Source organism: Hylobates moloch, unplaced genomic scaffold (assembly GCF_009828535.3).
Source record: "Hylobates moloch isolate HMO894 unplaced genomic scaffold, HMol_V3 SCAFFOLD_19, whole genome shotgun sequence".
In the NCBI taxonomy this organism is placed as follows: Eukaryota; Metazoa; Chordata; class Mammalia; order Primates; family Hylobatidae; genus Hylobates; species Hylobates moloch.
This window is the reverse complement of record NW_026652294.1, coordinates 73,249,104-73,321,192: the sequence shown is the minus strand read 5'-3', so window position 1 is coordinate 73,321,192 and position 72,089 is coordinate 73,249,104. Positions and strand designations below refer to the sequence as shown.

Genomic DNA, 72,089 nt, shown 5'->3' with positions numbered 1-72,089 from the left:
AATCAAAACCACAATGAGATATCACCTCACTCCAGTTAGAATGGCTAAAATAAAAAAGACAAAAGAAAACAAAGGTTGAGGATGTAGAGCAAAGTGAATGCTTACATACTGTTGGTAGGAGTGTAAATAAGTACATCCAGCATGAAAAACTCTATGGAAGTCCCTTAAAAATTAAAAATAGAACTACCATATGGTTCAGTAATCTTACTATTGGTTATATATCCAAAGGAGGGGAAATCAGTATGTCAAAGAGACATCTTCACTCCCATGTTTATTGATGCACTATTTACAATAGCCAAGATAAAGAATCAATCCAACCCAAAAATGGATGGTTTAAAAAGTGTGATATATATATGAATACAATTTAGCCCTAAAAAAGAATTAAGTCCTATCATTTGCAACAACATGGACAGACATAGAGGACATCATGTTAAGTGAAATAAACTGTACACAGAAAAACAAATACTACATGATCTCAATCATGTGCAATCAAAAAAAGATATCATAGAATCAGAGAATAGAACAGTGGTTACTGGACACTGCGGATAGGAAAAGGACAGGAGTATGAGGAGAAGATGGTCAATGGGCACAAAATTATAATTAGATAGATGGAGTAAGTGCTGGTATTGTGTTGCGCAGTAAGGTGATGATGGTTAATAGTAAAATATAATATATTTTGAAAGACCTAGAAGAGAGACTTTTGAATGTCTTCACCATAAAGAAATGATAAATACATGAAGTGACAGTCATGCTATTTGATCATTATACATCATATATGTATTAAAACATCAAGTTTTACCCTATAAATACATATAATCACAATGTCAATTTTAAAAATAATGAAAATCTCAACATCCTTTCTTAATAAAAACTCAACAGTTTAGGAATAGAAGGAAATTCAACATAACAAAAGCCATTTATGAAAAACTCATAGCTAATGTCATGATTATTGGAGTGAAACGGAAAGCTTTTTTCTCTAAGATCTGGTACAAAGCAAGGATGTTCCCTCTCAACACTTCTATTCAACATTGTACTGTAAGTACTATCAAGAGCAATTAGAAAAGACAAAGAAATAAGAGAATCCCGATTGAAAAGGAATAAGTAAAATTATTTCTATTTGCAGATGACATGACCCTATGTGTAGAAAACCTCCAGTTCACCAAAAAACTGTTAGACTTAACAAATGAATTCAGTAAAGCTGTAAGATAAAAAAAAATGTGAAAGTCTGTGGCATTTCTATGCACAAATAACAGCCTAGCTGAAAAAGAAATCATGAAAACAATCCTATTTAAGATAGTATTAAAAAATAAAATATTTAGAAAAAATTTAACTAAAAGGAGAAACACCTGTACACTGAAAGCTACAATAACATTGATAAGAGAAATTGAAGGAGTCACCAGTAAATAGAAAGGTATTCCATGCTCATGGACCGAAATAATTAATATTGTTTAAATGTCTATACTACCTAAAGCAATATATAGACTCAGTGCAATCCCTACCAAAATCCCAATAGGCTTCTTATAGAAATAGACAAAAAGTTTTAAAATTTGCATGAAACCACAAAAGCTTCTAAACAGCCAAGCAATTCTGAGGGAAAAAAGTTGGAAGCATCACACATCTTGATTTAAAATTATATTACAAAGCTAAGATAATTGAAACAGTATGGTACTGGCATAAAAACAGACTAATACACCAGTGGAACAGAATAAAGAGCCCAGAAATAAATCCAAACACATATGGTAAACTAATTTTTGACAAGGGCCACAAAAAGACACAATGAGAAAAGAATAGTTTCTTCAATAAATGCTGCTGGGAAAACTAGATCTCCACATGCAAAAGAATGAAATTGAGTTCTTATCTTATACCATACACAAAAATCAGCTCAAGGTGGATAAAAGACCTAAACATAGACCTGAAACCATAAAACGCCTAAAAGGGGAAAACACAGGGGAAAAGCTCCTTGATATTGGCCTTGGCAATGATTTATTGGGCATCACACCAAAAGCTCAAGCTACTAAAGCAAAAATAAATAAATGGGACTATGTCAGACTAAAAAGCTTCTGCACAGTATAGGAAACATTCAACAAAATGAAGAGGCAACCTACAGATTGTGAAAAAATATTTGCAAACCATATCCAAGGGGTTAATATCCAAGATTTAGAAGGAACTCATACAACTCAGATAAGGAGTTAATATCGATGATTTATAAAGAACTCATTCAACTAAATATAGCAATAAAACATATAACCTGATTGAAAAAATGGGCAGAGGACTTCAATAGTCATATTATAAAAGTTGACATAAAAATACCCAACATACATGAAAAGGTGCTCAGCATCACTAATCATCAAAGAAATGCAAATCAAACCCATTGTGATAACTACCTCACACCTGTTAGGATAGCTATTATCAAAAATAAGAGATAAGTGTTGGCAAGGGTGTACAGAAAAGAGAACCTTGTACACTGTTGATAGAAATGTAGATTAGTGCAGCCATTATGGAAACCAGTGTGGTGATTCCTAACAAAATTAAAATAGAACTGCCATATGACCCAGCAACCCATCTTCTGGATATACAACCAAAGAAAATGAAATCACCACCTTGTTAAGATATCTGCCCTTCAACATTTACTGTATTATTTTTCATAATACCCAAAATATGGAAACCACCTAGGTGTCCACCGATGTGCAAGTGGATAAAGAAACTGTGTGTGTGTGTGTGTGTGTGTGTGTGTGTGTGTGTGTGACAGAAAGAGAGAGAATATTATTCACCCTTCAAAAAGGAGGAGCTCTTGCCATTTGCTACAACATGGACGGATCTGGGGAAACTTAACGCTAGGTAAAATAAGCCACACACAGAAAGAAAAACATTGCATGGTCTCATTTACATGTGAAATCTTTTAAAAAGAAGAAGAAAGTCAGATACAAAGAAACAAAAACAAAACAGTGGCCACCAGCATTGGAGTGAGGGGAGGAAATGAGAAGATGCAGGTCAGAGAATACAAAGCGGCAAATATGTAGGGTGGACAAGCCAAAAATCTAATGTACAATGTGAGGACTATCACTAATAATAGTGTATTGTATTCAGGATTTTTGCTAAATGAGTACATTATAGTTGCTCTTGCCATGAGGGAAAAATAGGTAACTATGCAAGGTCATGTATATGTTGATTTTTTCCACTATAGTAACCATTTTACTATATAGAGTTGGCCCTCCATGTCCATAAGTTCCGTATCCATGGGTTCTGCATCCATGGGTTCAACCAACTGCAGATCAAGCATATAGTATTTGCTGGATGTGGGACCAGTAGATACGGAGGGCTGATATTTTTGCATTGATGATTCCACAGGACCTACAGTGAGACTTGAGCATCCATGAATTTTGGTATCCTCAGAGTCCTGGAGCCAAGCCCCAGTGGATACCAAGGGATGACAATATATGTATCTTATAACATCTTATATACCTTAAATGTACAAAGAAAAATTTATCTCTAAAAATACACTCTTAGCAATTTTGAAATATATAAGATACTATTATGTCTTTTAGTTAGAAAACTTAATCCATTTAAATTTGGGTGTAATTGCGTTATATAAAACATACTTAAACTATTAAACTGATAAAAATTTAACTTCACATAAAAAACTACACTTTTACTCCATCTTCCATCTACCATTTTTATTTTTTGATGTCACATATTACATCTTTTTATATTGGGTATCCTTTAACAAATTATTGTAGCTATTATTATTTTAATAGGTCTGCATTTTAACCTTTATACTAAAGATATAAGTGATTTACACATCACCTTTACAGTGTCATAGATTCCAAATTTGCCTATGTATTTACTTTTACCAATGAGTATTATACTTTCATGTTTTCATGTTACTATTTAGCACTCTTTCAGCTTGAAAAATTTCCTTTAATATTTCATATAAGACAGGTCTTGGCTGGGTCTGGGGGTTCACACCTGGAATCCCAGCTACTTAGGAGGTTGAGGCACAAGAATCGCTGGAACCCTGCAGGTGGAGGCTTCAGTGAGTCAAGATGGTGCCATTGCACTCTAGCCTGGGCGACAGAGGGAAACTCTGTTTCAAAAAAAGAAAAAAAGACAGGTCTGGTTGTGATGAACTTCCTCAGCTTTTGTTTGGCTGGGAAAGTCTTTAATTTTCTTCATTTCAGAAGGACAGCTTTGCCAGGTACAGTGTTCTTGGTAGGCAGATTTTTCTTTAGCACTTGGAAAATATCATCCCACCCTCTCCTGGCCTGTAAGAGCTCTTCTGAGAAATTCTCTGCTAGCCTTTGGGACTCCCTTATAAGTGCTTTATTCTTTCCTTTTACTGCTTTCAGAATTCTTTGTCTTTGATGTTTGATAGTTTGATTATAATATGTCTTGATGTCATTTTATTTGGATTGTATCTGATTAGAGACCTTTCACCTTGTTCCTGGGAATTTATATCTTTACTCAACTGGTAAGTTTTCAGCTTTTTTTTTTTTTTTTTTTTTTTTTTTTGAGACGGAGTCTCGCTCTTTCACCCGGGCTGGACTGCAGTGGCACTATCTCGGCTCACTGCAAGCTCCACCTCCCGGGTTCGTGCCATTCTCCTGCCTCAGCCTCCCGAGTAGCTGGGACTACAGCCGCCCGCCACTGCACCAAGCTAATTTTTTGTATTTGGTTTCACGTTGTTAGCCAGGATGGTCTCGATCTCCTGACCTCGTGATCCGCCTGCCTTGACCTCCCAAAGTGCTGGGATTACAGGCGTGAGCCGCCAGGCTCAGTTGTTTTCAGCTATTATTTTAAAAATAATCTTTCTGTCCCTTTGTCTCTCTTTCTTAAACTCCTATAATTTGAATATTTGCTTTTATGAGGCTGTCCCATAAATCCTGTGTGCTTTCTCTATTCCTTTTCATCTTTCTACTCTTCTGACTGTATATTTTCAGATACCTGTCTTCAAGTTCACAGATTATTTCTTCTGATTAATCAATTCCCTGTTGATGCTTTCTATTGATTTTTTTTCATTTTTTATTGTATTTTTCAGGTCCAGATTTCTATTTGTGTTTTTAAATAATTTCAATTGCTCTAAGTTCTCATTTTGTTTTTTTTTCTGATTTCATTGAATTGTTTGTATTTTATTGAAGTTCACTGAGCTTTCTTAAAACAAATATTTTGATTTTTTTGTTAGAAAGTTCATATATTCCCATTTCTCTAGGGTCAGAAACTGAAAAACTATTGTGTTCTCTTGGTAGTGACATGTCTTTTTGTTTTTTCATGTTTCTTCCTGCACTGCATTGAGTCTACACATTTGTTGAAACAGTTATCTCTTTCAGACATTTGGGCTAGTTTCACTGTGAAAAGGCCTTCCTCAACAGGGAGGAGTAAAGGCTCTGGATGGATGGAGTGCGGCTCCTTGGTAGTAGCCATGTAGTTCTGTCAGCTAAGGTTAGTGTTGTTGAAGATTACAGAATCCTCAGCAGTTAATGCTGTGAATGTCCACAGTAGCAGTGAGGTTTGTTAGGGTTTTCATGACAATGGCTGCTACGGTCCTCCCAATCTTTTTCCTCCTGCCAGGGAAGTTGTAGCTTGGGGCAGGTCCCCCTTGGCCCTGGGACCAGCTTTCAGGCCCTTTTGCAGTAATGGTAGCTCTGGTATCTGACGAGTGGCACCCATGGAGCAGCCACAGAGGTTAGTCCTAAGGCATAGGCACACATGCTGGCACTATAGCTCTGGGCTCTAGGCAGTAGTGGCACTGGTGCCCAGGGGGCAGGTACCCCCACCGCTGTATTGGTAATGGTATGTGTTGCACATATGCTTGTGAAACAGCTGGGGAGCTGAGAATGGCAGCACAGGTGTAAATAGAGTTATAGTTCTTGGGAGTTGGGGTAAGATCTAGCTCTCTATGGCAGTTGAGCCTGGGGCATAGGCATGCTCTAAAGCCCATAATGTGAACTAACTTGTTATAGCAATGGATCCAGTGTCTAAGATGTGGTCAGGGCAGTTAAGCCACAGAACACAGCTCTAGAGTGTGGGCACTCATAAGGCAGCTGCTGCTTGGGAGTTGGGGCACAAAGCGTTAAAAGAGGTGGCAGGGGGAGTGCAGCTATGTCTTCCTGAGTGGTAAGAATGGCTGTTGGGTCCCTTAGTAGCAAAAGATGCTGGTGTCCTCTGCAGAGAATGCTGCTGGGGACCACAACAGTTAATTTGGCTAATACCAAAAGCATCTGTCTTCCTTCTTTGTTCCTGTCTTCTGGAATCTCAGGTATACAAATCTCACCAGTGATCATTTCTATGTGGATAGTTTCCATTTTATTTTGCTCTGCTGTGCTGCTGCAGATTCTTTAATGGCCCTTGAGCTGTCTCAGGGCTATAGTGGTTTGTGGAAATAGCTGTAGATGTTCGTGTGTGTGCGTGTGTGTGTGTGTGTGTGTGTGTGTGTGTGTAGGGGAGGACTGAAGGCTTATATCTCCTACTCCACCATCTCGATGATATCAATCTCTCAACTTCTACCATGTTTTTAAACCTACTAAATGTATTCTGCATATTGTATTATTTCAATCAAGATTAAAATTTTGATATCTATCTTTTTTAAATGCATGTAGTTTCAAAAGTCTAGCAAAATCAAGTTTGCTGATTGAACAATTTAGAAAGTACTTTGGCTTTTAAAAACTCTTTATTATGAAAAACTGTTTATTATGAAAATTTCAAATATGTACAAAGTAAACAAAATAGTATAAAGAATCCTCATGTCCTACGTTATACAACTGCAATGGCTATCGTTACTTTTGTCATTCTTTTTTCACCTGTATCTCTCATTTATCACTATATACCTATATCTATCACTACATATATAACGTACCTTGAAATGCCTACATATTAGCTTTACAATTTTGATAAATGAGTACACCGGAGTAAGCCACATCTTTATTATGATATAAAACAATTCTCTCTTCCCAGATAACTTCCTCGTATCTCTTTCTGATCAACCCTCAACACTTAGGGTAGGCAGTATACTGATAAAATTAGATTTATTTTGCTTTAAACTTCATACAAATGAAATCATAATGCATTCGCTTTTAATTTAAAGGAGAGTTTGCCAGGACTGGTCTTTCCTCATGAAATCAGATTAAAAAGTGAAAAGTGAGAATAAAAGTTGGACATTGTATAGTATTGAAGCAACTCAAGTAGTGTGTAATGAGTGTGTTTAGAAAAAGCTAGTCTAATTAAAATCATCACTGATGTATACTTGAGAACAGTAGGTAAGAGTGTAAATATGTAATATGCAAAGCTCTGAATTTATAGTTAGATTTCTGGCAGCATATGATGTTTAATTTCACAAAATAATTCAGCAGGAACATTATAATAGAATTTTATGAAGTTCTTCTTTGCTCTTAGATAATATCCACACTGATGGGAGGGATAAGAAACATTCAGATAAAGAAACACAGTTCATCCTGCTAAAGTGGGCTTTATGCTTAGAAATGCAACAAAGTCACAGCAGTGAAAAATACATCTACTTCTTGGTCAGAAGACATTGTACTTTTTATTGAATGTATTGCAACTTAGAACTGTTCCTAACAGGTTTCCATGATGCTGTGCAAATGAGCAGCTAGAGTCAGGTTAAAAGAGATCGAGCATTTCATGTGAGAGGTCCTTAGAAACAGAGATTAAGGTGGGACCAGAGATGAGCTTGAAGGCAAGTTGTGTTTCCTGTGGGTCCGGCTTCCTGTCCCACCCCACCACACCTTTCCTCCAGCTGTGACCAATGAGCTACTTGAAATGTTTCCTTTTCCTAAAACCCTCCTACTCTAATAGGAAATTGATGCCTCTGTTTGAGAGACCATGTGAAAGTCTGAAACTGAGCAGAACCACTTTGCTTACCTAGATTTTTAGGATGCTTCAGAGATGTCAGGCTTTGCAAAAATTCACCTGTGACCTGTCCTAAGCTATCAGTTCCGAGAAGGAAACTAGCTGCAAGGTCAATCCAGTGCCCTGTGTCTTCCACAGCTACTGAATTTGAGAGAAGCAACTATTCATCAGCACAAACTTTATTCCAACCCCAAGTGTCTTTTTATTATCACTAGTTTGAAATAGATAGCATCAGTTGGTCTGCTTCCAAAATTCTTATTTCTTTGAAAATGAAAAGAAAAACATTCCAGAAACCAAGTTTTCTTTGAAGTATTTTAAGGAAGTGTGAAACTGTTAAGTGCCTCAGAACCCATCTTGGGTTCCTAGCTTATCTTTCTTCAAAATCACCTTAGTGGATAAAGTTGGTGCTACCTTCAAGTCAAGTCAAATGTTTATCAGCAGTAAATTAATGGTGTGGGAATGATGGGAAGAGAAGGAAAAACAGTCACTGGTATTTTTCAAAGTCTGATCATATTATTTTAACATTATCCTGACCGCCTTTCACAGGTCTCCTTTATCACACTTCAATATCTACCACTATCTCTAACCCATTGACTTTCACGTACGTCAATGGCCATTTACTTCCTTCCTATTTTTTGAAACCTTCACCAAGCTACAGTCCTAGATTTCTGCTCCTTTCTACAACATGGACTCTGTTCTCCTAACACCAAATGGCATTCCTAAACTAACTCCAGGTCAGGGTCTACCTCCACCTCAAGTGCAGAGAAGAAAACACCCATGGAATGCTGCTGACCACAGATGGAGTCCTTCGAGAAAAAAAATAAACTAACTAAGGCTAACCCTCCATCATTCAACCCTTGACACTTGTGGACAGAGAAATTTTGAGCCAGAAATGTTATCCAAACCTCAGACTTAGTGATGCCACTGAGTTCTTATCAGTGGGATACAGTTTCCATTTGCTTTTATTCAGTGGTTATGATGAATTTGTGCTGCTCCAGCCACACTTCTGTCATTTGAGCAACCAGAGGAACAAGTTAACACAGCAAAATAAACTGGCCTGTGAGGGAATCCCATCGGTGGCTTTGGTCTTTGGATTGGGTTGGTGGGTTCAGCTCCCCCAACCAAGCCAGTAGCTGAACCCTAACAGGCATTCTTGGGCGGTCTACTGTTAGAGGCAGTTGAGTCAGCTCCATCCCATTCTTCCTTGGCTCCTTTCTTATTTTCCAGACTTTTCTCACTTCCCCTCCTTCCATTCTGCCTGTGTGTCTTAGTACATCTGCAGCCCAGATACTGCTCCAGACAGACTCAAAGTTATCATTAGAAAAATCAGTGGAGATGCTAAACAGCCAGTATTTTGAAGAAAATACTAGAAACTGCTTTCTGAAAGCAGAAAGCAGACAGTTGACGGTAAGCAGGGTACTTCCTGAAATCTCCTGTGGGCATCCACAAGGCCAAATCTAAGGGAGCATTTCCAACCCTCTCACAAAACAGACACACTCCAAGGTCAAGAGACACCACAATGCCTGAGCAATGTGCTTTATTTAATTATATTTTCTCAGTAACAATTTATTCCTTTCCAAGAATGGTGGGGCAGAAAAAGTATCAAGGATCTGGCTCGTGTTTCTAGAATATCACACTTGAACACTCATATATTAAAACTGTGGAAGTCTATAAAATATATTATCAATTTCAGATGGTTCATATTTAGGTTATATTGGTCATAGATTATTTTTGCAATCTGTGTCTATTCCTTCTCAATTCTCTTCTAACCAATGCCCCTCTAACCCCACCCTAGGACACTTCATATGGCTCTGAGACTGAATGTGTGTGATAATCTTTTTAATTATATTTGATTTTGACTTTGACACTATTTTTTCTTGATCAGGCAGCATGTTGTATTGAAAAGAATCCTGCCAGAGATACCAAATACAAAGGTTTTATTGTAACTACCATTACTAGATGTAAAACTTTAGGTCAATCACGAAGGGCCTCAATTTTTTTAAAAAGTGTCTTGCCCTCTTTAAAATCCTGGATCATAACTTCACTATTTGTCATTAAAACAACTTTGGCTTATGGGAACTTTCTCACAGACTTTCCAAAGTGCAATGAGTACCACACCATAAAGGAAACTTCAACACTACCCATAAACACAAACTCAGATTGGTTGAACACCATATAAACTTGATTTATTTGTAAATTTTAGACCCTGATATATTATTTTTGTTTTAACTGGGAGAACAGTTCTCTCATGTAAATGTGAATATGAAACATTCAAAACACTTAGATAATGCAATGTTATAAACTGCATTTTCACTATTATACAGTGATTGTCAAGAACAGTCTTTCTGTTGCAAAGAATCTCTGGATCCATATTTATATCCCTTAACTATGACAGATTCCACATATACTTTGCAGTCTCTGCATTGCTTTGGCTGAGCCAAGAATGTCTTGGGAAGAACAGAACCACATGGAGTGTAGATAAGTTTTCCTCCAACTTTATTCCTAATAATTGACAAAGAGATCGAGTGAGGTTATCATTATTTTAATCTCTAAATCTTTGTTCATAATGAAACCTGTTTCTTATCCTTCTCCTAATTATACTTTCTCATATTTCCTCATTCTTCTTGCAATATCACAAAAGTTTCTGATGATTATAAGCTAGTTTCTTAGAGAAGACCAAGTAAGTTTCAGTATTTGGAAACATCAGATATCTAGTTGGTAATTAGGGATTAATCATAAGCATAAACAAATATTTAATTAATATAAATGATGAAGAAATAGCTCAGGAGCATCACAGCAGAAATGTTTTTCCTTTCAACAAAATGACAATGTAATAATGAGAGGAAAAGCTTTGGAAAATCAGCAGTTATAACACTGAAAAATGTTACAACATACTTGTGCTGCATGGTCATTTTTAATAGCTCCACTTTGATTTTTGCCTCACTATACTATTGGGAGCAAACAACAGTATGAGTGCAAGTGTGTGCGTATGTTTCTCAGCAGGACCTCCACTGAGGTAGAATTATTAATAAACTCGGTGTCAGTGTCAGAGGAAGAAGCCAATACAATTGAACAGCCTGGTGTTCTTAAGGGGGCCCAGGGCCTGGCTACGTTGCCAGCAATGAAAATCCCATATAAGGTCTTGCACCGATCAGCCTTTGCAGAGGCATCAAACCTATTCTTGGTGAGCTCTGGCTAGACTATGTCAGGAACATTTGAATAGCATGATTGAATTGTGGGGAAAGAAATACAATTCCAGATTCTGGTGTGACCTACAACCAGCACTAGGTCTTAGGCATTCATGAGTACACCAGTGTTCCTCCCAATAATTCTTCTTTCCCATGTTCTCTAGAGGCCTTAGATAATCCACACAGATTAAAAATGCAGGGAAAACAACTTCTCCCACTCTGTGACCTCAAACTGGTTTCCTGGTACTGCTATTCTCTATTTTCATAATCTTGAGTCCATTCCCAAGGCTGTAGCCTTAATTCAGGCCACTGGTCAGCACTCACGTGGATCATTGCAGCTCCTCATTACTTGGGATCTGGGACCTTTCCCTTCTTTTTTTTTTTTTTTTTTTTTTTTTTTTTTGAGACGGAGTCTCGCTCTATCGCCCAGGCTGGAGTGCAGTGGCGCAATCTCGGCTCACTGCAAGCTCCGCCTCCCAGGTTCACGCCATTCTCCTGCCTCAGCCTCTCCGAGTAGCTGGGACTACAGGCGCCCGCCACCACGCCCAGCTAATTTTTTGTATTTTTAGTAGAGACGGGGTTTCACCGTGGTCTCGATCTCCCGACCTCGTGATCCGCCCGCCTCGGCCTCCCAAAGTGCTGGGATTACAAGCGTGAGCCACCGCGCCCGGCCTTTCCCTTCTAATCTACGAATTTGAGTAAAAATCCCATTTTGCATTCTTTCACTGCTATCACCCTCAGGAAAGAGTCCAAATTCCTTGCTGTTACATCCAAGGCCCTTCAGGAATTGAATTGTACCTCCACCAGGATCATTTCTGAAAAAGTCCCCCACATGAGGAACCCCTTGCTGCAGCCAAATTGAATGACCTGCAGCAATTTCTTGGATTTGGCTTACATGGTCCTGCTTTTGTTCAAGTGCTTCTCCTGCCTGGGGCACCCTTGCTCTTCAACGTTTACCTTCATGGAGAACTTCTATGCATCCTTCAAGACTTGGCTCAAGGTTCTCTAAAACTAAAATTGTAACAAAACACGTTGATATGTTGTCAGCTCCTTGAAGGTACGGACCACATCATATTCATGCTTGTTCTTACCTTAATATTTAATTTCCTATTATTTTTCCTGGGCTTCTATTATTTGGCCATGCCATGTCTCAGTTCAAATGTCACCTCTGCAAAGATGCAGTGTCTGCAGTCCCGATCTAAAGTAGCACCACCTCATTACCCCAATCATTCTCTTATCACTCTGTTTCATTTCCACTGAAGCATTTGCCAGGATTAGAAATGATCTTGTTTATCTTGGTGTTAATTTGTTGCCCGCCCCAATTCTCCCACCCCTCACTAGAACATATTCCTCTGCCCAGGATACAGGACATTGTCTACTTATTCACTGATGTAGCTCTAGTGTCTACAACAGTGCCTGGCACACGGTAGTATCAATAAATCTCTTTGGAATGAGCATATTATACGTAGAGTTCGCCTCTGAAGAAATACTTATATATGGGAGTATATTATGAGGAGTTTTCCCAGTGAGTCTAAATAAAAAGGCAGTCATCCAAATCTACCTTTCTCTTGTTTCCACCTCTCTAGCAACTATGCCCTGAGTCATTATTTGAATGTTGTTACCTTTTCCCTTTTACAGCTTTTCTTTTCAGGTTAAGCATCAGTTAAGGCCTTGTCAAGGCATTTTACAGCACAGCCACTGGAGCCAAACTTGTTCAAATCCAAGCCCTGGCCAAGTATGGCTTTGGCCCAGCCAAATTGGATGACCTGCAGCAACTTCTTGGATTTGGCTTGCATGCTTCTGCCTTCGTTCAAGCTGCTTATCTGTGCTTCAGTTTCCACATTTATAAAATGATTCCTGCTTCATAAAATTATTGGGATGATTACAAGAATTTGTACAAAACACTCAGAACAGTGCCAGTCATAGTAAATGCAGTATATATGTTAGTCAAACAATACTGTTTTCTGTCATGGAGGGGCAGGACACAATTGACAAATCCAAAGTACAGAAGCACCTGTGGAAATGGAATGTGGTATGGAAAGTATGTGTGACAGAGAAGTTAGAGCAGCTGGGCATTTGCTTCCAGGAATTCAAAACAATTTATTAATTTTACACTTACAGATTGGTAATGCACACACAGAGAGGAAATCTGAAAGTTATTTAGAGCACCTCCATGATTTTGTGTTGAATGCTATAAATTTTATTTTAAAATAGCTCAAAACTCATCTTGCATTTTAATATTTTAAAATAAAATCTATAATATCAAAATCTTGACCATTTAAAAAACTGTAAAAACCATGATTCAAGTCAGTAATTCTGTGCTTTGAGATTTGATTGGTAAACATGATTTCATTTGTCTATGAAAAATTTACTCTGTTCCTTTCTGGCTTTTTCAATGCTTTCAAAAGTGATCATTCCTCTTGGCAGCTGCAGTTTACTCTTTTCTGTTTCCAGTATGTCCTCAGCTTCACCTTAAATAAAGTACAGAAATACACAAGTTGACAAAGGGGTCATCAGCAATTTGTGACAAAGCCTGATTGCTACATTCCTTGACAGGCTCTAACACTGTATGAGCCAGGTCCCCAGTCTCATACTTAAATATTTTCCTCAGGAGAAGTAATATACTTCCCAGAGGAAACACAGTGATGAATTCTGAAAACTCATAAATAAATCAGGAGCTACAGGTTGTATTTTTGACATGTGGAAGAGAAAGAACATCAAGACAAGTAATTTTTTCCCTTGAACCAAAGTCAGGATTAGTATTAATTCTGTTTGGAGGGATTTGGGTAGAGAAACCACATATAGTCTTTCCCATTGTCCTTTAATATAAGTGACAAGAGAGAAAGTAAAGCTTACTACAAATTCTAATTTTTCAGAAAAGCTAATCTTCAACCTGACATTACTTGTAAACACTTAAAATAATATTAAATGTTCTTTAGTCTGTATACTTACAAATATACATATATACACATCTTTATAAACAATTCCTCTTTGAAAGAGCTACACAACGCAGTAATTTCTTGGGCCCAGTGACATTTGCCAGGTTTTACTGTTGAAGACTACTTAGCACATTTTAAAAAATTGTATTACAGTACATGTTTACATTTCATAAGCCTCCCTTGGGATTAAAAGGTAACACGTTCTGTGAGTACTCCTCTTTTAACACACTATTTTATTTTTTTGAGACAGTGTCTAGCTCTGTCGCCTAGGCTGGAGTGCAGTGGCACAATCTCAGCTCACTGCAGCCTCTGCCTCCTGGGTTCAAGTGATTCTTGTGCCTCAGCCTCCTGAGTAGCTGGGACTACAGGTGGTGTACACCGGCTAATTTTTTGTATTTTTCATAGAGACAGGATTTCACCATGTTGGACAGGCTGGTCTCAAACTCAAGTGATCTGCCTGCCTTGGCCTCCCAAAGTGCTGGGATTACAGCTGTGAGCCACTGCACCTGGCCTTCTTTTAACACACTATTAATTGTACTCCAAACCCAACAGAACAGACCATAGTTTTCAAATTATAAGAGCATTTCAATAATCTGCAAATATCTTATTTTTTTACATCTGTCTCAAATAGCAAGTAAAATTCATCATAAAATTATATGTAATTAGGTTAGCCATTGATGACAGACTAGATGTTTGCCACGTGAGAGAGCCTTTCTTCCAGTTGGTAAATTTTCATCATGTGTTAAAAGAATGGCTGATGATAAACTCAGTCGAATAGGGATTGTGTATTTTAGGGTCATTACTATTAACATGGAAAAAAAAGTATAATCTACATTGTCTAATGTGGTAAGTTTTCTGATGAATTTGACTTTTTTTTAAACAGGAAATTCCCACAAAAATGTCCTAATAAATTTCTGTGCCAGCTGTGTCAAATTCCAGGGCAATGAAAATCAGGATTCTGTGACAGCAGCAGTGTGCTGGTGAATATTTACCAACCAGTTCTCTGAAAATAAAATGTATATAAATGTATAATATGTATGTTTATTATACATGTTATACATGTTCACTATACATAAAAATATGTATCATAATCAAATGTACATAAAATTCCACATAGCAAATTGATTCTCACAGAATGCTTTCATTGATTTTTATGGAATGCTTGAATCCGTAGCCAGCCTATGTTGCAGTTGATGAGAGAGTATAATGGATGATGCTTGGTGTTTCCATTTACACTAATGAGTAGGACAAAAGTGAAACAACGAATCGTTTCCTTCAAGACAAAAGTTGGGACTTCATTTATTTGAGAATGATGTAAACAACTTATTTGCTGAACTGGATAATAGTTTTTCAATATTAGAAGAATATTTCACCAACTTTTATGTTACTTACAATGTAATAGTTACAGACAAAGCACACTTTTAAGCTTAATTTGCATTATTAGCGTTTTCTTCATCAATTTTTAAAATCTAGACCATAGGTTGGCAAACTGTCTTAAAGGGCCAGACGGCAAATATTATAGGCTTGTGGGCTGATATGTTTCTGTTTCAAGGATGGCTCTGTCATGGTAATGGGAAGGCAGCCACAGACAATACATAAATGAATGAGCATGGATGTGTTCCAATAAAACTTTATTTTTGAAAACAGGTGGCCAGCCTCAGGCCATCATTTTTCAACCCCTGGTCTAGACAATCAACAAAATAAGAAGTCAAGCCTTGATTTGGACCACAGATTTCCATTGTGTAAATATTCCCACCAAGACCAACTTCAGGCTACCAATGGGATGTCACTGAAACTGGACTGTAGCTGTATTTTGTTTTGTCAGTGTATTACATCTGCATTTCTATCACATAGATACAATAGCTATAAATAACCAAAGAGTATGGACAATAGTAAATATTTAGAAACAGATGAGTTCTGTTTATTACCTTTGTTTTAAACACAATTTAATATTATTTGCTGTACTTTATTTATTGCAAGTTTATATAAGTTTTAGTACATTAAGTGACTATGTTTAACAACCAGCTTACACAATCTCTGAAAATGTAGCGATTGGTTCTTGTGAGCTGGTATGAGCTGGCTCCAGGACACCACTGTGTGAAAGGGAGCACAAATGTTGGTCATTGGAGGTTCAAAGAGAGAGTCTTGTCAGAATCTTTGTAAGTCAAAGGTTCCTAAGGCAGGGATCCTTGAACTGGAAAATAAATCAGGTTTATCAAAGACTTACCTTTCATTCTTTCTAAAAGGGTTCCATAGCCCAAGTCATACTGGTAGGTGAGGATAAAGCTTAATGGAACAATCGGGACCAGGAAGGCTGGCTTCTTTTTTTTAATGGCTCTGTTTCAAGAATTAAAAAAAGAACCAATATCGAAAAATAACCTGTAAAGACATATCTGTATACTTAAAGAAAAAAAAAATACCTGCTTTTTGGAGGAATGCCTTTTCCTTCGGAAGTTACTTAATACATTTGATAATTCTATGGAAATGGGATTTCCTTACCCAATACCCCTAACCAGATTCTGCGGTTCTCAAGGGCAAGGTCTGTGACTTGCTCATCTTTATTTGACTTTGAAGCTCAGGTTCCTTGTTTTTAAAATGAGTAAGGATTGGTATCTACCACTAAGGGATTGTTGAGATAAACACATAGAGGCCTTCTTGGTGTCAAGTCGGTGCTCTCTCTCTCTAACTAATAAAGTAGAGAAAAAGACAGAAGCAACCTAGGAAACTAAATTAACTGTTACTGCCTTGCTCTCACAGAGTTACCCCCAAGGACTAAGGTTAATAGGTTACTCTGCTTACATACACTATTTGGACCAAATTCTTATTCTGGCCAACTTCATAATAAAATGGTAGCGGAAAACACAAAAAGAAGTAAATGATTGAAAAAATGTTAAATAGCAAACATACCCAGCTGTTAAAGAGATGGCTGCAAGGCCAAAAAAAGTTCCAAAATATTTCAGGAATTCCCGAGACCACGCGATCTGCATGGCCATTTGTCTTTCTCTCATTTCACTCTGCATGATGAGCTGCCTTTCCAGCTGAGGACAAAACAAAAGACAAAGTAAAGTTACTCATCTTTGGAATCTGAACAAATAGTTAATGATCTGTTTTTCCAGTGGATTCATTGTTCAATTGCTTTCATTCATGTTTTTTCAAAAAAATCTCAACAGACTTTGACTAAAGTTCCTTTGGACAGCTCTCACCAACTGTCACCTTGGCAGTGAAATCTTCCTGGAATAAATACAGAATAAATATCAATATTCCATTTTTACACCCTGAGTTCTTGACTGCCTGTGGTCTGGAGCTTTAGCCAAGCCTCAAATAAATGTCCAGCTTTTCCTATTGCATGTGTGGAAAGATCTATGGGTCTTTAAATGTAGATACATCTTATTGGCCTTTATATTTCCACTTGCATGGAAATCTGCCTTCCAAATCCACTCCAAATTGAAATTTATTTGGAGTATTTATTTGCTCCATATCACACCAGAATATGATAGTAGATGGGTGTTGTTTTGAGACCTCTATAGAGATTTTTCTTTGCCACATTTTTCTCGCCTCAAGTTCTTCACCACTTTGTTCAGTGCCTTTCACTGCTTTGAACAGAAGGCAGATGGCTCAGAACACAGAAGGCAACTGAATTTCTAAATGGATTTTTAGAAAATACTCAGGAGAAGCAACTGTCTGTAAATCCAAGCCCATTATTTGAAGAGAGTTATATTCTTGACAGAGAAAAGTGTTGTTGGCGTTGTTGTTGTTGATGTTTTAATTCTAAAATCTTGGCACTACATGTCATTAGCCAAGCTAGAGGGCAATACACAGGGAGTTCATGATGCAAGGAAGAGGAGAGGAAGGAAAAATAATGTGATTTAGTTTTCCTTCCATGCCCTCTTTCTACTGAGGGGAGTAGCTGGGAGGGGCAAATGATAGTTTAGATGTAAAGATGGGGCTTGGCTCCTTGGCCTATTTGGGAGGTTAAATCACCAGAAGATATGACGGAAGCCTCAGATGGATTTGGGAATCCCTAAACAGAGAAGACTTGTGGCCTTGCTTCCTGCGGAGAATTCTGGGAGGGAGCAGCTACAGCAGAGCAGAAGTGGTTTCAGGGCAGACCTTGCAGAGAGCACACCTAAGAGTGGCCACTTCCATCTCCCTCCGCAGCCAAGCGGTGTGGAGGAAGTCTGCAAGATTCTCACATTGGCTGGAGAGGGGCACAGAAGGTAGCTATGGATTGAGAGCAGGGGGACTACCAATGAGTCCAAAACCCAGAGCCAGGGGACCCCATAACAGACACTTGGGGAGTGAACATAAGCCAGTGGCTGGGTGGGGAGGCCACTGGATCCCAGAGGATCAGCAGCACCCGAGAGTGGTTTCCTGCTTTGTTTTCTGTTCAATCAACCTGGACAGCGCCACATGATGTTCCCTAAGGGCATGTGGCCATGTTCCAGGCTGGCGTAACCATCACCGCCATAGTCTCAGGTGCTACTGATCCTCTGGGATCCAGTGGCCTTCCCCACTCAGCCACTGGCTTACATTCACTCCCAAGTGTGTGTTATGGGGTCCCCTGGCCCAAGGTTATGCACTCTGGTAGGCCACCTGCTCTCAATCTGCAGCTACTTTCTCTGGCCCTCTCCAGCTGATGTGAGAACCTTGCAGACTTTCTTCACACCCCTTGGCCGCTGAGGGAGATGGAAGTGGCCTCTCTTAGGCGTGCTCTCTGTGAGGTCTGCTCTGAAACCATTTATGCTCTGCAGTACCTGCTCCCTCCCAACATTCTCCATAGGAAGCAGGGCCATAATTCTCTGTCTGGGGATCCCCAAATGCATCTGGCTAGACGTGCCTTCCCTGATGTTGGTGCCACCTGAGACCACCTGGACCCAAGCCTAGGTCATACCAGGGAAAAGATGAACGGAGAAGGGCAGGAGGAGAGATGAATTCAACTATTTTCTCCCAAAGAACCGAGTTTTAAACTAGAAGTAATTGAGTAACTTTGACTTGTCAAAATTAAATTTGCTGTCACTTGAGGTTCATTCTGAGTTCAATTAGAGACAAAAAATAGATGTGTTTTTGCACAAGATTATTTAGTGTGTGAAATTCATCCTTGCTACATTACTTATTTACAAAACTTACATACTGATTCATCATATCCCCCAAAGTGATGTAAATACAGCAATTAATTATTCGTGTTTTTATCAAAAGGCAGCAAACAAGAAATAGAGGAGTCCAGAGTGGTTCTAAACCTTTGCTGCACAACATGAGTATTTGGGGAGCTTTTCAAAGGTCTAGTACCCAGATATACATCCCTGACCAACTAAACCAGGTGGGATCAATTAAGTCAGGATCTGGAGGTAAAATCAGGCATCCATATTTTCTAAAGGTTTCCAGATAGTTCTCACGTGCAGCCGGGACTGAGAACCATCGCCTGAAATGAAAGACTCATAGCTTATGTATTTTTCCCATGAAAGATCAACCTGAGATATCGGTCTGAAAGAGATTACCTGGGAACTCTCAAAAGATTGTGAGCAGAGGGGCTTTCAGGGTGATAGAGTTAATCTGTATGGTACTATCATGGTGGATACATGACACTCTGCATTTGTCAAAACTCATAAAACTTTACAGCACAGAGTGAACCTTAGTGCATACAAATTTTACAAATCAGCCAAAACGGCAAGGGATGCACAAGATGGAATGGGGACCGTGACAAAATAATCTGACTGTACTACAAATGTGTGGCACAACGTCAATGAAGGGTTAGGGGAAAAGAACTGATCTATCTTTAGAAAATGGAATTTTGACTAAAAACTGTAAAACTAAAGACCGAAAGAACTATACACAAACACTGTAGTGAGTAAAACTGTCTCTCACATGTTACAGATTAACAATTCTGAAACTACTTTACAAGTCTACTGGAGATGAGCAACAAGTAAATTGACAGAAGACGGTGGAAGCCAGGTTTCTTATTAATAACAGGGAGATCGCAAACAAGTAAGAGGAAAAGACTAGAATGAACCATGTGGTACTGGATTAAAGCCAATGACATCAGTATGAACTCATGCTTAGTGCTTGATATAGAGATAGACAAGGATGAAATTATAGATATGCATATCTATATGCATGCATAGATTAGGCATTCATGGCTTAGTGTAAGTACATACGTTTTCTCAGCTCTGTCCACTGACAGGGCATAGAGGCAATAACAACCCCTTGCAAACAAGCATTCCTAACACCCAGAAACACCCAGACATGATTTCTACTCTCCAAAATAAAAATAAAAATAAACCAGGGCTCCTTAGAGAAATAGCTGGCCTAGGACTGGGGCAAGAAATGTGTAAGAGGAGCCTACAGCATCTTATAGTGCCAGAAAGTCAAGAGATACTAAAATAATAATAATGATGATGGAGTATGTCAAAGAGACACAGGGGTCAGCCACAAAGTCACTGAAACAGAACAGTGACATGATCAGATTTGCATTTTAAATGTCCTCTGGCCACCCTGTGAGGAATAGAGGGGAACGGGACTGAATACAGGCAGACCCACTAGGGAAGTGTCCACTTCAGACAGGCAGGTACTGATGTTGCCTTGAAGTAGGATGGCACAGAGAGAAAGAAGTAGATGGGCGCCAAAGGACATAGAATCAGTAAGAACTGTGGGAACCTGAATGTGGGTAGAGAAGGAAGGGAAGAGTAGGGGTTGACTTCCTACAGTGGGTTAAATGGTGGCCCCTAAAAGGTAAGTCCACATCCTAACTCCAGAAACCTAAGAATGTGGCCTTATTTGGAAGTCTTTGGGGATATAATTAAGGATATTAAGATGAGATCACTTTAGATTACCCAAGTAGGCTCTAAATCCAATGACAAATGTCCTTATAAAAGACACACAGAGTAGAGAGGCCAGGTGGAGAAGGCCGTGTAAAGATGCAGGCAGAGATTGGAGCAATGCAGCCACAAGCCAAGGAATGCCTGGAGCCACTGGAAGCTGCAACAGGCAAAGAAGGATTCTCCCCTAGAGCCTTCAGAGAGATGGTGGGCTTGCTGACACACCTCGATTCAGACTTCTGGCCTCTAGAACTGTGAAATAATCATCTTCAGTTGCTTAAAACTAGCACATTTGTTGAGGCAGCTCTAGGAAACAAACACGCTCCTCAGCTGCTAGCTGGATCAGCAAGCGCAGTGGTCCCCAACTTTTTTGGCACCAGGGACCAGTTTCATGGAAAACAATTTTTCCAAGGACCAGGTTGGGGGATGGTTTCAGGATGATTCAAGTGCAATACATTTATGGTGTACTTTATTTCTATTATTATTACATTGTAATATGTAATGAAATAATTATACAACTCGCCATAATGTAGAATCAGTGAGAGCTCTGAGCTTGTTTTCCTTCAACTAGACGGTCCCATCTGGGGGTGATGGGAGACAGTGACAGGTCATCAGGTATTAGATTCTCATAAGGAGCATGCAACCTAGATCCCTCACATGCACGGTTCACAACAGGGTTCACACTCCTATGAGAATCTAATACTGCCCTTGATCTGGCAGGAGGTGGAGCTCAGGTGGTAATGCTCACTCACTGCCGCTCACCTCCTGCTGGGCAGTCGGGTTCCTAATGGGCCACTGACCAGTACCAGTCCGTGGCCCAGGGGTTGGGGATCTTAGCGTGAGTGGATACAGGTGTGCCATTTATTGAGCCAGGGAATGGAGGAGAAGCAATTGAGCCAGGGAATGGAGGAGAAGCAATCATTTCCTCCTCAGTTTCCTTTCCCAGTGGCTCACATACTTGCCACTCTTCAGTATCTGTGCGTTTTGGAGAAAGTAAGGAAGAACAGGGTCTGCTGTGTGAAGTCTCATGAGTAAGGAGGAACCCCCAAGACAGAGAGGATGGTGGAAAGTAAAGGAAAGCAGCCAAAATTTGTGGTCTATCTCTGAGAGGCAATTCTCCATGGATCTCCCACATCCCTGTATGCCTTTCGAGCAAAGACACTGACAGTGGTTCCTCCAGAATATATTTCCTAGGATGTTTATATAGCAAAACCCTTGGAAGACAGAGATGGTGTCTCTCTCAAGAGAAAAGGAAAGGCATGCTTATTGCCCATTAGCATTATTTCAGTAAAAGCACACAGTTATGGGTCAATAAATGTTGGTTGTTTATATCTGGATTTGGATTCCTTATGTCAGACTTCATCTCATGTAATGCAATCCACTGCCATATCTAGTATCTCCTGGCCCTGATCACATAGCTCCTGTGGGACCTGAAGACAAAGAGAACAGATGCAAGAAAATGGGAATACACTGGATGTTACCATTGACGTCAGTAATAAGTCCTTTTTCTCTGACCCAGGAGTCATGTGTCTTCCACCAGCATCCGTGAAACTACGGCAGGCTGACTTGCTGGCCTACATGCAGGGTAAAAATCTCAGACCACCAAAGCCCAGCAGTGGTCAAGAACTTAAGCACAGGTAATTCCCTGATACCTTTAGGATATTTTAGTCTCAAAGTAGTGGTTCTCAACCAGGCATGATTTTGCCTCCCAGGGGATAATTGGCAGTGTCTGGGGACACTTATGATTGTCACAATTGAAGTATGCTACTGGCATCTAGTGGGTAGAGGCCAAGGATGCTGCTGAACATCGTATGATATGCAGGGGACCCCCCACACACACACAACAAAATAATTTTCACTTCCAAATGTCAATAGTGTTGTGGTTGAGAAATTCTGGCCTCAATTAAAGAGGTCATATAATCAACACAGACACTATAGGGGCCAAAGAGAAATGTGACTCTGCTCCTGCCCTGGGGGAGCTCTCAACCTCACTCTGGCCTTCATCTTTTCCTTCTGACATCTGTTTCTGTTCATCCCACCTGCTCCCCTTTCCCCCACCTCCCATCACTGCTACCTGCTGTTAGTCATCCCATGTCCATCACCCATAATTATCCTCTGAGTTCATTCATTATGGGCATAAAAAGTTAGAAACCATACCATAAAATTAAGGTCACACAGGAACCCTATGACTGGGTCAGGAGAGGAAACTGCTCAGCAGGTCTTGCCCAGACAACCCCTCAAATATGAAATGCCTGGGGTGTTTAAGAAACAGCAAAGTGACCCATGTGGACAGCATGGAGTGAGCAAGGGAGAAAGTGGCAGAAGACGAGGTTGGAAGGGTGATGGCAAAGGGACAGACTGCCAAGGGCAGAGCTCCTCAAACTTTAACGTGCATGTGAATCACCTGGGGGATTTGCTCAAAGCAGGTTCTGATTATGTAGACCTAGGAGGGACAGGTGATTTTCTACTTCTAAGGAGCTCCAATGTCAATGCTTTTAGAAAGTGGACCATATTAGAATACAAGAGTATTGGGTCTCGTAGGCCTTTGCCAGAACTCTAGCTTTTACTCTGAAAAAGATGGAATGCTGCTGGAGGGTTTGGATCAAGAAATTATGAAATTTGACATTTCAACAGGACCATCTGACCTCTGTTTTAAGAATATCGAGTACCCAAGAGGAATGAACATGTTTTCATTCATAGCAGCAATTGTCATAATAGACTCAAACTGGAATTAATCCACATGACCATCAACAGTAGAATGGATAATTATGGTGTATTCATATAATGGGATACTATAAAACATGGAAAAAATAATGTATTACTTCTACAAGCAACAATGTAGATGAATTTCACAGATGTAATGTTGAATTAAGAAAACAGACATAATAAAGTACATACGATATAGTCCCATATATAAGGAGCTTTAATAGGCAAAATTAATTTACGGGGATAGAAGTCTAGAGAGTGGTGACATTTAGCACTGAGAGAGGTGGGAGGAAGCCTCCTGGGGGGGTGGGAAAGATCTATCTTTTGATCTGGCTGTTAAGTACACAGGAATAAACATCTGTAGAAATCAAGCTGTACTCTTAAGCTTTGTGCACATCACTATATCTATGTTATACTTTAACATAAGAAGAAAGGAAGGAGATATTGTAGAGGGGCAAGGGTAACAACAGGGAGAGCAGTTAGGAGGCTATAGCACTAATCCAGGCAACAAACAGGGGTCTGGGGTAGAGTGACACCAGTGAAAATGGTGAGAAGTGGTTGGATTCTAGACATATTTGGAATTGGAAGCTGAAATGATTTTCTGATGGACTGGATACAGGTGACATGTGTCAAGCAGGCAGTTTGGTATAGCAGTCTGTAGTTATGGCCAAATTCTGGGTTAGAAATATTAATTTGAAGGCATCAGTTATGCAGGTGTTATTTGAAATTATGAGACTGGATGAGATGCCCCAGGAAGCGAGTATAGATGGTGAAAAGAAGACAATGGCAATCTGAGCCACAGCCACTCCAGGAATGTGTAACAGTCAGGGAGAAGAGGAGGCAAAGGAGACTGAGACAGCACAGTCAGGGAGACAGGGAGACAGCCTGCAAGTGTGGTTTCCCAGAAACAACTGAGGAATGTTTTTCAAGGAGGGAGAGATCAACTGTGTCAAAAGTTGCTGAGAAATTGGGTGAGATGAGCACTGAGATATCGCAAGCTTGTCATTCATTAGTAAACATCTAAAATTCTGCCTGTCACTCGATAAATATCATAGGATATATGCCGATGATACACAAAAATCTATATAAACTCACTGTTCTTGCCAAGAGTCGTATTTCTGCATTGAAGAAAATAACAAGTCTTCACAAACTGGCCTACTCTTTCACTCTTTCCCCAGCCCTTGAGGTTTTGACTTAAAATGAGCAAGTAGAGAGGATCTTCTCCCCATTTGGAATAGCCCAAGGGCATGAGCCTAGCTCTCAGTCACCATGGTCCTAAAGGTCATGGAGAAATGAAGTGTTCTCTTGGCCTGTTCTGTAATTTCTGCTAGAACTTGTGATGAAATGTCCCTCTTTGGAGAAACAGGACTTCCACTTAACCTCTCTGTGCTTCAGTTTCCTCGTCTACAAAGTGGGAATAATAAGAGTGTCAATGTCATAATTTGTTACAAAGATTAAAGGTGTTAATATATGCAAAGAACTTACGTAGCATCTGGCACATGGCAAGTGCTAAATAAGTATTTGGTATTTATGATATTGTCATGATACTGACAACGTCCTCCAGCTGAAGGTACCAGTAACATACCTACAGTTGATAAAGTTGGCTTATTGACTTGTGCAATGAAGAAGACATGTACCATGGGGAACTGTGGGGTGTCTCAGTAAGCGGGTATTAGAGAGGACTTAACATAGGACATGGACTTGTGTTAGATATTTGGGGGAAGGCTCAAAGATTATCTGGATTGGATGCTGTCAGGAAGTGGCCATAGTTCTATGATGGGATATCTTAAAATTTACTTAGAAGCAGGAAGAAAAAAGCAGGCAACAGTGAAAAATAGTAAGGCTGCCACAGCACTGCTATTAATCGGCAGGGGGGATGCTTGGTCATTTCTGTGGTTTTGACAACGTTCATGTGGTTGTCAGTGTCTGGCATGATTACAGAATGGTCTTGTTTTATGTCTTTGTTCATCACAGTCACCGCATGGTCTTGTCTGATGGTGCTGATCTATGAAATTGTTTATGTGCTGCAGGAGAACATGACAGTCTAGCTGATAGTGCCAGGTCAGCCCCCACCTGTCAGGGTATGTAAAAAATGCCATGTGCCTTGAGGGGATCATTAAAATACTTTGGAAAGACTTTCCATTTCCTCCAGTACCATCTGGATAATGAGTCATCAGAGAAAACCTGGGGAGGTGGGCAGAGAGGAGTAACTGATCTAGGAAGACCCCAATTGCTTAGTCCTAGACATGCTCATCTTCTCTGCTTTGCAAATCATTCACTGAAAGCTCTCAGAAGCGGTTGGGAATTTTCTAGGCGACCCAAAGTAAGTGCAAGAAGAAAACAGGAAGAGATAGGAGTTTGTTGGCCTGCACTCCAGGATAAAATGGCATTCTCCCTAATGACTGAAGGCCATTATAAAGATAAAGTAGAGAAACCAGCTTCATAGTACGTGAAACGGACCTTCACTGAAGGACAGCACCTGTGGGAACTCCCAACCAGAAAGCACATCAGGAAACCTGAACTGCCAGGAGAAATATCAAGCAGGAGTGAGGAACAAGGGTGTGATTTCCAGGGGCCTGAAATGAAGAATACCCAGGAAGGTTGGTACATCATGCCCAGAAGCACCAGGAAGGTGCCACTGGGGTCAGACAGTCATTGAAGAAATCTAGTGGAGTCAGAGGAACCAACGCAGGCCATCTAGAAAGTTCTAAAATCCAGATACCAAGCCTGATCTGCTTCAGGATGGGAGGGTATTTTTGCTTAAAATACCAGCAATTCTCAACTCTGTGACTAATTCAGTTCTGGTGTGTGAGTGTGTGTGTGTGTGTGTGTGTGTGTGTGTGTGTGTGTGTGTATTTGCCTTTCTCCATGTAAAATTAGGCCTGAAAAACCACAAAACTGCCAGAGGAAGACCTAGACATGTGACACTTTTATCAGAATTTATCAAGGTGGCCTCAGGCTGGACCAGTTTCAAAATTTGAAAGATCACAGGAGAGGCCAGAGTGGTCTCAGGCAGAGAGAGTCAAAGAGGCAGGCTGTGGGGGCTGAAGACCCTTCCCGCCTTGGCTGTCTCCACAGGGTCCAAGGGCAGAATGCAAACACTATCACATCATTCTCACCTTTCCTCTACAAATGATGTTTATTCTCCTTGGCATTTGATAATTCAGCAAATCAAGTTGGGGTTAGTGGCTTTGGAGCCAGAGAGACCCAGATCTTTAACTCAGGCTCCTTCAGGTAATCATTGCCTGATCTCAACCATGGCATTCCTCCAGACTGTAGCTTCCCCAATGTACCCAGTCACTCCTACCTTGCAAGGCTGTTGTGTGACTTAGAGATAATATAGGTAAAAAGGCAAACCCAGCTGTAGCCAACAAAGAAAAACAATACCAAGTCAAGTTTACAGCTATGCTGCTTTTCATATCTCAAGTGGGGATTTTTTAAATGTCTTCAAAACACAAAATGACTAAATCTTCAAAAAGAAAAAAGTTCTATTTACTAACATAATTCTCAATTGTCAGAAAATTATAATAAGGGGGACATTAGTGGTTGGTTTTGGGTTTTCTTGTTTTTTTGTTTTGTTTCTTGTTTGTTTTTGCACTATTCGGTCTCTCCACCCTAAATATCAAAGCAGCAGGATTTTCTAAGAACAATTAAAAGATACCTAGCACATCCCAATAGCCAGAAAAGTACTTTGCGGAATTGATGTTGGTCACGAGACTTTAAAAACTTGACTTAAATGGTTAAATGCATGTGTGTGCATAAAGCATCATTAACTTTATCTAAAAATCACTGATTTGAGGCAATTTTATACGATGCGATATGGTTTTGACTTGTGCCAAGTCAAAATAAGATTATTTATCTTTGAACCAATTGCAGTTTATGGCATTTGGTTTCTTGGAGTGGAAAAGAAAACAGCCAACATGTCTTGAAAACATTGCCGGGGAAATAAAAGCTAAGATAAGAAAAGAAAGTCATCCTGCTGCAACACTAATTTCACCTAGATTATCGCAATATTTCTCCTGAGGATAGCATACTTTGATTTCATATCAGAAAATTCCATAAAATTAGTTTGTCATATGTAATGAGCTGTGCTTCTGGGTACAAAGATGACATCACATTGGCCACATCTTTGGCCTTTGGTCAGAAGCAGTGATAAACTGGTGTAGACCGAACTCTGCTTTCTCCATGTCACCCTGTAATCAGCGACACACATTTTGGAGACTGTCCTCCAGAGTAAAAGGCAGAGTTTGTGGTGTTGAGGCAAGAGTAAGGCTAGCTCTTCTCCATGGATGAACCAATAAACAAAGCAGGCAGCCCCACAGGTATCCTGATAGGTTCAGTCGTATTCATGCTTTGTCTAACTTAGCTGTCCTCAAACTTTTAGCAAGCCAAGACACCTCAAAGCTAGTGACTTACTAGGTTCTCTGTAGGAATTGGGGGAAGGAGCGTTGGCTGGGAAAGCCCCCCAGGTAATTTAGATGCACCTCCCCTCCCTCACCCTTCCATGCAGAAGTAGGGATGGGCATGTTCCTCTCAGTTGAACAATTCAAGGCTGATCTCCTTAGCTGCAAGGATGCACAGAGGGGAGAAGTTGGCCTGGCCTGGGCAACACTAAACTCATCTCTTAGAGCTCTGATATATGTACCATGAGACCTAGGGGGGAAAGTGTGTGAGGCAGCAACAAGGCTAAGCATGCTGAACACACTGGGACAAAATGAGTTTTCTGTGCCTTTGGGTTTTTTTCCACTTAAATCTCAGACGCTGTAATAGCAGTTATATTATCTGGTCTCCTCAGGACTACTCCAGAGAGGTACTTTTAGGATAAATGGGTATTTGTCAAGTTGTTATAGATGTTCACAATAAAGATATGATCATAATTCTGATTAATTGCTTAGGGTTAGTATATTGATATAAATGAACTGCCATTGACAATCAGTCCCAGAGGAATGTATTCTTTATTTCCACAACTTATCTTTAATTGTATCTTAAAACTTCTACTAACACGTCCTATTCACTGTATCATTATTGTGCAATTATAATATGGTTATTCATAAAACAAATTGCTTAAGGCTAACTCACATTCTCACATTAGCATGTCTCAGCTTTTGCATATGTCTCATGAATATGTGAAGCAGGAGGAGATAAGCATTCCAATTCTGTAGTCAGGCTCCCTGGTTTGAATCTGAACTCCCCTATATACTAGCTGTGTGACCTCAGGCAAGCTGCTTTTCATCATTGGGCTTCAGTTATCTCATCTATTAAAAAGAAATAAATAATTAGATCTCCTTACTGGGTGATCATAAAATAAGAGAATACATAAAATGTTCAGACTAGTAACTGGCATTTAATAAGCATTCAGTAAAAATTAACTATTATTAGTATTTTTGGCATGCCACTTTATTTAAATTTCTGGATTGACTTTTATTTATTTAATTTATTTCATTTTATTGTTATTATTTATTTTTGAGACAGAGTCTCACCCTGTTGCCCAGGCTGGAGTGCAGTGGCGCAGTCTCAGCTCACTGCAACCTCCACCTCCCAGGTTCAAGTGATTCTCCTGCCTCAGCCTCCTGAGTAGCTGCGATTACAGGTGTGTGCCACCAAGCCCAGCTACTTTTTTATTTTTATTAGAGACAGGATTTCACCATGTTGGCCAGGCTGGTCTCAAACTTCTGACCTCAGGTGATCCGCCTGCCTCAGCCTCCCAAAGTACTGGGATTACAGGTATGAACCACCGCACCCAGCCAAAATTTCTGGATTTTAAAAACTATCTGCAACATTATAATAAGATGACTTCACCCTGCCATTTTTATTTTCTCCCTCAGTGAGTGAAGTCAGGATAAACATCCTTTTTTGTTCCTCCTACCATGTACACAATAACAAGAAATAGCTAGTTGGAAAAATGAACATCTCGTAATAATATGAAATACCTTTAAAAGTCTTCTATTTCCTACACGTCTTGTTGGTTTTTTACTATGTTTACTGTGAAATATGTGGGTTCCAAAAAATAGCTCTAGCAGTTAAATGATGCTGTAAAACCCCAATATGGTAAGTCTAAATAATTTTAACAGTAATTTCTTGTTACTATACCTTTCAAAGAAGTTTATTCTATAATTTAGTAAGGTCTCTCAACATCAGTCATTTTACTCAGCAACAAATATGGACCTTTTCAAAGAGAATCACAGAACAAGAGAAATAACAATCTTAATTTTTTTCTTACCTATTGGTAAGAAAATGAGCTGTGCTGCTCATTTTCAATCTTTTGGATTCAGAAATTCTCTTACTGGTTTGTAGTTTTTGCTGAGGTTTCTATTTTTTAAAAGAAGCTGGGAACAGGATCAGCTAACTCAAAGAATGAAGTAATTTCTTTCTAACAATATTTAACCATTTGCTGATTTAAAGTCGAGCTACTATTTTTTCTGGGTTGATTCCAAAGAGAATAGATTTCTGTTTTAAAGATTTTTAAGACTGGCAATAAGAAAAAGGCCAACCAAATACAAATCTGTGCCCTCATGGAAATGAACACTGAAAACTATACCCAGATGTTTGACGATCTGGGAAGAAAAGCCTCTTACCTTATAGTGAGATACATTCTCCTTCAGTTGGTGAATCTCTAGAAATGACCATCTCCCTATGCCGGAGATAGACTACAGTGAATTATTTCCAAACAGCCAGCCATGGTGAAGCTGACTGCAACGGAGCCTCAGGGAAGGCAATGAGGGTGAGGGAAGTGGGCAGAGGGGCCCCCATTCTGCAAGGCTTTGCAGCAAGGCTACCCAAGCTATCTTGAAAGATTCCGACTTTTTTGTTTTACGTTTTATTAGAAGGCATTATGACAATGAAACATTACACTCAAAATACTACACTTAGATTTTCCTAGTGGTGAAAAGGCTTTGCAAAAAAAAAAAAACTTAAAGGTTATCTTCAAACAGATTATCTTCAAATAGGTGTAATATATAATTGGGGTTTTACAATTTTCAAGAGAAGTATTCAAGAACTAGTGGTAGTTAAGTTCATGCACAAATACATTAAGCTGACAAGCTTTTCTTTGGATTTGAGTAAAGTTACTGATATATGATGTAGATATATGAAACTATAAAATGAATCTTCTCTATGGAATCATTTGTCTGAGGCATGATATTAGTTTATTTACAATAATTGGCAAGCAAGCAACTCAGTCAATTACTGGTACTTCAATTCTGAAGTCACTGAAATCCTGGACAGTAGTTCTGACCATTTATGTAAATAACTTTGCAGAATTATGGAGCAGGACTCATTAAGAAATAAGAGTAACATTCATTATGAAATAAGAAAGTATTGACTCATGTAGTAGAAAGTAATATAAGAGCAGGTGAAAGAAGCATTAAACTTAAGAACATCTTTAAACAGCGCAAATTCCTTTGTATAATGATCTCTATTCACTACTTGATCTGGCATTTTCTTTTATCCTCTGAGCTATAGGACAGCATAATAACTTGGAAGCCTATCTCTTGAAATAGGAAAAAGAACCAAATCAAGATGTAGTTTCTTAATCCTAATTTGCATAGTTTTCATTTTTCCAAGGCATTTTCATGGAAACATTGAAAAAAAAAAAAAGGTGGATTTTTTTTTTTATTTGATTGGATACCATTAAGAAATGCATTAGGGTTCCTCCTCTAACCTAACACTTTTTTTTTTTCTCTGAGACAGAGTCTCACTCTGTTGCCCAGACTGGCGTGAGGTGGCACAATCTTGGTTCACTGCAACCTCCACCTCCCGGGTTCAAGCGATTCTCCTGCCTTAGCCTCCCAAGTAGCTGGGATTACAGGTGCCCGCCACCATGCCAGGCTAAATTTTGTAGTTTTAGTAGAGACGGGGTTTCACCATGTGGGCCAGGCTGGTCTCGAACTCCTGGCCTGAGGTGATCAGCCCGCCTCAGCCTCCCAAAGTGCTGGGATTATAGGCATGAATCACCACACCCAGTAAACCTAACACTTTTAATTATACTTTACAATTCTGAAAGAATCTCTCAAGTGGATTTTGGACACTAACAAGAACACAACAAAATGATTTGTTTTTTATTTTTTTATTTTCTGAGAGAGGGTGTCACTCTGTCGCCCAGGCTGGAGTACAATGGTGTGATCTCGGCTCACTGCAACCTCAACCTCCCAGGTTCAAGTGATTCTCCTGCCTCAGCCTCCCGAGTAGCTGGCACTGCAGAAATGTACCACCACACATGACTAATTTTTGTATTTTTAGTATTTTTAATAGAGACGGGGTTTCACCATGTTAGCCAGCCTGGTCTCGAACTCCTAACCTCAGGTGATCTGCCCACATCAGCCTCGCACAGTGCTGGGATTAAAGGCGTGAGCCACTGTGTCCGGCCACAATAAAATAATTTAAATAAAACATTTTCACATATGGAAAGTTAGTTTTAGAACTGCATTTAATGACTCTTTATATCCAGAAGGCATTTAAAAACAATAAATAAAGACATTTTAAGAAGGGCAAAAACCTAGCAGAAAATAGTTTTGTCTTCTAGCAAGTCTGTGCCGGAAGCCTGGGTAGAAATGATGCATTTTATCATTATCATCTGAATGTAACAGATGGAAGCCAGCTATGGATAAATCTACAACTCCAACAAAGACTGGAACAATTTATCTCATCAAAATTAGGCACTTCATTTTCAGTGAGTTGAAGAATCAACAATTCTCATCTTAAAATTATACATTTCAATGTCATTCATACTTCACAGTAACAATAAAGGCAAACATAAGACTGTTCTTCTACTAAAGCAGAATTTTTGAAAAACACAGTTTTAACCAAAACTTTAAATTAACTTCCAAACTTATTTTCTCTTATGAGTAAATTTTGATGCTGGGAGCAAATATTTTAGTGGTAAGTATGAATGTGAAGGCTACAAAACAAAATTGTAAGCTTCCTACTAGTGGCAACAGATTGTAGGCTACTCGTGCCTAGTAGTGGCAACCCATTAGGAAATGAGCTCATGGACTTTCTTCCACGTAAGATCAAAGTCAGTGTGCTTACTACCCTCATCTTGCACATGGCTTTCCCCTCACTTTATTCACACTTCTATTCAAATACTTCTTTCCAAAGGCAGGTCTTCCCCGACCTCTACATCCAGCTTTAGTGTTCATCATAGCACTTAGCTCGATTTATACTTTCTATTTCTTTAAATATTGTATGTCATTTCTACTAAATGTAAGCTGTATATGAGCAGTGACTGAGTTCAATTCTGTATCCCAATCACCTTAGATAGGTGTTCATCAAATATTTGTTGAAAGAAGGAAGAAAAGAGGGCAGGAAGGAAGGAGGGAGGGAGGGAAAGAAAGAAAGAAGGGATGGAGGGTGGAGGAAAGAAATGGAGAAAAGGAGGAAGAAAAGGGAGGGAAGATGGGAGAGAGGGAAGAAGGAAGGAAGCAAGTAAGCAAGCAATGGTTTGTGGCTTGAAGGCATCTGCCTAAACACACGCACTGTGGCTCAGGAAAAAGGAGAAAGCAAGAACACTGCAAGCAGCTGTCCCAGGTGCTGCCCTCAGGTCACTGAACTTACAGACATAAAGATACAGGGGGCATTGGCTGCCCTTGGTGTCAGCTGTGCTCAGCAGACTTCCGTTTGTGAGCTTGCTCCTCTTCTCTATTTCTAGCTTTGAGGCAGCCCTGAGAACGCTGGTCACTTTCTTCTTCTCCTTATTTCCTTTTATTTCAAAACTAGAATGGGGAGGCATAGAACTTGGAGTACATAGCCGAGATCTGTGCAAATATGAACTCTGTAGCTTGGTGCCCACATCCAAATGGATGCGTAGAGCAAAGCCTGAACCACACTGAGGACTAGAGCAGGTAGATTAGGATATCAGTGGATGGACAGCAAAACAGGAGCAGACAATGAATAAGGTCCCTTCCAAGTGGGAGCTTCTCTTTGTGACTCTGGGAAAGCTGATAGGGCAGCAGCTGCACTTACCACTCAGCAACCCCCAAAGGAGAAACATCGGGGTGGGTTACCCCCCAGCAGTGCTTTGCTGCTCAGATTTAGGAAGGTGAGAAACCTGCTGCCCAGTCATAGGACTGCAGCATGCCAGGGACACTCCAGAAGCAATATGTTTTTAATCACAGATGAAAAGTATTTAATAGTTACTGAACTACGTAAAAACAATGACAAACGATCCAAGGAGAGAAGTTAATTCTGTTAAGCCAACCAAGTGATACAAGGTTTTGCCTGGAGGAAGGAAAACAGAGAAGCAAGCCGTGATCTTCCTTTTTTGTAGCAAGTGCTTTGAATCTCCTTGGAGAAGGAAGTCCACAGAGAACAATCTGATTTCTAAGTAAGTAATAATTAGATGCTATAAGTTTTCAATTTGATAAAGCTACAAACATCCTGGCATTTCTTCTCCACTGTACCCCAACCCACAATAGAATATGGCGGTATAAAGCCTTTGGGATCCTCTCACTGGAGAAGTCCATATCTGAGATACCTCATTTTACATCATAAAGCTTTGAGGAAATTATATCATGTTTAAAGACTTTTTGAAAGAAAGCGCCACATGATGTTATAATATTGGGTAGCATTTTACCACCAAGTAGTGATGGGGTCAGAACAAGTCATCCCAAAATATGCCACTTGGATGTATTATTTTGAGCTAAAAGAAACTGAGAACCAGTCAATGCAGAAAAAGCACTTCGCCTCCCCATCTGCTTAAAGTATAATTTCCCATTGGTAAAGGACATTTTTATTAGTAAAAGTATCTATCTTTGCCAGAAAGAGTTACTCATAGATAACTTTTTCTCACTGGAGAGACTTTTATCTGCATAGCAAGGTAACCTTTATTCACCACACATTTCCTCCTCCCGCCTTCCCACAATTCATCTCTACCACTCCCCAGTACCCCCAAATCCTTATTCCTATTCCTTACTCTAGCTTAAGATAGTATCTGTCTCAATCATCTGGCTGCTTCCTGGAGTCTCATATTTTGGTGGGACTCCTGTGCATATGTGAGTAATTAAATGTTTTTTCTCCTTTTAATCTGTCTAATGTCAATTTAATTCATAGACCAGACAAAAAACCTTGAAGGGTACACAGAAGCAATTTTCCCTCTCCTACAGTAGTTTTTCTCCTAATAAAATATATGAAGAAAACAAATCCTTGCCATCATTATTTCACCTTATATCACTTCTGGCTGAAGATTACTTGTTCTTCCCTTTTATATGCTCAATACGCAGATTTTTTTCCCTTTTCTTTAGAGTTGTGCATTTTTAGATTGTCCGGTCCTTGCAAGTGACAGTTTGTGAATATGAAAGCTCTAATGTTATATTTATTAAAGGTACATAGCACCAAACTATTACTTAGAAATGAATTTTCAAAGGTTTTAAAATATCTAACCTAATAGAATTTCCCTTACTTGTAAGTATACTAATGTCTTTGAATACGGAAATGTTTAAATACTAAAAATATAAGCAAAATATGGAATTAAAATACGCAGGCCAGGCACTGTGGCTCATGCCTGTAATACCAGCTATTTGGGAGGCCAAGGTGGGTGGATTCACTGGAAGTCAGGAGTTTGAGAACAGCCTGGCCAACATGGCTAAACTGCGTCTCTACTAAAAATACCAAAAATTAGCCAGGCCTAGTGGTGCACGCCTGTCATCCCAGCTACTCAGGAGGCTGAGGAAGGAGAATCACTTGAACCCGAAGGCAGAGGTTGCACTGAGCCAAGATCGCACCACTGCACTCCAGTCTGGGCGACAGAGTCAGACTCTGTCTCAAAAAAATAGGTGAAATAAATAAATAAATAAAGTGTTATTCTAATCAGCTCCTAAGGTGGTGGTAGTAATTTTTATTGTTATATGTGCAGAAAAAAATTCACCAAAATTTGTGGGTAGATTAATTACATTAGCAGTTACTAATGTTAAAGTGCAGCGTCTACAGCTGAAGTTCTCCTTGTGTTTTTTACTTGTTTATGTACATTAAAAAGAAAATATATAATCACAGATAGATTTTCCAAGAGAGGAAAATTACGCATAATCCCCACTCAATATAACTTCTAACACTCAGAGGTCTTCATATGCAAAATTCCCTCAAAACACATGTGGCTTCACGTTTTGGGGTGCATAACTGAAAATAATCATTTTACATTATAATTTGACATTTAAGTCATGTAAAATGATTTCAAAATCAGACCAAGTGTAAAATAAATTCCAATTCCAAATGACATAATCCTATTACCATAATAAAATAAATCCCTAACCTGATGGTCCCTGTATTTCTAATTTGTCTTTGGTAAATATACTTGAACTGAACCTAACCGAGAATTTAACATCATAATCCTACCAAACAGGTTCAAAGATAACACAAAATTTGTGTTTACTGAATATCATCCAAATATTTCTTCTTCTAAGAAAAGCACTGTGTAAAATAATTTGAACCACCAGAACATATAAATATTATGAAAGTATGCAACCTTGTCTTTTCATCTTCATATCCTCCTTGAATAGTACAGAGGCTGGCATATTGTTATTGTTTAATAAGCATTGAATAAGTAAACCAGTATTATTCTCTCTGGGGTTCTATCCTTAACATAAACAAATGTGAAGACGCAAATTAGAAAACCAACATATTCAATTACACTGCTATTCAGCCATATGATGTAATTCTAACATATTTTTTCCAGAAACATTCTGAGGCGTTGCTTTGTAAATTCATGCCTGAGTGTAAGGATAAGTGTAGTAGAAGTGGGGTGTTGGGAAACTTTACCCTCAAAAACCCCAGAAACCAAGTTACATAAGATCTTAAGACAGTTGGCTTAAAAATAAAAACATAATATTTTTACTTTAAAATTTTAGTTTTTAAGGAAAAATAACTGCTGTTGCTGGCCTTTATTATTACTATTATTATGCGGGGACAGGTGGCTGGTAGGGGAATTTAAGTCTGTCGTTTTCAAGTATACAACCTTAGTGTTCCATTACCCAGTCTACACAAGACACAGGACTATAAGCTCAAGTCACAGAAACTATTGGAAGTCTATCAAAGACATACAGAAATAAGAAAGGCGACAAAAAGTTTAAATATAGGACAGGCTAGAAGAAAATATGTAGAATAGGTTATGCTTTTCTAGAAAATTGCATTAATTTGTTCACATTATAACTTTGTCTAATACTGTTTTGTTTTGCATGGCATTTAGAATGAGGTAAATATACAATAGAACAAACAAGAAAGCTTAATAAAGCAATAAAGATAATTTGTAATTAAGACTGTTAACCTCTAGCAAACTTCTATGGCCTATAACCCAGAGAAAAATTAGAAATGACTCCAGTATACCAAATAAGCTTCACAGATGAACAGGAAGACCTTGTCTCAAAAAAATATTTTTTAAGCAGAGCCTTCCATCTAAAAACAATATATACTACTTATAAATAAAATAAACCAGCATTTTTTACTTTGGTTTCATGTAAATTTGTTAATTGTTATATGAGGAAAATGGGTAATCAAAAGCCAATATCACCTTAATTTATGTTCGAAGTGAAGATAAGAGTTGTAGTTCTATAATTTCTCTAAGGTTGCAATATCTGTATCTGAAAGGTGACATCAATTTTTTTTATTTTATTTTTTCCTTCCCAAAGGCGGTGTCAAGGGGACATCAATTCTATTGTGGAAGCAGCTTCTCTGCCGTAAAATCCATGTAACACACTGGAAAGTTCTTTTCTCTTTGGTCAACAGACACTTGCCGCATGTTTAGTGTGGATTTTTTTTTCTAATTACCACAGTTACAGCAAAGTCTTACCCAAAAATTTAATCTGTAATTATGGCAGGTATCTAAAGCAGTTTGGGAGCATCAAACTCAATCTAAAATTGCTAGAAAACGTGTTACAGTTTAATAAACAATTACTTTAAATGTACATTTTTAGTGTTCCTGAATAATGCAGGTTTCTGTTAAATTTTAGAAAATCGTTTATAACAAAACCACGAACATACTATTATTTTGTTTGATTAGCGTCAACAGAAGGTAGAGATAGTATCCCCTCAAAAGAGTTTAACAGAGAAGAATGTAATGAAAGAACTCTGCACTCTCGGTGGACAGGGTTTAAGGTAACCTCAAGGGATGAAAAGGCAACCAGGGGCTGACAATAGCAGGAAACCATGAACTCTTTCAGGCTAGAAGGCGAAGGGGAAGGAAACAGTATTAACCAGATCCAGCAACAGGTGGAGCTATTGAAGTGGTACTGCCTAAAAGGATTTGTGGCTTAGGAACCCACTGCCATAGCCAGACCACATACCTAAACTCACTGTCTCCCTACCCTCAAGACTCCTGCTAGGAACCACACTGGCTGATCTCCATCAGAAGCCAGAGGGCAAGAGAACCTGGGAAATGCAGTGTGGAGGGTCAGACTCAGAGCACAGGGCAGTGACGGACGAGGAAGAGCAGAGTATGGAAGAGCCAGGTGGGGATGTTGTGGTAGGGCATCAAACAGAGAATGTTCAGGTCTCCACCCAATTTATGTCAAATAGTGATCTGAATCAGCATGACAGACTATTTTTAGGGTTCTTGTTTAAATCAGTTTCAAAATTTTTATAAAGTGTAAAAGTAGGACAGCAAAATTAAGTCCTTAACATTTTTTAAATTTAGGAAGAAATGATGGTTAGCACAAATCAGAATTAGTTGTAAAGTAAATACTAAGTATTGAAATAGAAGGCAAACGTCTTGACAAGAAAAAATTGAAAACAGAAATGAGCAAGGGGCATTATAAATATAAAATAAAGAAACTTATAGAACAGACCAAACTCTATCAGGAAAAATAGTATTCTCCCCTGGATAACAGGTAGTGGAAGGCTGGGTAGAAATAAGGTTTATTTTGCTGCATTTAATCATTATTGGTCTCAATGTAACAGATGGAAGGTGGCATTAGATAATTTTAAACAGACAGCAGATTGGAACAATTTATTTCACCAATACTAGGTGCTTTGTTATACAGCGAGTTGAGGGGTTGCTAAATGATTCTTTTTTTTTTTTTTTTTTAGACGGAGTTTTGCTCGTTGCCCAAGCTGGAGTACAATGGTGCGATCTCCGCTCACTGCAACCTCTGCCTCCTGGGTTCAAGCGATTCTCCTACCTCAGTCTCTTGAGTAGCTGGGATTACAGGCGCACGCCACCACTCCTGGCTAATTTTCTGTATTTTTAGTAGAAACAGGGTTTCACCAAGTTAGCCAGACTGGTCTCGAACGCCAGACCTCAGGTGATCCGCCTGCCTCGGCCTCCCAAAGTGCTGGGATTACAGGCGTGAGCCACCACGCCCGGCCATGATTCTCATCCTTAATGGTGTACATTTTGAAGTGATTCATACTTCGCAGTAAGGATAAAGGCAATGATAAGATTGTTCTACTAAAGCACAAGAAAACAATATCACAGTATTAACCAGAAGTTTAAAATTTAATCTCATTCTGTGTTCTCTATTGAGTAAACTATCCTGGAAGCAAATATTTTAGGGATGAGTATGAAGGGGAGGACTACAAAACAAAATGATGGGCTTATTAATGGTTACAGATAAATCAACCCATGAGAAAATGGGCTCATGCACTTTTCTTCACATAAGATGAGAGAAGGAAATACCATTTCTATGGCCTCTGCCTGTTCATAGGTTCCACCTTAGCTTACAAGACTAATAAAGAAGAAAAAGGAGAAGATTCAAATAAACACAATTGAAATGATAAGGGGGATACCACCACTGAACCCACAGAAATACAAACAACCATCACAGAATACTATAAACACCTCTATGCAAATAAACTGGAAAATCTAGAAGAAATGGGTACATTCCTGGACATATACACCCTTCTCAAGACTGAACCAGGAAGAAGTTGAACCTCTGAATAGACAATGAGTTCTGAAATTGAGGCAGTAATAAACAGCCTACCAACCAAAAACAGCCCAGATCCTGATGGATTTACAGCTGAATTCTACCAGAAGTACAAAGAAGAGCTGGTACCGTTTCTTCTGAAATGATTCCAGGCAATTGAAAAGGAGGGACCCCTCCCTAACTCATTCTATGAGGACAGCATCATCCCAAAACCAAAACCTGGCAGAGATGCAACAAAAAAAAGAAAACTTCAGGCCAATACCCCTGATGAACATCGATGCAAAAATCCTCAATAAACACTGGCAAGCCAAATCCAGCAGCACATCAAAAAGCTTATCCACCCCAATCAAGATGGCTTTATCCCCAGGATGCAAGGATTGGTTCAACATACACAAATCAATTAATGTGATTCATTGCATAAACTGAACTAAAGACAAAAACCATATAATTATCTCAATAGATGCAAAAAACACCTTTGATAAAATTCAACATCGCTTCATGTTAAAAACTCTTAATAAACTAAATATTGAAGGAACACACTTCAAAATAATAAGAGCTATTTATGACAAACCCACAGCCAATAGCATACTGAATGGGCAAAAGCTGGAAGCACTCCCCTTGAAAACCAGCAGAAGACAAGGATGCCCTCTCTCACCACTCCTGTTCAACATAGGGTTGGAAGTTCTAGCCAGGTCAGTCAGGCAAGAGAAAGAAATAAAGGGTATTCAAATAGGAAGAGAGGAGATCAAATTGTCTTTGTTTGCAGATGACATGACCATATACCTAGAAAACGACATTGACTCAGCCCAAAAGCGTAAGTTGATAAGCAACTTCAGCAAAGTCTGAGGATACAAAATCAATGTGCAGAAATCACAAGCATTCCTATATACCAACAATAGACAAGCAGAGAGCCAAATCATGAATGAACTCCCATTCACAACTGCCACAAAGAGAATAAAATGCCTAGGAATACAGCTAATAAGGAAAGTGAAGGACCTCTTCAATGAGAACTACAAACCTCTGCTCAAGGAAATCAGAGAGGACACAAGCAGATGGATAGGAAAAATCAATATCGTAAAAATGGCCATACTGCCCAAAACAATTTATAGATTCAATGCTACTCCCATTAAATTACCATTGACATTCTTCACAGAATTAGAAAAAAGTATTTTAAAATTCATATGAACTAAAAAAGAGCTCGCATAGCCAAGACAATCCTAAGCGAAAAGAACAAAGCTGGAGGCATCATGCTACCCGACTTCAAACTATACTACAAGCCTACAGTAATCAAAACAGCATGGCACTGGTATTTTAAAAATAGACACATAAACCAATGGAACAGAATAGATAACTCAGAAATGAAACTCGTATCTACAACCATCTAATCTTTGACAAACCTGACAAAAACAAGCAATGGGGAAAGGACTCCCTATTTAATAAATGGTGCTGAGAGAAATGGTTAGCTATATGTAGAAAATTGAAACTAGATCCTTTCCTTACACCCTATATAAAAGTTAACTCAAGATGGATTAAAGACTTAAATGTAAAACCCAGAACTATAAAAACCCTAGAAGAAAATCTAGGCAATACCATTTAGGACATAGGCATAGGCAAAGATTTTATCATGAAATTGCCAAAGGCAACTGCAACAAAAGCAAAAATTGACAAATGGGATCTAATTAAACTAAAGAGCTTCTGCACAGCAAACGAAACTATCATCAGAGGAAACAGACAACCTACAGAACAGAAGAAAATTTTTGCAATCTATCCATCTGACAAAGGTCTAATATCCAGAATCTACAAGGAACTTAAGAAAATTTACAAGAAAAAAACAATCCCATCAAAAAGTGGGCAAAGGATATGAACAGACACTTCTCAAAAAAAGACATACATGCAGCCAACAAACATATAAAAAAAAGCTCAACATCACTGATCACTAGAGAAATGCAAATCAAAACCACAATGAGATACCATCTCACACCAGTCAGAATGGAAATTATTAAAAAATCATGAAACAACAGATGCTGGCAGTATTGAGGAGAAATAGGAAAGCTTTTACACTGTTGGTAGGAATTTAAATTAGTTCAACCTTTGTGGAAGACAGTATGGCAATTTCTCAAAGATTTAGAACTGAAAATACCATTTGACCCAGCAATCCCATTACTGGGTATATACCAAAAGGATTATAAATCATTCTGTTATAAAGACATACACATACATATGTTCACTGCAGCACTATTCACAATAGCAAAGACATGGAATCAACCCAAATGCCCATCAATAACAGACTGGATAAAGAAAGTGTGGTACATATACACCATGGAATACTATGCAGCCATAAAAAGGAATAAGATCATGTCTTTTGCACGGAAATGGATGAAGCTGGAAGCCATTATCCTTAACAAACTAACGCAGGAACAGAAAACCAAATACTACCATGTTCTCACTTATAAGTGGGAGGTGAACAATGAGAACACATGGAGACAGGGAGGGGAACAACATTCACTGGGGCCTGTTGGGGGAGGGTGGGCCAGGGTGAGAACATTAGGGAAAAGAGCTAAAGCATGCTGGGCTTAATACCTAGGTGATGGGTTGACAGGTGCAGCAAACCACCATGGTACACGTTTGCCTATGTAACAAACATGCACATCCTGCACATATACTCTGGAACTAATAAAAACCTACATATTGGCTAAGACACACTAGTCAGGTTATGGGTGCATTAAAATCTCAGAATTCACCACTATAGAATTCATCCATGTAACCAAAAACCACTTGTACCCAAAAGCTATTGAACTTTTTAAAAATATTAAAAATAAAAATGAAGTTAAGGTATCAGGTCTACAGTTGCAGCTCTCACTGTGCTTTTTGTTTGTGTTTTATAGAATAAAATGTAATTTCAGAGTTTTTCAGGAGAGAAAAATCACCCATAGTCCCTCACTTTTATATTGCTTTTAAAACTTTGAGGTCTTCATGTATAAAATTTTCTCAAAGTAAATATTTCTTCAAATTAATATTTTTACTTTGGAGTACATAATTTTATTCTATAATTTGGCACTAAAACAGGTACAATGATTGACAAACAAATGAATGTTCCCATATATAACAAAAATTCAGATGCTAAATGACAAAATTATCTTACCGTAATAAATAAATCCCTAACCCAATGGCTCCATATTGCTAATTTGTCTTCAGTAAATATACTTGAACTGAACCTACCCATGAACTTAAACTAACATCACTAATTTTCCATACACACAAAGAAAACACCAACTTTGTGTTTATTGAACATAATCTAAATAGTTCTTCTTCCAAGAAAAGCACTATGTGATATAATTTGAAACACTTCAGAACATTTAATTATTATAAAACTTCTCAACCTTGTGTTTTTATCTTTATATCCTTATTGACTAGCAGAGGGCCTGGCATATTGTCAGGCCTTTAAAAAGTGTTGAATAAACAAATTAGTATTACAATGTTCTATTTGGGGTTCTATCTGTAACATAAACATGTCTGATTACACCTCTAGGCAGCATTATAATGTTGTTCTTACATATTTTTCAAAACAAAAAAATTCTGAAGCATTGCTTTGCAAATCCACACCTAAAATGTTATCTCAAGAATAGAAGTGGAAAATTTGGAGACTTTACCCTAAAAACGCTAGGAACCAAGTTAGATAGGATCTTGAAATAATTGGCTTAAAAATAGTAACATTGGACCTTAAAACCATAATTTTAAAAGAAAAGCAAAATGCTATTGCCACCTTAATTGCACTCGTAACTACTGTGTATGTGTGTCTGTGTGTGTGTGACTGATATTAGCATTTAATGCTGCCATTTTCAAGTACTACAAAGGTTTAGTGTTTCATTGCCTAATCTGTATATAGACAACTCTATTACAAGCCCAGGACATGGAATTTAACAGAAGCCCACCAAAGACATGTAGAAATTTTCTCTGAGGGAATAACTGGTCTAAATTTGGAGGGGCTAGAAAAAAAGTTTTATTTTAGATTATATTTTGCTATAAAACCATATTAACTTGTTCACACTGAAAGTGGCTTTCAAACTGTGTAATGGGCAGAGGTTGGAAGAGTTTGGAGGGCTTAGAGGAAGACAGGAGGATGAGGGAAAGTTGGATCTTCCTAAAGACTTGTTGAATGGTTGTGACCCAAATGCTGATAGTGATATGGACAGAGATGGCCAGGTGGATGAGGTCTCAGATGGAAATGAAAAACCTGTGGGAAGTGGAGCAGTCACTTTTGTTGAGCTTTAGCAAAGAGCCTGGCTGCACTGTGCCCCTGCCAAGGGATATGTGCAACTTCGAGCTTGAGAGTAATGTTTAGGGTATCTGGTGGAAGAAATTTCTAACCAGCAAAACATTCAAGATGTAGACTGGCTGCTTCTAGCAGCCTAGGCTCATATGTACAAGAAAAGAAATGACCTAAAACTGGAACTTATATTTAAAAGGGAGCATAAAAGTTTACAAAATTTGTAGCATAGCCATGTGGTAGAAAAGAAAAGCCCATTTCTGGGTGAAGAATTCAAGCAGGCTGCATCAATTTGCGTAAGTAAAGAGGAGCCAAGTCTAATAGTCAAGACAATAAAGAAAAGGCCTTGAAGACATTTCAGAGACCTTTGCAGCAGCCCCTCCTATCACAGGCCCAGAGACCTAAGAGGACAGAATGGTTTCCTGGGCCAGGCCCAGAGCTCCACTTCCCTGCACAGCCTCAGGACACTGTTCCCCACATCATAGTCACTCCAGCTCCAGCTTCAGGTCAGATACAGCTCAGATACAGATACAGCTCTGGTCACTGCTTCAGAGGGTGCAAGCTGTAAGTCTTGGCAGCTTCCATGTGATGCTAAGCCTGTGAGTATGCAGTGGTTAAGAGTTGAGGCTTGGGAGCCTCTTCCTAGATTTTGGAGGATGTATGGAAAAGTCTGGATGTCCAGGCAGAAGCCTGCTGCAGGGGGAGATTCCTCATGGAGAATCTCTATTAGAGCAGTACAGAGGGGAAATATGGGGTTGAAGCCCCCACAAAGAATCCACTGGGGTACTGTGATGGTTAATACTGAGTGTCAACTTGATTAGATTGAAGGAAGCAAAGTATTAATCCTGAGTATATCTGTGAGGGTGTTGCCAACGGAGATTAACATTTAAGTCAGTGGGTTGGGGAAGGCAGATCCACCCTTAAACTGGATGGGAACCATCTAATCAGCTGCCAGTGAATATAAAGGAGGCAGAAAGATGTGAAAAGGTTAGACTGGCCTAGTCTCCTGGCACAGATCTTTCTCCTGTGCTGGATGCTTCCTGACCTTGAACATCGGACTCTGAGTTCTTCAGTTTTGGAACTCGGACTGGCTATCCTTGCTCCTTAGCCTGCAGACAGCCTATTGTGGGACCTTGTGATCGTATGAGTTAACACTTAATAAACTCCCCTTTATATATATACCCAGAGTGGTAGATCCACTGACAGCTTAGACCCTGCTCCCGGAAAAGCCACAGACACTCAACACCAGCCCATGAGAGAGTTGTGGGGGCTGAACCTTGCAAAGCCACAGGGGTGGAGCTGCCCAAAGCCTTGGGAGCCCATCCCTCACACCAGTGTGCGCTGGATGTGGGACATGAAGTCCAAGAAGATTAGTTTGGAGCTTTAAGGTTTAATGACTGCCCTGCTGGGTTTTAGATGCATGGGGCCTGTAGCCCCTTTATTTTGGCCAAATTCTCCTATTTGGAATGAGAGTGTTTACCCAGTATATCTTGGAATACCTCCACTGTATCTTGGAATAATGAAATTCTAACTTTTTTTTCCAGAAACATTCTAAGGCATGGCTTTTCAAATTCTTATCTAAGAACAAGCATAGGAGAAGTGGGACCTGGAGAAATTTTTACCTTTAAAAACCCTAGAAACCAAGCATATAAGATGATAAAATGATTGCTTTTAAAATAATAACATAATATTTTGACTTTAAAACTTTATTTTTAAAAGCAAGAAAAATTGCTATTACTGGCCTTAATTGTACCTATTCGTTTTTCTATTTGTGACCGAAATAAGCATTTAAGGTGATCATTTTCAAGTATAAAAGTTTATGCTACATTACACAATCTGTGCAATCAACCTCACTATAAACTCAAGACATAGAAATTAACAGAAGTGGGTGGGCACAGTGGCTCATGCCTGTAATCCCAGTACTTTGGGAGGCTGAGTCAAGTGGAACACTTGAGGTCAGGAGTTTAAGACCAGCCTAGGCAACATGGTGAAGCCCCATCTCTACTAAAAAAAAAAATTCAAAAATTAGCTGACATGCTCACTTAAACCCAGGAGGCAGACACTGCAGTGGGCAGTGGCCAAGATCATGCCACTGCACATCAGCCTGGGTAACAGAGTGAGACTCTGTCTCAAAAACAAAAGAAAAAAGAAAGAAAAAAGAAAAAGAAATTAACAGAAGTCACCAAAATCATGTTGAAATCATAATTAAGGCAATAAGCAGTTTAAGCAGGCAGGGTTGGGAAAATTATGCTTTAGATTATGCTTCTCTATAAAAATGAATGCATTTGTTCATACTGAAACTTTGTCTAACACTATTGTCTGTTGCATAGCTCTTGGAATAAGCCAAATCCACAGTAGAAAATTAAAACATTTCATCTATAGTACAGGTTTATGGCCTGTACCACAGAGAAAGATTAGAAATGGCATCAGTATATCAAATAAGTGCTTACAAATGAACAATAAAATTTTGTCTCCATTTTTTAAAGCACAGCCTTTTACCTTGAGACCAATACACAACACTCTAGATGAAATAAATCAGCATTACTTACTTCAGCTTGATATAATATTGTTAATTGTCATATGGCTAAATAAAATGGGTATTTGTATGACAAATACAGACTTACTCTCTGGTTATGTATATAATGAAACTAGAGATGAAAGAAAAAATGGAGTAGTCATCATGAGCAAATAAGAGAAAAGAAAGCAGATAAGAAAAGACGGAAACAGGCCAGTTGCAGTGGCTCACGCCTGTAATCCCAACACTTTGGGAGGCTGAGGCAGGTGGACCACCTGAGGTCGGGAGTTTGAGATCAGCCGGGCCAATATGGTGAAACCCCGTATCTATTAAAAACACAAAAACTAGCCGGGCCATGGTGGCATGCGTCTATAATCAATCCCAGCTACTCAGGAGGCTGAGGCAGGAGAATCACTTGACCCCGGGAGGCAGAGGTTGCAGTGAGCCAAGATTATGCCACTGCACTACAGCCTGGGAGACAGAGCAAGACCTTGTTTCAAAAAAAAAAAAAAAGAAAAAAAGAAAAGAAAAGAGGGAAACACTACTGAGCATCTACTCTGCTACATGAACCAATTCTTGGGTATCCTTCTCCCCATCTTAGAGATAAAGAAGCCAGACTCAGAGAGCCTGTGTCACTTATCCATGGTCACTGAATCAGTAAGTGATAGAGTCAGGTTTGGACACAGGTATGTGTGACTCCAAAGCCTGTGAACCTCCAAGTGCACGCAAAGAAGAATGAATCCACAGCCCTCAGTAGCCATACCATGACGTTAAGCCACTGCTGACACACCCTCTTGCTGGCTAGGTAAGAAATCCAACTATAAGAATATATTTCTAATTACTGACAAGATATTACAGTTTTAAATTTAACTTAAAATTTCATTTTTTCTTTGGTTTAGCCTACAGTTTATTTATAAGCTTCTGGAAGACATTAAAATAGACTTAAACAAATGGAAAAACATTTCCTATTCTTGAATAAAATGACTCAATAGTTCTTCATAAATAAACTTATAAGTTAATACAATCCCAACGAAAAATATCAACAAACTATTTTATACTTGGGCATGTTGACACTAAAATTTCTGTGGAAAATCAAACATGAAAGATTATCCAAGAAAACACTGAAAAAGAAAAACTACAATGGTACAGTAGCCTCAACAAGCATTAAACCACACTAAAAAGTGTCTATAATTAAAACATTACAATACTAGTAGATGACTAGACAAACTGAGAAGTGAATTTGAGTGTCCAGAAACAAATGCAAGTACATACAGAGACTTAGTATGTGATACAGGTAGTATCTCAACTCACTGGGGGTAAAGATAGACTTCTTAATAAGTAGTATAGGTACCACAAGGTAGCCATCTGAAAAAGATAAAATTAGATCCCTATCTCATATCATATATAAGAATAAATCCCAAATGGATTTGGAACCTAAATGTCAATAAATGAAGCTATACAAGTTGCTATGGTTTGAATGTGTACCCCCAAAGTTCATGTGTTGGAAACTTAATCCTTTATCCTCATGAATAAATAAATGCTGGCTCTGCCCTCATGAATAAATTAATGTCCCTATCATGAGACTAGGTTTATTATCATGGCTTTGTTATAAAACCAAGCTTTCTTGGGCTTGCTTGCTCTGTCTCACCATGTGATGCTTCCCGCCATGTCCTGATGCAGAAGAAAACAGACTTCCCAGCCTCTAGAACCATGAGCTAAATCTATCTCTATTCTTTATAAATTACCCAGTCTGTATATTGGATTATAGCAACAGAAAATGAACGAAGACAAAAGTACCACAGGAAACAAGGATAACTGTGGTATAGGGAAAAGCTTTCTAAATCAAGAATCAAAATGCAGAGTAAATAAAATATTGGTAACTTGACCACATAAAACTAAACTTCTTTTCATGGTGTAAAAATTTTTAAACCACCGTAAACAGGTGACAATCTGAAATAAAATATTAGGAAGATATCTCCATAGACGAGAGGCCAACACTCCTAATATTCAAAGAACCCTTGAGGGACAGTAGACAAAAGCCCAATAAACAGAAAATTCACAAAAAAACAAGATATATAAATGGCCCTCAAACATGAGAAAATGTTCAAATTCACTCATAATTAAAGAAAAGCAAATTAAAGCAAGACTGAGATACCACTTCTTGCTTGTCAGGCTGGCAAAAACTAAAAAGCAAGACAACACACTTTGTTGGTGAGACTTTGGGAAAATAGCCACTTTCAAATTGGTAAACCCTTCTGAAGAGAAACGTGGCAATATCTAACAAGCACTTGCCTTTAATTCAGCAATCTCAACTCTAAAAATCTACCCTGAAGATACACCTCCAACAATATAAAAATATGAAAGAACGAAGTTATTCACTGAAGCACTGTTTGTAATAGCAAAATAATGGAAATAACCTAAGTACCTGGGGTGGGCAGAATAATGGGCCCTCAGAGAAGCCCATGTCTAATCCTCAGAACCTATGAATGCATCTCCTTACATGGCAGAAAAGGACTTTGTAGTTGTGACTAAGCTCAGGGTTTTGAGATGGGAAGAGAAGAGTATCCTGTATTATCCAGGCCCAGTGTCCTAAAAGTGAAAGATGGAGGCAAGAGAGTCAGAATTAGAGAAAAATGAAGACGCTATGCTGCTAGCTTAAATGTGGAGGAAGGACCCATGAGCCAAGGAATGCAGGCAGCCTCCAGAAACTAAAAAAGGCAAGGAAAGACGTTTTCTCCTAGACCCTCCAGAAGAAATGCAGCCCCCCTCACATCTTGATTTTTATCCATTGAGAACCATTTCAAACTTCCAGCCTTCAGAAATATAAAAAATTTTATGTTGTTTTAAATCACTAAGTTTGTGATAATTTATTATAGCAATAGAAAACTAATACAGTGTACATACATCATTTGAATAAATTTTGATATAGCTACACAATAAAATTCTATGCAACTATTTTTTTAAATGATAAAGATCTCTATGAATTGATTTGGAGTGGTTTCCAGGATATACTGCTAAATGAAAAATGCAAAGTAAACAATGTATCAATGATACGCTACCCTTCACACATGAGAGAAGGGGGCATAAGAAAATACTCATACAGCTATTCACTGTACCAAACCAATGTAGGAAGGACAAACCAAAGATTTATCTTGGTTAAGAGATTAAACACCTACAGAGGAAGGGTGGGAACAGAGTATTATAAAGAGGAGGGGGAATGGGAATGGGTTAATAGGGAGAAAGACGAAGAACATTTCTTGGAGTGTATCTTTTTTGCTTGTTTAAGACGGAGTCTCACTCCGTCACCCAGGCTGGAGTGCAATGGTGCAATCTCGGCTCACTGCAACCTCCACTTCCCGGGTTCAACCGATTCTGCTGCCTCAGCCTCCCAAGTAGCTGGTATTACAGGCACCCGCCACCACACTCAGCTAATTTTTGTATTTTTAGTAGAGACAGAGGTTTCACCATGTTGGCCAGGCTGGTCTCAAAGTCCTGACTTCAGGTGATCTGCCTACCTCGGCCTCCCAAAGTGCTGGGATTACAGGCATGAGCTACTGTGAATGTATCTTTTTACATAGCTTTGACTATTAGAACCATAGCAATGTTTCATATACTCCTCAGCCCTATAATTAATTAAAACCAACCAGATGTGGAGAGAATATAAAGTATAACAAGTAAATCCAACTGCATTACAAGTCAATAAACTAACACTGAAGGAGCCAGGAAAAACTAACCTTATTAACTTAGGAAAACAGTGTTTTGACTGGATACTGTGAAGACAAAAAGAATATGCAAATAATGTCCTCTAGTTATTGAATCTGTTTCTCACAGGGGTACGTATAGGCAATTCTAAAACTATTTTACGTGTCTACTGGGATTGAAGTGAATATAGTGTAAGTGTCTCAGTACCTGAGGAAAAAAAACTTACAAATAAAGGGAAAGAGCTAGAATGAAATGTGTCACACTGGATTGGAATTAGAGGTATCAATATGAACTTGTGGTTTAGAAAATATATACAGATAGGTAGATATAGAAATAAATACAGATGTGTGTCTATGCATGGGTTCATATACATACATGTCTTTGCTGAGAGGACCTAGGGACAATCATCATAACAGTAAGCATACCCAGAACCCAGGTCTTGATTTCCAAATATCATTCTCTGACAAAAGGATCCAGGACTCCATGAAGAAGTCATTAATTCCAGGCCTGACGCAGGAACTATATAAGATAAGCCTGGTATATATTGTGATCACAGAAAAGAAGCAAGTGCTCAAAAAAGGATAGGTTCTATTAAAAAGATATAGAAAGCAAATGGAAGTTGGTCAAAGTCAAGGCTGAAACAATCTGAGCCACAAAACATATAATGATGGTACTAGTTTATAACCCATAGAGTAAAATGTCCACGAAAACATATTGATATAAATAATTGGATAAATAAACACACAAAGAAGGGACAGCTCTTCCAATTAACAAATACAGATGAAATGAAGTAAATAAAAAAATCACTATTAGGCAAATCTAAGAGTAATAATTGTTGCATGTAAGATCCCACCAATGAAAGATGAGATCAGTGGGCAAAAGTTCAAGAAGAAGCAGGATATTAACAAAGTCTCAAAGTATCTCCTCAAAGATGTTTATCAATTAGAAAGAAAAAATAGTAACTTTACAGTGTATATAAACTTGATGGATACAACCTTAACCAAGTGATCAAGCTTAACACCACTAGCAATAAGACATATCAACTTCATGTATCCTCTGATACAATGCAAAAAGGAAGACACAAAAGCATTTTGTGGTTTAAGAAAAATAAGCAAAAACATTCACAACCTCAATCTAATCATGAGAAAATATTGAACAAACCCAAAGTAAGAAATTCTACTAAATAAATGACCAGTATTTCTCAAAAGTACTTAACATAAAAGCCAAGAAAAGAAAGAATAACGGTCACAGATGGGAGGAGATTAAGAAGACACCAATTAAATGTGATGGGAGATCTTGGGTTTGATCCTGGAACAGAAAAGGGACTTTAGGAAAAAACTGGTGAAATACCAAAAAAAAAAAAAAAAAAAAAAAAAAATCAGTGGTTAATAGTATTATACCAATATTAATCTCTTGGTTTTGATCACTGTACAATGACTTTGTAAATTGTTAATATTAGAGAAAGCTGGATAAAGGATATACTTGAACTCTCCATGTTTTGCACCTTTTCTGCAAATCTAAAATTATTTCAAAATTAAACATTTTTTAAAAAATATGGATTCACTTTTATTCTGAATGTCATGAGTTTATTCAAGTCTAGTAATACTTCAGATTGTTTTCCTTAATACTCAACATTAAAGACACCTATGGAGGCTTTTTTTCTCTCTCTCTAGAAATCCTCCTCCTCCTGCTGCCCTAAATTCTTCATTATCTTAAGGAACCAGGTAAAGTAGAAACAAGACACGCAGAAGTCTAAAGATTTTAATAGCAAGGTTACCTGAAATTCTGTTTGAAATATGGTAGGGTGACTATGTGTCTGTCTGTGTACATATTATCAAAATGTATAAATAAGGCAAAAACAATTATTAAAGCTATAGGATCATTTTCAATCATTTTGCACCTGAAACCTTGCATATAGTAGGCATTCTGTAAGTGCCTCACAGAATTAATAAATAATAAAGCAATCCACCCCCTTGTCCAAGCAATGAAGAACAAAAATTAATGAAAATTTGCTCTCTTCAGATTTATGAAAATAAAATTATAGCTTGAAGGAGGAAAACAAACAAACAAAAAGCTTTCTGATGGTTACTGGATTCATTGGTCTCACTTAAGTTTGTGAACAAATCTAAAAACTGCATGTCTGCCCTGGAAAAGTGTCTGTCCTGGACCCACTGTTTGCATGGAAGGGCTAGGCAGCCAAGGATCAGCTTGGTGGCTTGACCTTTCTTTGACACTTATCTACCTTTGTAGAAAAGTGCCTGTGGCACTAATGACCTTTATTAACTGTTCTACTTTCACTTCCTACCATTTCTGGACATCAGAATATAGGAAATAATAAAAGTATTTTCATGAGCTCCCCAAGTAACTGAGGACATATTAATATCTGCCCCACATTTTAAGAGACTTGGTGGACATTTTTAGTAAGATCTTTGAAAGTTAAATAATGCATAATAGTATTTGCATTTAGATACAGTCCTTCCTACTATAACTAAGCTAACTTAATTCCATTCATTCCAGCTTTGAAAGAGAAAGACACAGCAGGTTGCCACTCAAACTTTGAAGACCAGTAAAGGTCAAGATGCACTTTTCAAAAGGGCTGTGTGGGCAGAACCTGGTAAGCAGGTTCTTTATCTAAGCCTGTTAAAGACTTAGTATGTGACCCGTAATCTTTACAGTGTCTAGCTTCTGTATGCTCATAAAGAATGAACCTCATACCAAGACAGCTGGATATCCACATGCAAAAGAGTAAAGTTGGACCCTTACTTCATACCATACACAGAAATTAACTCAAAATGAACCAAAGACCTAAATTTAAGTGCTATAACTAGAAAACTTTTAGAAAAAAAACATAGGAGTGGCCGGGCGCGGTGGCTCACGCTTGTAATCCCAGCACTTTGGGAGGCTGAGGCGGGCGGATCACGAGGTCAGGAGATCGAGACCACAGTGAAACCCCGTCTCTACCAAAAATACAAAAAATTAGCCGGGCGTGGTGGCGGGCGCCTGTAGTCCCAGCTACTTGGAGAGGCTGAGGCAGGAGAATGGCGTGAACCCGAGAGGCGGAGCTTGCAGTGAGCCGAGACTGCGCCACTGCACTCCAGCCTGGGCGACAGAGCGAGACTCCATCTCAAAAAAAAAAAAAAAAAAAAAAGAAAAAAACATAGGAGTAAATCCTTATGAAGTTGGATTTGGCAATGGTTTCTCTGATCTGACACTAAAAACAACAAAAGAAAAATAAATTGGACTTCATAAAAATTGAAAATGTGTGTGTCAAGGGATACTGTCAAGAGAAAAAAAAAACACCTGCGAATGGGAGAAAATATTTACAAATCTTATATCCAATAAAAATCTAGTACCCATAATATGTAAAATACTCTTTTTTTTCTCATGATTTCTCGGTTTATTGCTCCCCTATTGGGCTTTCAGTTTAATAAACACATAGGAGCTCTAATTACAAGCGAAGAAAATGAAGGTTCATGACAAAACACAACACACTGGAGACACTTGTTAAAATATTTTCTCAAAAAAAACACGACTGTCCATTTTGACTTGTTTTGGTGCCATTCAAAATGTACAAAAAGCCTCAGCAACTAAATGAAGACTGAGTTTCAAGGAAAAAAAAACCTGTCCTGCTCCTCCTCCGCCACCCCCTGGGGAGCCTTGCCTTGCAGAGGTTGCTGTCCAGCAGGGATGGTCACCACAGTGATGGACTTCTGCAGGCTCCTGGGCAGCAGGCAGCAGCTCATATCTCCGGGCAGCAGCGCATGCTCCCTGGAGATGGGCAGAGGCAGCATGTAGCACCCATTGCCGAGAAGTCTGATGAAGACTGGCATGTGCTCCGAAGTGTGTGGAATGGTGATGACAGCCAGGACCTCGGGGTCGTTGAGAAGCTGCGACACGGAGAAGATGGGGGGCAGCCTGGTGACACCGCTGCACCAGGGGCATCGCACGTCCTTCTGGCTGGTCCTCATCTGCTGGAGGCAAACTGAACAGCAGGTGTGCTTGCAATCCAGCAACTTGGCCTTCACTAGCGGCTGTAGTAATTAAAACAGATCTGACATTCTAGCAGAGTCCTGGGACAGTGTCTCCATGGTGGACCCTGAGCAGGAAGGGCAAGGCCAAGAGGAAGGGGAGGGAGCTGGTCTTCAGAGGCCGCCGCTCTGCGTCTTTCCAGTGCAGGTGATGGGGAGCTCACAGACATCCAGCACTCACAGGTATGTTCATTTAGTCAAAGGCCAGGCTGACCTCAGCAACAGGCAGCTCAGAGCCAGCAGCGGGGCACATCTTCTCTCAACACACTCAGGAATACAAGGCCAGCAGCAATGGCAATTTTCAAAGACCATGGCTTCTGGAAACAGTGGTTCCCAAGGAAAACATTGCAATATGATTATTTATCCTCCAAACTGAATCTGTCACTGAGTCCCTTTCACCCCATTCTGAGCATGATGACACCAAGTGGAAATGGTACGCATTTGGGAGGCAAGAGCCAGAAAGCACAATTGAGACTGAGCTTTCTTCAGCAGACCTTCCTCCGTGGCGAGTTCGGGGGCTCGCTACAGAGGCCATGGAGGCTACAGCATCGCAGGGTGGTCCTTGGCGCCCGCCCAGCTGAGCCAGACACACCCTAGGGCCAGCGGCCGCCGCGAGCCACAAAAAAGACACACAAAAGACTAGAACTGACATTTCGCCAAAGCAGATACACAAATGGCCATTAAGCCCACGAAAACATATTCAATGTTATTAGCCATTATGGAAATTCAACTCAACACCAGAATGAGATATATTTCAAAACTACCAGATGACTAGAATTTGGGAAAAAAAAAATAAGAGAGAGAGAGAGAGAGAAAATAAGATTTGGTGAGGACATAAAAAATGGTAACCCTTACACTTTACAGTGGGAATGTAAAAAACTGTGGCCATGGTGGAAAAGAGTTTGGTGGTTCCTCAATAAGTTAAGCATAAAATTACCATATGACTCTGCAACTCCATTACTAGGTATATACCCAAAAGAATGGAAAACAACTGTTCAAACAAAAACTGATATAAGAATGTTCACAGCAGCACTATACACAATATCCAAAAGGTAGAAACAACCCAAATATCCACCAACAGATGACTAGGTAAACAAAATGTGGTATATCCATACAATGGATGATATTCAGCCATAAAAAGGAATGAGGTACTGATACATGTTACAACACGGATGAATCTTAGAAAGATTATGTTAATTGGAGGAAGCCAGACACAAAAGACTACATATTCTATGATTTCATTTACAGAAAATGCCCCAAATAGGCAAACCCATTGAGACAGAAAGCAGATGAGTGGTTGCAGAAAGTGGTTGCAAAGGGCTGAGGAAGGAGAGGAGGAATTGGAAGTGACTGATTAACAATTACAGGTTTCCTTTTGGAGTGATGAAGTGTTACAGAATTAAATAGTGGTGACAGTTGCACAACACTGTACATGTACTAAACGTCACTGAATTGTGGTAGACTTTAAAATGGTGACATTTATATGATGTGTATTTTTTTCACAAGTGAAAAAAATTAACTTCAGAAGAATGACTTCAGGTGAGGAACATGGGGAGACTACGGCAGGTAGTGGGGACAGGAGGTATGGGCAGAAATGAGTCCCAAAAGGATAAGCTAAACACGGTGTGGATCCAGGAGTTAAGTCATGCATGTACACGCACTCCCTCAGCGAACTTCTGTTGGCCATGCCGCCCCTTTATGCAAGACACTTCCAGGTTAAGTCTGTTCACACTTCTAGGCTCTGGGCCAACTCCCACTCACTACCTGGTCTTTCTCCCTACAAAGATTGTGCTGCTTTCTTCTCCTCCACCTACTCTACATTCTGGTTCCTTGTCACCAAAAGCCTCTCTACAAATCACACACTGCACTTTCTTGCTTTCCTCAGAACATAGGACCCTTCCCATTTCAAGATGTTGGTATAGCCTTCTCCTCAAAAAACAAGTAAAGAAAAAAACAGATGGGGGGGCACAAGTACAACAGATACTGGGAGTTATAAGGATTTCAGCAACTTTGAAATGTGCTCATAATAGTTATTTGCTGCTTTAATTTTTATGGATTTGAGAAAGCATTTATTGGGCACACACTATATTTTATGTTGCAAAAACCATTAGGTCACATCACTACTCCTCTCAAAACCCTTTAATGGCTTCCCACGTCACTCAGAATACATTTCAAAACAGTTGTCCTGGGTACAAGGCTTGAGCGACCTCTGACCTCATCTCTATCCACCCTCCCGCATCCTTTCAGAGTTCTGGCCATACCAGCCTCTTTGCTGTTCTTTCAACTCACCATGAGTTCTCCCAGCTCAGTGTCTCTGCATTCACTTTCCTTTTGCCTGAAACTCTTTCCCCGGCTATCTGCATGGCTCACTTTGTCATTTCCCTCAAGGCTCTGCTCAAAGGTGACCTTCTGAGACTTTCACTAACTACTCTACCAAAAATGGGATTTCCCACTCACCCACCCATGGTCTCCCATCATCATCCCTTACCCTGCTTTTTCCCCTCACAGAACTCATCATCACTAACACGCTGTGGTTGTTGGTTTATTGCATGTGTTCCCACTGGAGTGTAAGTTCCACAAGGGAAGGATTTTGTTCACTATTATGTCTCCCCAACTAAATATTACCCAGTATAGAGCAGGGGCTCCTCCATAAACATTTGGTGAGTGAATAAATGGCACATCTAATTAGAAAACTTTTGCTTTAATTACTGACTTTGCTGAGTGCTTACATGGGGCAGATGCTGTGTGCTAAATTCTTGTATGTGGGACATCTCACTTAATCCTCAGAGTAACTCTACAAAGTATCATACTCCTTATTATTAAGCTATATACTCACATGTGGGAAATGAGACACAGGCAGGCTAAAGCAACCTCCCTACAATCAAGAATTAACTGGGTCTTATCTAAGGGACATAGGAGTCAACTTGAAAGAGCTTCCATTAACCAAAGATGGGATAACTTGAGCAAAAAGAACAATGACTACAACTGATTAAAGAGTTTATAGTCACAATATATAAATAAACAAAAATTATTTGGTAAATTTTGGAGACTTCTAGGGTATCAATTCACTATTCTGAAATTGCTAAATAAAAGGACAGAATCAAGCATTTGTTTCCTGTACAAACTATATTTCAGGATAACCAGGTAGTAAGAGAAAGTTCTTAATAAATTTCCAGACAACAAATGTCAAAGGAATGAGAGAATATTTTTAAATTGCCATTTTTTTCAAGCCCTAGTGAAGTCACAGATGTAGGCAATGATCATGAGTGGATGGTAAGGCCAGTTGATCACAGGTTGATGGGGAAATTTATAATAGGTAGATCAGACTGATATGACTAAAGGTAAGACAACCAGACCTCATGAGCCTTATGATGTGATGTATTAGGAATTACACAGTGCCACCTAGAAAAGATTCTTGCTAAAAGAACTGAACTGGAGTCTCATCAAACCTCTAGACTTACCACTTCATAGGAAGAATGAAGTACAGCAAAATATGCTCAGAAATACCATGAGGAGGCAATCAGCCAAATACAAGCTGTAGGACATTCCATAGAACAGATGAGCTGGTTTCTTCAACAAATAGTATGACAAGTAGAAACGAAAGGATACTCTCACAAACTGAGAAAGACTTAGGAGTCATAATAATCAACTATAGTAGGAAAACTTTGCTTGGATCCCTGTTTCAAACACAACTGTAAAAGACACTTGTGAAGCAACTGAAATTAGGTTGCATATGATAGGAACAAATTATTGCTAATTTAGCTAAACATGGTTATATCCATATCTGTTAGAGAATCATATGGAGATAGTACAGGTAAATAGAAATTTGCCTTAAAGTATATTCCAACAAAAAGGGGCAAAAAGGCAAAGGAAGATGGAATAGAAGAAAAAAGATTACCAAAATGTTGGTTTCAAAGTTTTTTTTTTAAAGTTTTCCTCTCCTCTATATGCACTTTAGTAAGTTAGATTTGCTGGTGGTCTTGGTATTTCTTTCTAAATTGACAAGATTATATCTTCAGCTAATTGTTTTCAAAACACCTGGCTGACTTATTTTCTTAATATTTGCATGTTTACATTTTTCTTTTTATCAGCATGCATATATAATTTACCTAAATATAAAGTTTGGGGGTTTTTCTCTCAAAATTCTGAAGATATGGCTCCATAGTCTCCTGGCACTTAGAAGACATTTGAAGCCAGACCAATTTTGGCTCACAAAACACTCTAGAATTCTCAGTTCTTAACACAATATTGAAACTGTTTGTTGTCACTATCACACCACTACCCTGTTCAAGAGCCTGAGTTCCTTGAAAGAGGGGATTGTGCTGTTTACCAAAGTAGCTCCTAATTCAACTGGCACATGATAGACACTCTATGAAGTGTACTAAATGTGTAAATGAATGTTGTAATGCCAAAAGAATACCTCCCAGTATGTGTCTGGAAGTATATTTCTTTTTATAATTATATTTGGAACATACTGTATCTTTTACCTGCATGGTAAGATTTCACAGAAAACTAAGGGAGTCTATATACATTCTTCCTTCATTTTATCCTTATCCTATCCTAAGGGAGTCTATATACATTCTTCCTTCATTTTATCCTTATCTACACTTAGGCCTTTACAGACTTGTTTCTTCCCTCATATTCTACCCACATGGTTCCTCCCAGGCACTGACCTTTTTTAAAGGCCTTTGACTTCTCTGTAGCATTTGACACCGTTGAAAACACCTTCTTTCTTCTTGAAACACTCTATGAACAGATTGCCAGGCGCCAGGTACCTCAACTACAGCTCATTAAGAAATTCAGATGGGAAATTTCTTTTTTATTCTCCCTTTTTTTTGAGACAAGTTCTCACTCTGTCACCCAGGTTGTAGTGTAGTGGCATAATGACACCTCACTGCAACCCTGACCCCCCCAGGCTCCAGCAATCCTCCCACCTCAGACTCACGAGTAGCTGGAACTATAGGTACACATCATGTTGCCGAGCTAATATAGATGTATAATATATAATATATATTATATATAACATATGTAATATATATGTAATATAGTCTATATTATATTACATGTACTATATTTTATATATAGTAATATATGTAATATGTATAATACATAATATATGTAATATGTTATATATATGTGTTTATGTCATATATTTATATAATATATAATTTATTATTATATACTATATACAATATATGTCATATATTATCTATAATATATATTATATATTAGCTGGGCAATCTGATGTGTACCTATACTATTATATATCATATATATTATCAATAATATATAATATATAATATATGATACATAATAATATATAATACATTATATATTAATATATAATATATACATTAATATCATTATGTTTATATATATTATAATATAACATATTATATAATAGTAATATATAACTATATATTATACATACAATATATAATATATATTACATATAATATGTAATATGTATTATATAATATGTAATATATATTATATATTATAATATATAATGTACAATATAATAATTATTATTATAATAATATATATTATATATTATAATATATATAATTATAATAATTATAATTATTATAAATATATATTATGATAATTATAATTATTATAATATATTATAGATAATAAATATATCATTTATAATATATTATATTATTAATATATTTACATTAATTATATATATTATATAATTATATGTTTTATATATATACACACAGAGAGGGGGAGAGAGGGAGAGAGAGAGAGAGAGAGAGAGAGACAGAGTTTTGTCATGTTTCCCAGGCTGGTCCCAAACTCCTGGGCTTAAGTGATCCTCTTCCCAAGTAGCATAAGCCACCACGCCTGACTAATCTTTCTTCTTGTTTTGTAGAGATAGGGTTTCATCGTATTGACCAGGATTATAGGCGTGAGCTACCCCACCTAGCCTATACATGTTAATATTAAATAACTATATTTTTTGGTTTATAGCTATGCCTCATTTTCTTAACACCAAAGTCTAACAACAAATATAAAGGTCAAAGTCTAGATCTCATGTATTTTTTTAAAAATCTTTAGTTTGTTACTTGAACATAATAAACAACAAATAAACATCTATTTACTGCCCAACTAATCTTTACATTGACCATAACTGCTTTGCCTACATAGCACTGTAGCACAGCATAGACCTATAGAATATGTTCTTCCCTCATTCTCAAAATGCTTTTCCAGCCACTCAGGTGATATAAAATTCGTTTAGGTGTGCCACCTGGTGGCATTTTACGGAAGTATTCATTTTTAGAGGAGTGATAGTTTACCACTCATCCACCATCCTAACACAGGCTAGAAAGAAACTGAAGTTTGTTGATAATCTGAAAATATCATTATAACTAGTAGCATGAAGCCTCTCCATCACAATTTGAACCAAAGTCGTTAGTTAAAAAAAGAAAACCTTTTGATTTGAGGCCTTTTATAAATTTGGTTAACCAGACTCCAGTGATTGATTTAATTTCATTTCCTGATTGGCTTACTATTAATTGAAAACTTGCTTGGTTTCTATCTCCATTATAGATTATATTAAATCACTGACAATCACCAATTATAATTATGTAGCATCACAGAAAAAGAAGGGAAAAAATGGTTCTCACCCCAGGCCATTACATTGCATTACAGTCCCCTAGAGAGATTAAAATAACAACTCTGTGAAGGTCTGAGGCGGGACCCAAACATTCAAAAGGCCCTAGATGAATCAAATGTGCAGCCAGGATTGGGAGCCTGACCAGTGGTATAAGAGATGGGGTTGAATCATGAGTGGTTTTTTCCCCCAAAAGAAAAAACAGTAACACACAATTACTGAGCTGTGATTTATCCTTTTTTAATCAAAAAATAAAGAACTAAAGAAACTTCAGTAGGATAAGATTTTAGTTATTAGGCTTTACTTTAATAAATGTTTTGCTTTATTTCTTCTATTTCATAGAGGTGCCATTAAATTTAAAAATAGCCAAAAGACTAAATCACAGGCTAAAGATGTTATTTAGACATGGTATTTCAATCAGAATCTTTTTTAAAACTTCACCTTTGAAGACCCTAAAAAGACATCATCTTCTAGCCCAGTAGACAAGTCCATGCCATTTGCAGGGTCCTTTTCAACCCTAGGAACTTCTGGGACATGAGGTCAATTCCAGCCCAGCCTTAGCTATTTGGGTTCACTCAATACATAGGGAGGAGAACCCCCAGGGAGCTTCGGGAATATTGTCATAACATAATTCTTAAGTTTAGTGGGAGATTCGCTGGTGTTCATCTTATTATACTCCATAACTTACACTTGATATAAATATATTCTGTGGTATATATAAAATATTTCACACTCTTAAAAAAGGAAAGAACAGCTCAAAACCCTAGAATGATGCTGGAAGTTTAATTCCTTCAAGTGGGACACATTCAAGGAACAACGTGATCTTCTGAAACTACTGTAGACGAGGATGTTTCTCTCTAGGCTGCCCCAGGTAGGATCAGAACTCAAGTATCTCTAGAGTCAGAATGCTGGTTCAACCATGTTGGTCTATATTCCCCTGTTCAACCTTTCTTGAAATTAAGAAATAAATAATAAAGTGTATCTTGATCAACAAGAAAAACCTAGTCACTTTAAGCAACATATGTTGGGAGAATCAATCCACCATGGGCCAAGTCTTCCTGCACGATCTTGCTGGGTAGGATGAGGTCACAGGCCCTGACTGCTCTTTAGCTGGGCCATTTCCCAGAGTTGTGTTTGCAGTAAGCAACCTTGAGGGATGAGGTACCATCTCCTTCCAGTCAAAGAGCAGACTTGCTCATCACTCATGATGAAAGTGATAGAGTCCACAAGCTCAGTGTTCCTGAGCTATGTCACAAACCCAAAGCATCCATCCCAGCATCCAGTGAGGTTCTCCTTCATCTCCTCTATGGGACATGGAGTGCGTGCTGCTTTCTGTGCTATGGGTAATAAAGTCTTCTGCCAGCACCCATGAAATAATAACAGGCTAATTTATTACAGCAGTCGCCTCTTATCCACAGTTTCATTTTTCACAGTTTGAGTTACCTATGGTCAACCTCAGTCTGAAAATATTAAATGGAGAATTTCAGAAATAAACAATTCATAACTTTTAAATTGCCCATCATTCTGAGTAATATGGTAAAATCTCCCACCATTCCAGCTGGGACATGAATCATCCCCTTGTCTAGTAAAGCCAAGCTGTACACACTACCTGCCTGTTAGTTACCTAACAGCCATCACAGTTATCAGATCAGCTGTCACAATATCACAGTGGCTAGTGTTCAGGTAACCCTTGTTTTACTTAACTATAGCCCCAAAGTGCAAGAGTAGCAATGCTGGCAATTTGGAGATACCAAAGAGAAGCAATAATGTGCTTCCCTTAAGTGAAAGAGTGGAAGTTCTCAATAAGAAAAAAAAAATCATATGCCAAGGTTATTAAGATCCACAGTACCATAAGATATTTTGAGGAGAGAACATACACAAAACTTTTATTATACTATATTGTTACAATTACTCTATTTTTATTATTAATTATTGTTAATCTGTTACTGTGGCTAATTTATAAATTAAACTTTATCATAGGTATGTATGTACTGAGAAAACCATAGTATACATAGGCTTCAGTACAATCCATGCCTTCAGGTATCCACTGTGGATCTTGGACCCACATCCCCCACAGATAAGGAAGACTACTGTTGTTTGCAAGCAGCATAAAATCCCAGACACTTTACATGCCCTGATAGTTTTGGTGGCAAATGTGAGATGCTCATAGAGATATCTGACTTTCTGGAAAAGGAGGGACAAGGGCCCTGGTTGGCTGGGTTACAGGACGTGAGAAGATTCCCGGGGATTGGCAGTAAATGCTCTTGCCTAGATGGTGGCGAGGATGGGAAAGTGGAATAAGGGTTCCTCACTGTCCTATGTGATAAGTGTGGTTGAACAACAAAAGGTGGGGTTGAAACAAGGTGTCCTAATGCTGCTTTGGCTGTGTCATGCTCCCTCCTGGGGTGGGAGAAGGGAGGATGTTATCATGACAATCGGGCAGCAAGTCCCATGCTCCAGCCAAAAAGCAAGGCAACGTGGCTATGGCTGCTGAATCTAGGGGTCCCCAAAGCTGAAATAAATGGTGTTAACAATGAGGGTAGAGAACTGTGGGTAGACTAAAAGCATCAGAAGCTTGTTTGTTGAGCCCAGTGGCAGAGGCCACTTGAAACAAAGTAAATACAAAGCCTTGTTTACTAGCACTGAGCTGCTCTCTCCCTCCATTCCCCAACCCTCCCCTGCCTCTCCTCCAGCTTCCTCTGCTTTAGGGAAGTACGCTGGGGAACTTCAGGGAAGGGAAGGACTCAAAATTTTATGGCTCTGTTGGACTGGACACGAGTGCCAAAGTCTACTTGGTCTCAGGGAAGGCAAGTATGCCAAGCACTGGGGTGGCCCAGAGCTCCAAAGACTGCAAGGCCATGCAGTGGCACCAGCAAAGGCTGAAATAATGATGGCTCTGAGTGGCCATTCTCTCCAGAGGCCAGAGAACACAGGAGAGGAAGCAGCACCCATTCTGGGACGAGGAGCCAAAGGACAAAAAGCCCTCCCTGCCCCTCCCCCTGGCTGGAGACAGTATAATCTCTTGAAACTATTACGACCACCCTTGAAGTACCTATGTTAACTCTGTGGTCTCTGTTCTTTTATTGTTATTGTTTTGGTTTTTTGAGATAGGGTCTCGCTCTGTCACCTCGCATACTGTCACCCAGGCTGGAGTACAGTGGCATGATCACAGCTCACTGCAGGCTTCACCTTCCTGGGCTCAAGCAATCCTCCCACCTCAGCATCCTGTGTAGCTGGGACTACAGTTGTGTAACACCACGCCTGGCTAATTTTTTTAATTTTTTAAATGGAGATGGAGTCTCACTATATTGCCCGGGTGGTCTTGAATTCCTGGGCTCAAGCAATCCTCCTGCCTTGGTCTCCCAGTATGCTGGGATTACAGGTGTGAGTCATCATGCTTGACCACATGTATGTTGGGACTGGGTGGGGGAAAGTAACTGAATTCAACTGATAGAGTGTGAGCAAACTTCACGGTGAGTAAAAAAAATTCAAGGGACCTTTATAGCCAATTCGAGATACTGTGATGTGTGTCAACACTATCCCTCCCCACTACATATAAATGTACAATGACATTGATGTACTACATGCTTGTATTATAAAACTCACAGTGACAAAAACAGACTCCCCAGTCAGGGATTCCCAGACCCCTTCCAGGTGGTCTAATAGAAACACAGAAGCCCAGGGAGAAAAAGAAAATCACTATCAAGGTCCAATGAGGCCACTGCGCAGTGCAGCAACACCACCTGCTGGGCACAGGCACCAAATACATCCTGTATTAGTTTGCTGGGGCTGCCGTAACAAAGGACCACAAACCGGACAGCTTAAGCAACAGAAATTTATTGTCTCTGTTCTGAAGGGGAGAAATCTAAAATCAAGGTGTCTGTAAGGTTTGTTCCTTACTAAGGCTGTGAGAGAAGCATCTGTTCCAGGCCCCTTCCTTAGCTTGTAAACAGTTGTCTTCATATTCACATTGTATGGTCCCGGTATGAATAGTCCAGTATGAATCGTATGGTCTTGCATCCAAATTTCTTCTTCTCATAAAGCCATCAGTCACACTGAACTGGGGCCCATTCTAACGACCTCCTTTTAACTTGATTACCTCTGTAAAGACCGTATCTCCAAACAAGACCACATTCTGAAGTACTAGAGGTTAAGGCTTCAACATATGAATTTGGAGAGAGGAGACACATTTCAACCCATAACACACCCCTTTCAAAAAGGGGAAGCAATCATTGGTCTGCTGCTGAGTTCTTGTTAAAAATGAACCCATGGAGGCTTGTAACTCCCAGGTCTGACATCTCCATTTGGGGGTGGGTCAACCAGGACACAACAACTATGAGGAAAGTAGCTCCCACCGTCTCCCCCTGCCACAACCCACCCCTTGCTCATGGCCCACTGTAAAAGCAGTAGGTTCCCTAAACTCAATGCTGCTCAACTGTGACACAAATCCACTGAGTGCATAGCACTCATTTCGCCCATGCCCATCTTTGTCACCTCAGTGACTTTTGGAGGACATGGGGAATTAACACCACCACGCTCATGCTGTTTCCTGGGCTGTGAGTAAGAAAGTCCTCTGACTCTGATGTGGGTGTCTCCAGTCTTCTGTAACAGGCTAACATGTCAGCTTGCAAGCAGGGTAAAATCCCAGACCCTTCACAGACCCTAACTTCATGGGGACCAGCATGAGAGTAAAAACCCTGTAGTTTCCAAAGGCCTTTGAGAAGCACATGCTAAGCATCGGACACCTGGCTGATTTGTAAACCTAACACTTAGTCTCGCCTAGGTCACTGTTCTGTTACAATAATTCAGTTGTCCATTCTTTCAATTGTTTCGCTCTCCCCAAAGAGATATTTATTCTGCATAAGACACTCTTGTCAGTCATTAAAAACAAGAATAGTAACAACAGCAACAAATATTTATGAGGTGAGAAGCATTTTTCTAAAAACTTGAGGCATTGTTCTATATATTTCATCTTTAATCTTTAAAACATCCCTCTGAAGGGGATATTATTACCTCCAGTGTACAGATCAGGAGACTGAGGCAGAAGTCACACAGTTAGTCAAGGGTGGGACTGGGATTCAAACTCAGGCAGTCTGGCTTTAGTCTTCATTCTTAACCACTAGCTACGTGCCTTACAGGAGGACATTCTACTCCCAGAGCCATAATGGGCCACAGAGGCCTAGACATCTTTGTCTGAAATCTTAGGAACATAATTCGGGTCAAACTTTTAAGACTTGATTTTTTGACTTGCAACATTTTAAAATGTTTTTTACAACCTGTATTAGGCAATTAGATAATCTTCTGCAGTGCTTTGAACTTTTCTATCCAGCCACGTCTAAATCCAAGGTTAAGGTTTCACACTCCATGTTAGTTTCCTATTGCTGCAGTAACAAATTATTTGAAGTCCGTGGCTTAAAACAACACCAATCTGTTATCTTCCAGTTCTAAGTTCAGGAGTCCAAAATGGGCTGGCAGGACTGCTTCCCTTTGGAGGCTCTAAAGAATCATCTGTTTCCTTGCCTCTTCCAGCCTCTAGGGGCTTCCTGAATTCCTTGACTCATGATCCTTAAACTATCTTCAAAGCCAACAGTGTAGCATCTTCAAATCTCTCTTATACTGACTCTCATGCTTCCTTCTTTCTCTTATAAAGACTCTTGTGGGCCAGGCACCCATACCTGTAATTCCAGCAATTTGGGAGGCTGAGGCCAGTAGATCATTTGAGGCCAGGAGTTTGAGACCAGCCTGGCCAACATGGTGAAACCTTGTCTCTATCAAAAATACAAAAATTAGCCAGGAGTGGTGGTGCATGCCTGCAATCCCAGCTACTAGGGAGGCTGAGGCACAAGAATCGCTTGAACCCAGGAGGCAGAGGTTGCAGTGAGCCCAGATCATACCACTGCACTCCAGCCTGGGCAACATAGTGAGACTCTCTCAAAAAAAACACAGACCCTTGTGATGACAATGGGCTCATCTGCATACTCCAGGATAATCTCCCCATCTCAATTATATTTGGGCGTGGGGGGCATTATTCTATGTACCACATACTCTAAGCAGTTATCTCTTCCTACAGAATGGAAATTTTTACACAAATTTATCTGGATTGGAGATTTAAATTAGCCCATTTACCAGATAATTAGTAATCCACTTTATCTTGGTTTTAAGGATGCAGCCCAAAGAACATTTTATTGTTGGGGGTCAAAGAGAATGTAGGGCTGGTGTACATGTGGTAGAAACTTTAAACACTGTAACAACATAATAGCTTATTTTAAAACATACCTGAAGTCGAGCATTCATAAGCATGAACTCCTTTTGATTTTTCATGCTTTCATTCATAGATTTTGAAAATATAAACCCCATTTTGACCTAAAATGTAAAAAAAACAAGGAGACTTATAATGATATACTACATGCATTCTTGTATGCTCCACTTTGAGCTACCTTGGGCTTATGACAAAGTAAAAAAAAAAAAAAAGTACAATTTCTGACCTAGGAACACAGTGAGGATTCTAGTCCTTGCTCCTAACTAGCTGCCTGACCCCAGGCATACTTAACGAGTCTGGCCATCATTTTACTCACCTAACACCAACTGATTGAACTAGATAATTTCCTAAATCTTTCCCTGCTCTATAAGTATATGGCTGTTTCCTGATTTTTCTTCCCACCATAAATCTTGAAGAACTGAATTCTTGAAGAAAAAAACAACTCTCTTTTCTTGTGAGGGGAAGGGTGGATACCATCCATCTTCTTACCTCTGTACAATTAGGCAACAGAACCTTTGCATCTGAGGAGGGGTGATTAAGAAGATGCCTTGTGCGTCTGGAGAACATATTTCTTTGTGCTGTTTGCATTTGCGTTTTAAGAAGATTGAGCTGTCTCAAGGTCAGTAGACCAGTTATTCTTCCTGTCATCCCACCACAATCCCTGTCCCTCTCCTACATGCCCCTTATTTCCATCCACCCACTGCTGACTGCCTTAGCCATCCTCCTCCAGCTTCACTCTCATTCTTTCCAAGATAGCATGTACTAAAGTTCTCAAAAATGGAAAAACATACAGATACTTAAATGTCCTGGAAAATGTACTTTTTAGATGAATGCACAGTAGTGTCTATCTTACGTAAGTTTTTAAGTGGGCTGTCAACTCTACAAGGGACAGAACTCCAATTTTTATTCTTAATCAAACTGGGTGGGTACAGCAGACCTTGAGTTAGTTGGCTGCATTTCAGAATATTGCAAAACTCAGGGGATAGTTACAACTGCTCTACCCTTCTCAACAATGTTGCTGATACCTTTTCCCTTTAACAGGCTGTTGAGTAGGGTTGTGAACCTCAGGTAAGAATGACCAGTCTTAATTCATTATAGCCAGGATTCCCAAGTATTCTGTGGGAAGCCCAGCTAACGGGGTTCCAGGTGAGTGGGAGCTGCAAGCAAGACTTCAGTGACTTCCTTGTATTCTGACCGAGGATACACCCGGAGTTTCAGGGCTCTGTGCTAGAGTTAGCTTCAAAGCTGAGCACAGGACACCAAACCACTTACCAGGATGAAGAGGCACAATGCTGAACAGGCCTGAGGTGGTGAGATTTCCCTCTCCCTCTGCCACTGTGCCACTCGAGCACCCTGTGACCAGAGTTAGAGGCCACTCACTGACAGCAGGGTGATTTGGCAGTGTTTTCCTTTCTCCAAACCCTAACAGTCCCATGTGACTCATCTCTAACAGCAGACCAGAACCTGCTTGAGGTTAGGAGCGAGATATAATCCATCTTGATAGTCTCCATCGTGTCTACTTCCCCTAAATGTTTGCACAAAGCATGAGAGATATAAGAAAAACTGTGGCTCAGGCCACTTGTCATTACTTATTTTTCTTCTGAACATAGGAGTGGATGACTAAATTTTTACACCTGCTGCAAACATTTATAAAGAAAACAACTGTACCCTAGTACTATTCCTCCATATACCCTGTATATCACAGAGCTGTGTGCTTTAAAGTGCTCCTGTTTGTAAGGGGTGAGGATCTCCCCTGTGAAGAGAGAATCCTCACGTCAATCAGCTGGGAAAGAAACACTGTCTAGGAAGTTAGTATTTAGACTTACTTACCTCTTTCTGGGCCTTGCTCTCTTGGGTCTGTACTTGTAGTTTGAATGTGTTAGAGGACACTCCCAGGTGGAAGGGTTAAAGGTGGAAGCCAAGCAGGAAGAAGAGCTTCCTTATGGGAAACCACACCTGAGAATAAATAAATGCATCACACCTTGTAAATTTCACCCTGGAGTTCAGTAGTTTCAACATTCTCTCCTTTCCCAACTTCCCCATTCCTGACAAAGTCATTTCCCAAAGTCTGGGAATACTCCCTAGGGTGTCCAGAACACTTTCAGCTATTTCCTCTTGCTCATAAAATATGTATCAGAAAATAAGCAAAAGTTGACCTTACAACAGAGATAACTTTGACTTCACTCACTTGTATAAGGAAGTCTTTTAAAAATTCTAACACTTTTTACCATGGGTAAAAAAAATGTCTTGCTACTTAAACAATTTTAAACATCACTGTGTCTCAGAGTGATGTTTTGCAGAGAATGCTGATTTCAATCCCTCTGTCTTCATTTTCCCTTTGATTCCTTCTGAGATATTGGAAGGGGTCTGTAATGCTTCAGCCCTGCCTCAGGTGAGCTATAGATTACTATGGGAAGGTGTATTTCTGTATTTCTGGGGAGGAGAAGTGGGGGCTGCAAGTTCCAGACAGCCTTTCTTCCGGTCACCCGTGAGTACCTGGATTTGATTTTACAAAAAGGGGGACAAAAAGGATTAACTGCATGAATTCTGTCATCGGGATTACTGCGCTGACTTATTTCCTGATCAGATGACACATTGCCTGAATGTATGACTGATCGTCTCACCACAATCATTTTCAATAAATATTTGCATCCCATTCAAACTAAGCCACATCCCCCTGCAAATTCCAGCCCAGAGCCCACAGCTTCCGGAGGTTTTCTGTAATTAACACCGCCCTTGCTCCCTTAGGCCAATTACTGTAATTTAGGTATTCCCCACAATGGTGTGCTGATTTCTGTTGACAGCACTCTGCCTGTTTTTCTCAACTCTGTTTTAAAGCTACGGAGAGATCCGGAGTCCACGCCAGGCGACAAGAACGCGCTCTAATGGAACGAGGTTGGCAATACCTATCAGCACCAGGGGCAGTGCGAGAGCCAAGGGCAGGCGCTCACGAGGAGCGGGCGCCCAGCGCTGCCTGGCAAGCCCGGAGCCCAGGAGATCGCGCTGACTGACATGGCCGGGCTGACCCTTCTCCCCACCCGCCTGCGGCCGGTGTTCACTCACTGGGCGGCGCTGGTGCCGGGACCAGGCGACCGGTACAGAGGCCTCCAGGCCCGGGCTCCTTTCGCCCGCTGCAAGGACCGGGCCTCGCTCCGCCCAGCCTCGGGATTGGCGCCCAGCCACAGTAGATGACGCACCTCAGCCAATTCGCGCAGCCCTCGGCTTCGTTAAAGAGCCAGCACTTCCGCCAGAAGCCGGGTGTGTCCTTCCGGGCCAGGCTCAGTGTTACCGGAGCTGGGAGGGGAAGGTCAAAAGAGACAAATTCAAAACCGCGGCGACTCAGCTGCCAGATTTTTGAGATGAGGCAGAGGAAGCTGAGTGGAATTCTCAATTAAAGGCCTCTGTCCCCTCATCTGTTAAATTGGCACTATTAAAAAGTCATAAAGATAAGACAGAAACGAGAAAGAACAGAATTGACTGAAATTACCCATTCTTTTTTGAACGGAGCCGTCTTTCTTCCCTGCTGCTCTGAGAGATGTCAGTCTCGTCTCAACCTCACCAGCAATTTCTATCTTGAATAAGCCAAGTCTCTCTCCCAGCCTGAGAGAATGCTTGAATTGTTGGCACTCTGTTCTTTGCTACCAAATGGCTTGGAAAAATAGCATGAACGTCACCAGTCTCTGGCCTTCAGGAAAGTCCCTGCTAACCACCACAGCGGTGGAGAAGGCGTCTAACTTTCTCCAGGCTCAGCGTGTGAGTGAACACCGCCCTGACCTCCGGGGCGCGTCCTGATGCTCTCAACAGCAGCCCTCAGGATTCTGGACTGTGGGTCCCACATTCCAGATACCATTTGTTGAATGGCTGGATGAGGAAATTGCAACAGCACCCTCATTTCCAGTTGAGGGAATGGGCGGGTTACCAGGAGGTTTGACACTCTTTAAGGGAGGTTAACTGATGCAAGAAGTAAGGAATCGTGTTTGAGTGCACAGACTCTAGCATAAACACACCTACCTTCAATTTCTAGCTCTGTCACTGTCACTGTGACTTTATTACCTCTGCAATAAGATTAAAGCCATCTAATTTATTGGATTGTGAGGACTAAAAGATAATATATGTGGGCATGTAGCACAGTGTCTGGCACATAGTTCGCCTTCCATAACCAGTAGTAACCAGTAACAGCGGGGGAGCTGTTACTAACTCTAGGGCTGAGGGGATGGGGGAAGGAAGCAGTTACTAAAACCAGGCGAGAGCGGTAGCTGTGGCTGTACGAGAGAGTAACCAACTGAAACTGTGTCGTTCAGTAGAGGAAAGCAAGCAATGCCAACTTTTCACCAAGTAAGGTGAGACTCTATAGTTGTAGCCAATGCTGAGACGTCAGTCCAAAGCAGGGACAGAGTGGAGAAGACCCATCTCTCTGTTCTCCCAGCTCTGATACCCAGCTGGGGTCTTCCACTGGCTGGATCCACCAGGAAGCCAGAAGACAATGGAGCTAGGTCTGTGTAGTCTGTAGAGGTCAGCCTCTTAGGCACAATGCCTGGAGGGATAAATAGAAAATATCCAGCACACCGTTTTTGTTTTGTTTTGTTTTGTTTTTTATTATACTTTAAGTTCTAGGGTACATGTGCACAACGTGCAGGTTTGTTACATATGTATACATGTGCCATGTTGGTGTGCTGCACCCATTAACTTGTCATTTACACTAGGTATATCTCCTAATGCTATCCCTCCCCCCTCCCCCCATCCCACAACAGGCCCCGGTGTGTGATGTCCCCCTTCCTGTGTCCAAGTGTTCTCATTGTTCAATTCCCACCTATGAGTGATAACATGCGATGTCTGGTTTTTTGTCCTTGCGATAGTTTGCTGAGAATGATGGTTTCCAGCTTCATCCATGTCCCTACAAAGGACATGAACTCATCATTTTTTATGGCTGCATAGTATTCCAGCACGCCCATTTCTACAACCTTGGGTTTATTGTGTTTGGAAGCCTAGATCCAAAGGAAGGAATGCTTCCACTAGAAGACCCAGTCACTGAATTGAATTGAATTTCAATTCATTGATTCGAAAGCTGAAACTGCCCTCTGGTCATTTTGATTCGTCACAGTGATAGAATGGTATGATTGATCCCAAATACCAAAAGGAAATTGGGTTACATCTATATATTGAGGGCAAGAAGAACTATGCATGACACCTGGAGATTCACTGGGCACTTCTTAATACTGCCGTGTGCCATAATAATGATTATCAGATAACTGAAGTAATGCAGAAATTTCAGATCATGGAGAAATTAAAGTATTGAAGCATACCAGATAAAAAATCCTGATCTACCTAGGTGTTGGCATAGGGCAG

At 39.4% G+C, this 72,089-nt stretch overlaps 1 protein-coding gene and 1 pseudogene across 2 annotated transcripts; both read right to left on the bottom strand.

Annotated features, from left to right (window-relative positions):
- Positions 1 to 11,763: 11,763 nt before the first annotated feature.
- On the bottom strand, positions 11,764 to 70,473 carry PLGRKT (plasminogen receptor with a C-terminal lysine). Of its 2 annotated transcripts, XM_032138768.2 has the most exons (7): positions 70,231 to 70,473; positions 69,807 to 70,037; positions 68,574 to 68,699; positions 66,761 to 66,847; positions 16,895 to 17,025; positions 16,215 to 16,324; positions 11,764 to 13,519 (listed from the first exon to the last, which is right to left on the bottom strand). In XM_032138768.2, exons 4-7 carry the CDS (start codon positions 66,839 to 66,841, stop codon positions 13,398 to 13,400), a joined length of 444 nt encoding a protein of 147 aa, XP_031994659.1. In that variant the 5' UTR covers positions 66,842 to 66,847; positions 68,574 to 68,699; positions 69,807 to 70,037; positions 70,231 to 70,473; the 3' UTR covers positions 11,764 to 13,397. The 2 variants fall into 2 exon arrangements, with proteins under 2 accessions (XP_031994659.1, XP_058287367.1); XM_058431384.1 differs by lacking the exons at positions 69,807 to 70,037; positions 70,231 to 70,473 and adding an exon at positions 69,650 to 69,764.
- Positions 53,440 to 53,922, bottom strand: LOC116458778 (E3 ubiquitin-protein ligase RNF152-like; annotated as a pseudogene).
- Positions 70,474 to 72,089: the final 1,616 nt, after the last annotated feature.

Coding starts and splice junctions, on each gene's coding strand:
- PLGRKT (XM_032138768.2), bottom strand. CDS start 66,841: ATGGGGTTTATATTTTCAAAATCTATGAATGAAAGCATGAAAAATCAA. Junction 16,325..16,894: donor GCCATCTCTTTAACAGCTGG/GTATGTTTGCTA, acceptor TTCTTGAAACAG/AGCCATTAAAAAAAAGAAGC. Junction 13,520..16,214: donor CCTTTTAGAAAGAATGAAAG/GTAAGTCTTTGA, acceptor ACTTTATTTAAG/GTGAAGCTGAGGACATACTG.